Source organism: Solenopsis invicta, chromosome 12 (assembly GCF_016802725.1).
Source record: "Solenopsis invicta isolate M01_SB chromosome 12, UNIL_Sinv_3.0, whole genome shotgun sequence".
Classification (NCBI taxonomy): Eukaryota; Metazoa; Arthropoda; class Insecta; order Hymenoptera; family Formicidae; genus Solenopsis; species Solenopsis invicta.
The window spans coordinates 4,345,951-4,418,039 of record NC_052675.1 but is presented as its reverse complement, the minus strand read 5'-3'; the positions used below and the strand labels follow the sequence as shown (position 1 = coordinate 4,418,039).

The 72,089-nt window shown below is 41.3% G+C and overlaps 6 protein-coding genes across 6 annotated transcripts; 4 read left to right on the top strand and 2 right to left on the bottom strand.

Moving 5' to 3' along the window:
* Nucleotides 1-3,526: 3,526 nt before the first annotated feature.
* LOC113005487 lies at nt 3,527-4,466 on the bottom strand. The gene has a single exon (XM_026141114.2). It carries the CDS (start codon nt 4,241-4,243, stop codon nt 3,695-3,697), a length of 549 nt encoding a protein of 182 aa, XP_025996899.1. The 5' UTR covers nt 4,244-4,466; the 3' UTR covers nt 3,527-3,694.
* A 26,732-nt stretch (nt 4,467-31,198) lies between these two features.
* On the top strand, nt 31,199-32,890 carry LOC113005488. The gene has a single exon (XM_026141115.2). The coding sequence runs from the start codon at nt 31,199-31,201 to the stop codon at nt 32,888-32,890; it is 1,692 nt and encodes a 563-aa protein (XP_025996900.1).
* Nucleotides 32,891-33,173: 283 nt separating this feature from the next.
* On the top strand, nt 33,174-35,850 carry LOC105204477. The gene is made up of 2 exons (XM_026141116.1): nt 33,174-34,446; nt 34,496-35,850. Exons 1-2 carry the CDS (start codon nt 33,174-33,176, stop codon nt 35,848-35,850), a joined length of 2,628 nt encoding a protein of 875 aa, XP_025996901.1.
* A 3,842-nt stretch (nt 35,851-39,692) lies between these two features.
* LOC120359076 (protein GVQW3-like) lies at nt 39,693-40,571 on the top strand. The gene has a single exon (XM_039455378.1). The coding sequence runs from the start codon at nt 39,693-39,695 to the stop codon at nt 40,569-40,571; it is 879 nt and encodes a 292-aa protein (XP_039311312.1).
* Nucleotides 40,572-41,611: 1,040 nt separating this feature from the next.
* On the bottom strand, nt 41,612-54,193 carry LOC120359075. The gene is made up of 3 exons (XM_039455376.1): nt 53,808-54,193; nt 53,546-53,765; nt 41,612-41,668 (listed from the first exon to the last, which is right to left on the bottom strand). Exons 1-3 carry the CDS (start codon nt 54,191-54,193, stop codon nt 41,612-41,614), a joined length of 663 nt encoding a protein of 220 aa, XP_039311310.1.
* A 6,835-nt stretch (nt 54,194-61,028) lies between these two features.
* Nucleotides 61,029-62,018, top strand: LOC120359263. The gene is made up of 2 exons (XM_039456118.1): nt 61,029-61,323; nt 61,403-62,018. The coding sequence occupies exons 1-2, from the start codon at nt 61,286-61,288 to the stop codon at nt 61,983-61,985; spliced, it is 621 nt and encodes a 206-aa protein (XP_039312052.1). The 5' UTR covers nt 61,029-61,285; the 3' UTR covers nt 61,986-62,018.
* Nucleotides 62,019-72,089: the final 10,071 nt, after the last annotated feature.

Sequence of the window (72,089 nt, the reverse complement as noted above, 5' to 3'; positions counted from 1 at the left end):
CAGGGAAAAGCGGCGGGAGGGGATGGTACCGTAATTGAAGTATGGAAATATGGGGGAAAAGAAATAAAGGAATGGCTGTGGGAAATATGTAACAGAGTGTGGAGTGGAGAGGGGTGGCCGGAGGAGTGGAGGGAAGGGGTGGTAGTGCCGATAGTGAAAAAGGGGGAAGGGGAGAGGGTTGAAGAATATAGAGGGATCACGCTAACGCAGACGGCATACAAGGTGTACGCAGCGGTACTTGCGGAGAGATTGAGGGAGGAGGTGGAGAGGAAGAGGATACTCCCACCGAGTCAAACAGGGTTTAAGAGAGGGGTAGGCACAATTGATCAGATTTACGTACTGAATTATATGATAAACAAGAGGGTGGCAGTAAGAAAAGGCAAGATGGTGGTGCTATATATAGACCTGAAAGCTGCGTTTGACTCGGTGGATAGGGAAATCCTCATACAGATGATGAGGGAGAGGGGAGTTAGAGAAAGCTTGGTCGTGAGGTGCAAGGAGGTACTGGAGGAGACCCTAAGTAGAGTGAAAGTGGGGGATAAGGTAGGGGAAAACTTTTGGACGGGGAAAGGGGTAAGACATCTGAGCCCATGCTTATTCACGCTATTGCTGGCGGATTTGGATGAGGAGTTAGAGAGGGAGGGATGGGGAGGAGTGAGGGTAAAGGGAAGGAAAATATACTCGCTAGCGTATGCAGATGATGTGGCAGTGGTTTCAGAGGAGGAGACAGGGATGAAAGGGATGATTAAGGCATTAGAAAGCTACATAGAACGGAAGAGACTAGAGGTCAATGTAGAAAAGACGAAAATAATGAAGTGTAGAAGGGGAGGCGGAAGACAGAAAAAGATGGTGTGGAAATGGAAAGGAAGAGAGATAGAAGAGGTGAGAAAATACAAATACCTAGGGTATGTAATGATGGCAAATGGGGGTTAGAAAGAACATATAGAGGAGAGAGTTAACAAGGGAGCAGTGGTGATGAGAGAAGTGTGGGGGATAGGAAAGAGGAAGTTTGAAAAAGATTGGTCGAGAAGGATATGGTTGTTTGATAGATTGGTGTGGACGGTAATGGGATATGGAGTAGAGATATGGGGCTGGAAAGAAAGAGAGAAGGTAGAGAGGATACAGGACAGGTTCTTGAAGTGGATTGTGGGGGTTGGGAGGTACACGCCGGGGTACATGGTGAGGGAGGAAGTGCAGAGGGAAAAGTTAAGGGGGAGGGCAGGGTTGAGGGCATGGAGCTATGAAAAGAAACTGTGAGAAGGAGGGGGAGGAGAGCTGGCGAGGTTGTGTTTGGAGGAAATGAGAGACAGGGCGAAGGTAGGAAAAGTAGTGGGTAAATGGGAAGAGGAAGGGAGAGATTTTTACGAGGAGAAGAGTTGGAACCTAACTGAGATAGAAAAGATGAGAGAGGGGGGAGAGCTGAGAGGAGAAGAGGTAGTGGCAAGAGAGAGTAGGTGGCAGGAGGAGGAAAGATGGGAGAAAATTAGGGGCTCTAGATATAACTTATGGTATGGTAGGGTGAAAGGTAAGGGGGTGCCAGAGTACCTAAAGAAGGGATGGAAGGAACAAAGATGGTAGAGAGTGGCGAAGTTTAGGTTAGGAGACGGGATGATGGGGAATAGATATTGGGAAGAGGATAAAGAAAGGAAGTGTAGAATATGTGGGGGAATGGAAACTTGGGAGCACGTATGGGAGGAATGCACGAATTGGGGGGTTGAAAAAGGAGATGGTGGATGAGGTCTTGGGAGAAGACGGGGAGGGAGAGATTTGGATGAGGAGATTAGAGGAGATGAGGGAGGGAGGAGGGTGGTTGGGTGTGAATGAGAGTGTGGAAAGAAGAGAGGAAAATGCGGCGGAAACGGAAGTCCGGAGAATGAGTGTGGATGTATGGATGGATGAGTGATCTTTCTCTCTCTCTCAGGTGTTGGGTAGGATGCGAGGAATAAAATTGCGAGGTTTAAATTTTCTAAGCGGAGCGGAGGTCCGCAGTGTACTCCGCAAGGAATAAAGTACCTTATATATATATATATATAAAGTACCTTATATATATATATATATATATATATATATATATACTGAGAATTTTATGTTATATAAAATTTTTAGGTTATCTATCAAAATTTATGGTAATATTAAGAAACAGTATTATTTTGTTCTGACATACATATATATATATATATATATATATATATATATATATATATTCTTAATGTACGCGGAGTACCAAAACTAATTGTAGCTCTTAGTTCTTTTAAATAAATTTATTTGAGAATGTTTATTTTATTATGAAAAATTTATCTAAGATACAAATTTGAAATTGCGATCTTTGTGTTCACGACGAAAGATTATGGAATTAATGTTATATCCAAATTTTAGCTTATCGGTCAAAATTTTGAGATATGAAATATTTTTGTGGGACAAAGCTATGAAATTTATATAATTTAATGTGGCACATCCTAGATATATTTTCCTTATTCAAAATTAATAGTAATTATTTTTAAAAATGTATAATCGTCATTTAAAGCAAATGTTTTATAGTAAATTGGCAGAATTACTTAGTTAGCAAATTTCTGATTTATTTAATAATATTAATTTATTATTTTAAGATTACAGTTTACTCAAATCGTATAAAAAGGTTTGTTATGCAAGCAATTTAAAGATTATTTAATGAAATATTTATTTTAATTAATCAATTATTAAAGTTATTGTCTCAAGGTAATTTATTTGGTGCAAATAAATAAAGAATAATGGATGTTTAATATTTCTGTCAGGATTTAACCTTAATATAATTTTTGGAATGATGCTGCCACCAAAATATAAACGAAAATAAAATTTATGTCGTTAGGTTATCTCACCGTTGCCACAAAAATAAAGTAAAAGAATGTAAATTTATATGATGTTAAGAGTGTGTGGTTCTAGTGTTGTAGAATGTTGGGATTGGGAATCGGGAAAGGATAAAAGGCGTTATCCTTACCTTCGCAAAAAATATAATACTCTATGATTGTAAATAATTACATCCAGGCTGCAAGCAAATTATTTTCGAACTTGCTTAACGTTAGGTTACTTGTTTACGAAACTTTTAACCGCAAATAATTATACGGGATTAATAAGTGATAATAAGCGATTAATGAAAATTACTGTAGCCATCCAAATATAGCGGCGCCTAATGAGAGATTATATATTGGGGAATAAAATATTTAGCAATATAAGATTATATAAAAATGTTATAGGGGATTATATACGAATATTTGTTTTTAGGCGCTTATTTTTATTATACAATAATGACGTCAAAAATCTTTATTTGGTTAGTTCGGTAAGATTATTACCGAATTATTCTTTTAATTATCGTGCAAGAATTATTTAATCAGGCAATCGGAGGATTGCTGCAATTAGTTAACATGACGTCAATATTGTTTGTCATGGTTCAGTCAGTTAGTTCTGACTCGCTACCGTGAGAAAATGTTTTACACCTTAAATATCTGAGTGAGGTTGATTTAAATCTTTTAAGATTGAGGTTTAAATTCGTTGATATTAAAGTTTACTTGACTTTATCTTAATTTTGTTAAATGTGTCTTTACAACATTTAAAACAGTTTTGCATCAAAAGTTTTGAAAAATGATGAAAAATAAGGAAAAATGACGGGACGTCAAACCTCCCCCTTTTTTTAAGTCAAATTCCGTTGCAATCGAGGAATTTAACTAACCTCATCCAATCTTTGATTTAAATCAAGGTAAGTATAAGTAATTGGGGTAGTTACAATAATCGATGATTTGTTGAGATGAGGTTGGTCCTCGACTGGGCAGGTAAGGCTGCTGATGGTGATCTGGTGATCTTTGCTCGTGCTCGTCAGCTTGGGTGTTGCGTCCTGGTCATCAAGTTGATGCTCTTTGTCCGTGTCAATGGGTCCTCTGGCCAAATGGAGAAGCAGGTGTGTGATGGAACTCCATAGGGCTCCTAGCAAGTGCATACTGCATCTATAGACAGTATGTAGGGCGTATCCATGAATAGTTGTGTCAATGATAATCTTAATCAATCGTACGATTAAGAATATCCCAAACAATCCGGCTCTGGCTGATCCGAAAGAGACAAATCCCTTCCAGATCCTAGAGGCTGCGGACTCGGCAATTTTATTTAGAGCGTTTTCATCCATGTTGTACAATGAGACCGCATTTGGGTCAAATGAATGTCCGGTCAATCCTCTAGCAATAGAGTTAAGCACAGCTGGCTTCTCAGCAGGAAACATAATGTGTTCCCTTAATCGTTCAATTGTAGGGGCTTAGCTCAAGGAATGAATGCGGAATCGGTTGGGATTAGACTGAAGACTCTTTCTGCTTTTATATTCTTAAGACAGCTTGTACTTTATTTCTTACTTACAACGGCTTTTTAAGAACGACAAGACTTAGAATGTGTGACTCTCTAAAGATAGAGAAACTCTCTAGAACGTGAGCCGGCGGTGGCGCTTCCGTCACCTACTTATGTTCTTGAGGTGGCTACACTACTCCCTCCTGAGTGATTTGAAATATTTAAATTACGAAATTGTACAGACTTTTTTTTCTTCTCGTAGGTTCTAAGTTCTGTTTCTTTTTCCGGGTCCGACTCGATGAACGCTGGTTTTAACCTTTCCGTCGAAATCTGAGTAGGCTTCCCTTTGTAGTTGATTTTAAATACGTGCTCTGAAGTTCTTTCCAATGCCTCGAAAGGTCCTTCGTATGGGGGGTCGAGTGGTTTTCGGACTGCGTCTACTCGTACAAAAACTTGAGGACTCGTATATAATGTTTTGTGAGTGAATGTTTTTCGTTTTGAATGATGTGCCGTTGGTGTCGGTTTGATGTCTTGAATAAACTTCCTAAACTTCTCTATGAAAAAATGTGGATCGTTGTTTTCACCTTTTTCAATAAAAAACTCTCCTGGTAATCTTAAGGGATATCCGTATAACATCTCTGCCGCTGATGCTTTTATGTCTTCCTTGTAGACCCGGAGTCCAAAAAGCACTGTTGGTAAAACATCTACCCAATTTGTGTTGTTGTGGCAGGTAATGGCAGCCTTTAGTGATCGGTGCCATCTTTCAATTAATCCATTTGCTGCAGGATGATAAGCGGTGGTGCGAATCCTGGAACAACCGGTCAATTTCATTAGAGCGTTAAATACCTGCGACTCAAATTGAACTCCTTGGTCGGTTGTTATTGTTGAAGGTGCTCCAAAGCGTGTTATCCAGTGATTGAATAATGCAGTGGCAACAGTATCCGCAGTCACATCCGGAATTGGAATGGCCTCTGGCCATCTCGAAAAACGATCTATAATTGTTAGACAGTACTGAAATCCTCTTGAGGGTTGAAGTGGTCCAACTAAATCGGCGTGGATATGTTCGAATCTTCCTTCTGGAACGGCTATCTCTTCTGGTTTGTTTTTGATGTGTTTATGTGTCTTGCTGTGTTGACAAGCTAGGCAATTACGTGCCCATTCTGAGACGTCTTTATTCATTGCAGGCCAAATGAAGCTTCTTGCAATTAATTTCTTTGTGGATCGGCCGCTAGGATGTGACAAATTATGTACTGCGTTGAATATTCTTCTTCTTAAGATTTTCGGAACATATGGACGAATGTTGTTTGTAGCGGTATCACCATAGAGAATCGTATCTGAATCGTCGACTCTTATTTTTTTTAGTTTGTATTTATTGTTTGGATCTGTTAACAGTTGTTTTAATTCTTCATCTGACTCTTGCTCTTTTACTAGATCTTCTGTAGATACTAACACTGGCATTTCAATTATTTCTATTCTAGACAGAGCATCTGCAACCTCGTTATCTGATCCTGAAATATGAATTATTCTGGTCGAATATTGTCCTATTAGATCCAAATGCCGCAGTTGTCTTGGTGTGGCCTTGTCGGACTTCTGTTGGAAGGCGTGGCATAACGGTCTGTGATCCGTCTTAATAATTAATTTTCTGCCTTCTATCCAATGTTTGAAGAACTTTATGCTTTTATATATGGCCAGAAGTTCTCGGTCGTATACACTGTACTTGGTCTGGGCTTTATCCAATTTTCTCGAGAAAAATCCGGGTGGCTCCAATTCTTCGTTGTGACGCTGTTCCAATACAGCTCCAATTGCGACATCCGAGGCATCTGTTTTTAGTGTTAGAATAGTATTTTCTCTTGGAAAATGTAAAAGAGAGGCTTGAGTCATTTGGTCCTTACAAATTTTAAAGGCTTCTTCTGCTTGCGATGTCCATTTGACTAGACATTTGTCATGCCATTTTGCTTTTTTGAGATAGGCATTTAACGGTGCTTGAGCTTTCGCTGCGTTATGAACAAATCTTCTGTAATAATTAACTATGCCTAGAAATCTTCTTAGCTCCATAATTGTTTTAGGTTTTGGGAAATCTTGGATTGCTTTTATCCGTTGTGGCAACGGTGCCAGTCCCTTGGCACTAATTTCATATCCTAGATATTGCACTTTACTTTCAACGAAATTGCATTTTGTTAGATTTATAGTTAATCCATATTCTTGTAAGCTTGTAAATATAATACATAAATGCTCTTCATGGTCTTTTATATCCTTAGATGCTACGATTATATCATCTATGTAGCAGTAACAAAAAGATAAACCTCTTAAAACTATATCCATCAGTCTTTGGAAAGACTGTGCTGCATTGCACAGCCCGAATGGCATTACTAAGAATTCGTATAGCCTAAAGGGCGTAATTACTGCCGTTTTTGCACGGTCTTCGGGAGCCACAGGCACTTGGTGATATGCTCTGTATAAGTCTATTGTTGAGAATACCTGGCAATCTGCGAAACGATGAGCTACATCATGAACGTGTGCAAGGGGGTACCTGTCCGGCGCGGTGACGCTATTCAACCGTCGATAATCCTCACAAGGCCTCCATTCGCCGGATTTTTTTGGGACCATATGGAGTGGGCTAGCCCATTGACTTTGATGGTTGACATATTCCCTCCTTTAACATTTGCTCAAATTCAGCTTTAACAACCTTCAACTTTTCTGGCGTAAGTCTGCGAGCTCTTTCTGCTATCGGTGGTCCTTGCGTGACAATATGATGAAATACTTGATGTTTCGGCTCTCTGAAACTATGAGGTTTGGTAATATTTTTGTACTCTTTCAAAAGTGCTAGACAACGATTGTTCGCGTTAATTGTGTATACCGTAGGAATTTTTGATTTTGATAATTCACCGATTGAACGGCTTTGTGTAACATCATCCACCAGGCGTTGATTTTTCAAATCGACTAGCAGGTTAAATTGGCGCAGAAAATCTGCTCCTATAATGGCTTTAAAGACATTTGCTACTAGAAACCTCCATGAAAAAGGACGTCGGAGTCCTAAATCTAATACGAGTAATTTATCTCCGTATGTATTTATCGCTGTGCCATTTGCAGCAAATAATTTGAAATTGTGTATTTTCTTATCTTTTGCGAACGCTTTGGGTACGACTGAGACGTCCGCCCCTGTGTCAATTAAGAACGGTATTCCGGTTTCTTTGTCTCTTACTATAAGGCGGCTTTGATTTTCTAGCCCGTTTTCGACCCCCTCCGCTGAAGACAGGCTTACTAGTTTTCCTCCTTCCTGGCGTCGGGTCCTGTCCATTTGCAAGGTTTCTTACATTTCCAGGACTCTTTGCCAAATTTGCTATGAAAGTAGCATAATTTGTTGTCTCTGCTGCGTGATTTTGATCGTGAACGTTGTCTTGCATGTTTGTATCTTCGTGTACCAGAAGAACGAATAGATGATTTGACGATACTTTCCAGCTCTGCGATTTTTTTGGTGAGTTCCGAGATGTCTTTGTCTTGATTTGCGGTTTGAGGAATTGCGACTGCTGATATTTCTGTAATAGCAGCTCTTTCTGCGGATTTGTCGGCTAGCTGTGCTAGCTCATCTAGGTCTACACCTTCGACCACGGCTAATATTTCCTGTATCCTCCTCGGAAGTCTCTGCAACCAAAGAGTTTGTAAGACACTTGTACTTACATTAGAGCCCGCCAAAAACGTCATTTCACGCAGGAGTTCGGACGGTTTTTTGTTTTGAATTTCCAGCCCTGTTAAGAGTTGCCTCAATTGCGCTTCTTCTGAAGTGGCCAGTCTGTCGATCAAGGCTTCTTTTATTGTGTTATATGAATCCGGGGTCGGGGGTGCTGCGATTATGTCCGCGACAGTCTTCATCGTTGTCGTGTCTAAATTTCTCACCACAGCTGCGCATTTCACAGCGTCGTTTCTTACGCCGTACGCCGCGAATTCTCTTTCCAACATGGCAAACCATAATTTCGGTTCCTCCTTCCAAAATGTTGGAAGTCGTGCGTTTCTGAATTCGCTTACGAGAATATCCTGTTTGCTTTCTCCACTACTACCTGAGCTGCCGTCGGTCATCTTACACGAGTTTCGGCACCAATTGCAGGGGCTTAGCTCAAGGAATGAATGCGGAATCGGTTGGGATTAGACTGAAGACTCTTTCTGCTTTTATATTCTTAAGACAGCTTGTACTTTATTTTTTACTTACAACGGCTTTTTAAGAACGACAAGACTTAGAATGTGTGACTCTCTAAAGATAGAGAAACTCTCTAGAACGTGAACCGGCGGTAGCGCTTCCGTCGCCTAGTTATGTTCTTGAGGTAGCTACACAATATCCTTTTCAGAATAAATTCCGCTAACAGCAAGTGGTCCAGGCGTTAAATATCTCCAAGTTAGCTGGGCCATAGGTTTAAGTTGTTGAGGTGATGTCTGTCGAACTTGTGGGTCTGGCGACAGCTACCCAGGTGTCTTCAATACGATAGAGAGTAAGCATTTCATGATTACACTCTCTTTGGTTTCCTACTTTAGTAAGTATCCTGGACTTTGGTGTTAAGAACATACTGGAGTTGCGCACAGTCACAGGAAGTTCGGTGAAGCATTCCTTGGATCGGCGTACTGTGGCTTCAATTGGTATGCATTTGATAACGAATATGGCCTCTCCTGCGGTGACAGCCATATATCCTTGTCCTTTCATTAAGCGGTATGCGAACTCGTCCGGTTGTAGTGTTGCAAAAGACAAGGCATTGGTTATTACTTGTCTTTCAAGTTCGCACTTTTGTTGCATCACGTTGTGATACAACAAAATCATCTGCTGTTTGATATGTTTTTCCACATACACGAACTTGTTGGAGTTCACATATGCGAAAATGTCAAGATTTTGCATGAGGATTTGCTTCCGAGTGGAAGGAGCATCTCCCCTTTTTGTTTCAAGCACGAAAAGTTTTGGGTGTTCTGTGCGAAACAAGACGTATCCGCACAGGGGAAACTCACGAGTTCTGGTGAGTGCAAACATAATGTCCTGAGTGGTGAAGCTGTAGATTACAGGAGAATATGGGTCATTTGGATCCTCCTGTAGTTTTGTTGCGTGTCCTTCGTAAAGTACATCATACTGGTGAAAGTCGCAGGGTGATACCGGAGCAACCTTCCAATACGAATATCCATCATCTGAGTCGAGACAAAATCCGTCCTTCAATTGACAGACTGTACCGGTTTTTAGTATTATTCTCCCGGATTCTAGGTGAATTGGAACGTAGGAGGTTCGGAGAGTAATTTTTGCTACTCCTTGTGCTATGACATTGGGCCAAGTTCCAAACTGGTCCGAATAGTATGTTGTTTCACAACCTCCTTCGTTATTGGTGCTGCCTGCAAGAGTAATGCAGGTAGTTGTAGTTGTCTGATTGACTCTCAGGCCTGTTATATAGTTGTTAGGTCCCAGTGAGAGGGTGCCATCCTGGATCATCCTCATGCATGGGTCGTATCCAACTTTGTGTAGGTAGTCTGCTCTGCCGTTTTGGACTGCAGAAATGTGAGAATGCATCCCACAATAGTAGACGGTACGCGAGATATCCACCTTGCACTGCAACACCTCGGCGTAGTTATACACTGACAATTGGAGCAACTGGATATACACTTCCGTTGTATCTGGAGTCTTGATTTTCAAATCACATTCACTGACGTCGAGCAATAATAATGTAGTTATGTTTAGATGTTGTCCTCCGCAGTCATATCCAATGAGGGATGCCACGGGGTTTACAAGAGTAACAATTGCGAGTATTACGATCATTGTCTGTAACACACACGTTCACAGTAATTGGCTTAATTACTAAAGCTATTACTGCACAAATTTACTGCCTCCATGAGTTTATTTTAATTTATATTTCACATTATTTAATCTAGACAATTTATTGCAAATCTTATGCAGCATTAACTTGTAACGTTCATAAGATACATTTTCCTTGATTTTGTATTTTCTGTTTTGTTATTATTTTCTCGTTATATGATTAAATATATTTGTATATATATCAATCTCTAAATGATAATGGTGCAGATAGAGTATCAATGTAGCTGTATTTTGCTTATATCTAAGTCCTAACTCAATTTGCGTAACTTTTGGGAGATAACGGTACGATAAGCAATAATATAATTATATGATTCAAAGATTAGTAACATATGGTGCGTGCAAGTTGTAATATACGTCTCAAAATTTTAATAAGTAGATATAATATTGATAATGCGGTATATATGTGAGTGTATAAGCTGTAAGTTACTGGTTGAGAATAAGAATAGTGCACTTACTACGTTCTTAATTCTAAAGCGAATAATTCTGCGTGATTTATAATGTAATTGTATATTCCTGATACTTATTGTAAGATGAAACGATATTTACATAAGGTCAGTTTAACATATTTTGTTTTCTTTTTGTTTTACAAAGGTTATATGCATAGAACTGACGTACGGTAATTATGTCAATATAGACTATTATCGTTAAGTGCGTCCTTATATCTATCGCAATGTAACAAAGAACAATTCCATTAATGTAATAACATCTGTTATATTTCATAAGTATATATATCGATTAATAATGTAATTAAATTTATTTAATAGTAAATAGAACTTTATAGTTATAAGAATATAAAATATGTTTTTTGTGCGTTTTCTTCTCTCTTTTCTTTGATCAATATTGCTGATATAATTAATGTAATATTGTAACGCTGGTACTTTCTCGGTATCGGTTACGGGATTTTAGGTTCAGGATCGGATGCTCGGATGTGCTCGCCGGATGTCCGAGTTCGTGTCGAAATGATAACGCCGTATTTTGGTAGTAAAAATGAAAGAGGTCAAATATCTTTAGCTATACTTTAGTACAAAATGAAATTATACAGTTCCGATATCGTTATCGGATAATACTGAGCTCCTTGTACAACATTACGGCCCTCAATTGCGCGGTCGTCGGCCCGCGGGAAATCAAGAGAACGATCACGTGGTATTCGAATAGTGTCGCGGCACTTAACTGCGCGGTCGTCGGCCCGCGTGAATTTAAGAGAACAGTCGCAACGTATTTGCGCGGTACTTAATATCTAAACGGAAAGGACTTTAACAATTCGGAAACGGACGGACAGTGACTAGGCGCTTTGCGCGCGGAAGTAGCAAGCGGGGTTGCTCGGTTTAACAACATAGATCTATATACATAGTTCGCGGCGGAACGTGCGATGTCGGAACGGACTCGCGGTTATCGCAATGTAACGACTCGGATGAGTCGTGTGATCTACGGACGGCTTCGGTTTACGCTCTATGCGTACGGTATCCGTTTGTTAGAGTGGCCGCGCGGCGGTCCACTCTAATGCCGTGCTCGGGGCCCGATTGGCCCGTGCGGTTGACCGGTTACGGTCTCGGTACTCGACGCCCTCGCGCTGTGCGCGGGCTGTCGACGGGGTCGGCCGGTTCGGCCTCATCTCGCGGGGTTAGCCCGGGAGGTACGGTGGCGGACACTGGAACGGTGTCGGCGCGGACGGTCCCCGAGAATTCCCGGGGACACTCGGAACGGTCTGGTCGGAGTGGCCGGACGACGAGAATGCCCGTCGTCCGGCTGTACGGAAACGGAATTGCCGTGCGGGGAGAATACCCGCCGTACGGCGCAACGGATTCGGATCGGATTTAGCCGGACGTACGGGAATGCCCGTCGTCCGGCCGGACGGTCCGGATTGGCCGCGTGACAAGAATGCCCGTCACACGGCTGATCGGATTGGATGGCCTGCGCGACGAGAATGCCCGTCGCGCGGCTGAGCGGATCGGATTGGCCGAGCATACCCGGCCTCGGGGACGACGGTTTTACCCGTCGCGGGAAGGTTGGAACGAGAATGCCCGTTCCCGAGGAGGTGCTCGAGAATCCCCGAGCTAGGAGGCGCCGAGTATGCCCAGCGCTGGAAAGGATCCGATGAGATCGGATGTTCGGACGGATCTGTTTTACGTTGCCCACTGCCGGCTTATATATCGTTCCGCGCGGCTGGACGGACCAAGAAGCGCGCGCGGACGGGCCGGCTGGAGTGGGAGCGCTTTCGGAACGCGGCGCGTAGCGCGTCGGTCGCGCGCGGTAGCATGCGGTGGTCTTACGTAAGCCGATTGTACGCGCGTGGGTCTTACGTAAGATACACGTGCTCGGCTGCGGTGCGTTCGACGGTTGGTCGGTCCGGAGTGGCGGCACGGTGGAGGGGCGTATTGTTACACCATCAATAAAAACTTGCATATAATTATTGATAATAGTAAGGTATACTTATATATGGTTATGTGCGTTTGAACCTCGAATATCAATTCTTATGTATATACGTTGTGGAAATAGAACTAGTGATATGGATTAACATGTTGTAGTATGCAAAGTAAAAGGAGTACAATTTCGTTTGTTGTTTTTGACTGGTGTGAAAACTAGCATTTTATGTTATTTTGTATTTGACCTTTCTCTATTATTTCAAAGATAGGATAAAATATGCTAATGTTAATAACAGCAAGCAAATGGATATAATGACATAATATATTTTGCGTTATGTTTCTTACATATTCTTATTCTAATTTTTAGGGTCGATAATTCTACGTGACTGATTTTAGTGCAAAGATTAATATAAAAGAACGATATAGAAATTTGGTTAAAATATGATTATATAATGCAAACAATATATGGGTAACAGTATACGCCTAAAATTAATATAGTCGATCATATGTGTATACATGTCTAAATTTTATATATGTAACTTTGTGTGCTTCATAAAGTAATATATGTGTAAGAACAAAAGGTTTGCGTAATTTATGAAATGATATAAACGGTATTGGCGTATTGAGCCTTTCACTAGATCGCGTTTTGGCGAAATTGGTTTCGACGACGCTCGTAGCGCAATCGCATCAGACTTACACCACGGCGAATCTCGTAGGTCGGCGGTTGTAAGTATTCTAAGTGAGTAAAATCATTGTTAAGGACGTCAAATATGATCCTTTTGATATTTTTACGAATTATGCCGCGCTCTTCAAGTTTCTTGAGAAAGCGTTCGCGTGCGGCCAAACAACTTGAACAACTTAATATTGGTCTTGTCCTTATTAATGATTTTTTACATTTTGTGCAATGGAAAGAGTAATGGGTGCCTTCAGCGAACCCTTGTCCATGCATAAATACTGTGTTTGACAGATCCTTGCAGTTTTCGCATTTGTATAGATTCTCAGGGAATCTTTGACATAAGTACCCTGCAGTTTTGATACAGGACACAACATATTGGTCTACAGAATCGAGAATATCTTCAAATGGGTTCAAGTGCGGGTTAGATCCCGGGATTATTAATGGGTGATGCATTAACAATGTTGACTAAATTTTAAACAGCTGGTTCGCGCGGTCTAAATCTCACGGTTGGTGACAGTAATCATATGCAAGTATGGTAATATGTTCGCGACTAATTCCTCTAATTTCTAGAAAATTTAACACGTGTCGATAAGCCAGGGAACAAGAACGACACAAAGCTATCGGTTTTTAGCAAACGACCCTTTGCACCATTTACAGTGGTCGAGTGCTAAGGTTCCATTCATGAATCCATGCGTGACTTCTTCTATCTCACAGAAATTACCTGTGTACATAGGGTATTTTCCGCGCATACGACTTTGATAATTGCGCGCGCATGTCTCACAAATAAAAGCTTGACGATTGTTATGATCATAAAAATATCTGGTTTCAACAACACAAGTATCCAGGTATTCCTCGGGGTCAGCAGGGACTAATGAATGTATGGGATAAAGATTTTCAGATCCTGGCATATTTTACAATTGTATGCTTATTATACTGGACGCATCAACTCGATTATGAAGCGCAAATATTTTGTTTGTAGTACTATTAAAAGTTGACATTTCCCAAGAAACTGGAGTACAAATTCACTGGTATGATCTGCAATTAACACTTATGCTTTGAGATATTATTGCTTCGACAAATCAGGGAAAATGTGAAAGTATTTACGTGGCGTAAAGGGTCTACGTTCACTATAACGATTAGATAAAGAGAAATATCTCTTCCAGTCATAATGAGACCAGAATGAAGTATCTCCAATGGTATGTAAGTTATCTTTAATATAGTAATAAGGCGTTGTTTCTCTTCAAAGTAGTATATACCTGTTTTGTCCATAAATACAGATAAGCCTATCTGTCCTTTACAATAATCAAACCAAACTAATGCTTTGTTCTTGGGCAGAATTACCGAGAGACAAATAGCATTGTCCGCAGCAATTCTGTCATTTTTCATCATCAAGTAGTATATCTTTTCATTTCCAAAATAAATAAGATTTCGGCTCCTAATTTCCCGATTTCCTGGGAAATGGTAAATGTAAATTTGTGTATCAAATTGAGAGCTCAGAATTGAAGCTTCTCGTATTGTATTATCAGCTACATGGGCAAGTGCAATGTCTTGCAACTCATGTAGTTTTTTAGTTGTGGTTAACAATTTAATCATTTTTGACTGATATTCTCACACGAGTCTATGTCACTATCAGAAGAATAATCGTTAGGCAACTCGTGTGCGTATGTAACTGGTCCAGGTAAACAAGGATATTCGACAAGATAAAAACAACTGTAAGTTATATGCGGTCGACGTAATGAATATTTTTTCCACAAGTCATAATATTTTTCCCAATCGTCATCAGACCATTTTGATGTATTGCCAAAAGTGGTCATGTTTCCTTTTATGATGTTGTAAGGCAACATTTGTTTTTCGTAATAATATAATCCTGATTTATCTTTATGGACATTTAAGCCAATTTTTTTATTGAAGAATTTAAAGTAGCTTAAGGCTTGATTATCGGGCAAAATTGCTGAGAGGCATTCAGTTCCTTTTGCAGCAATTCTGTCGTCTTCCATGACTAAAAACAATATTTTTTCATCAACAAAATCGATGCTACTGAGTTTTTTAATTTTGCGATGTCCTGAAGAGTTGTAAAAATAAATGTCGACACATAATCTAAGATTTAACTTAGAAGCATCTCGCAGTACCTTGTCTACGGCTAGAGGCAATGCGAGATCTTGCAGTCGTTCTACTTGGTGTGATGTAAAAATTTGGAACATGATATATTATTAGTCTTTCAGCGGTTTAACTTTAAGCAGTGCTTATTAACAGAATTGTCGTAAGAAGTTTTATTATTCCTATATTATCAGTAGGCGTTTATTTGTTGGATGGTCTCGGTCAACAATATTTGTAATGATATAGCAAAGATCAGTATGATAATAATTGATATTATCATATAAATACTTATACAGATTGCGAAAAGGGTTATTCCTATTTCAGCGTCAAGAATGATCAGTATTAAGTAAGAAGCAATTTCTAACAGAAGTATAGTTAATATTAAAACCAATAGTACTTGTTTCGCGTCGTCGCTAATAAGTACGGAACTCATGATTTTTTCTTTTACAAAATTTTAGGTAGAACCTTCTCGCAAACTTAATTCAATCAATTCATGAGAGTCTACGTCATAAGAAATTTGTGTTATTCGGTTAGTGGTAATACCATGAAATCCGAGATCATTCATCAAATATTGGTAAGACAAGAGACAAAGTCGACAGGCAATTAGGGATCTTGTCTTAACCAGTCCTTGGCACCATTTACATGGAGCAGGAATCCATAATCCATCCATGAATCCATGCGCGAACTCACACCTATTGCGCACCTTTCGCAGATAAAAATTGGTCGGTTATTGCGAATATAACGATATCTGATCCCTTTAACACATGAGATCCCATATCGTTCAGGGTTAACAACAATTGTTGGATGTGTTGGCGGTAATTCTCCAGGTTCTTGCATTTTTAATGCAACAAACTGGGTTATCTAATTATGGTTTATTTTGATTCTCCTTTACTCGTCACGCGGGAATGATAAAGAAAGACCAGTCTTCTTTGAGCAAGAAGTCTCGTCCATTGTGGCTGATTACTGCCATTTGATTATCAAAGAACGGGTTTTCGGTTTGTCAAGCATTTGTTAATAAATTCAAATGCTCGCGAGTGCAAATAGCGCACTTTCCAATAGGCTGCGTGTTTAAAAGGTTTAGTTCACAATTCCAGCAGGTTAAGAAAACTTCTTGATGTCCGTCCACTAAGAAATGCAAATTAAAATGTTCGTAATTAAACTTGATATCATTCACAATTTGTAGTTCACAATGACACTTCGGGCAATAGTAACTGTCCGAGAGTGGCACTATGAAACCTTGAGACTTGTAACACCGAACAGGTCTTAAGTCGTGATAGACGGTAAGAACTGGTGGTGGCTTTAAAAATGCTGGGTGAGGAGCGTGACGATGCCAACACATTTATACATCTGTAAACATATAAAGTCTAATTAATTTGTCATCCGGGTTCAATATGCGATAGCTTCAGTTTATCTGTGTGTACTATTCTGGGCCTGTCGTTAATCAAGATTTTTGCATTATTATTTGGAAGTAGTTCTGTGACGCGATAAGGTCCACAGTATTGTGTCGCAAATTTTCCTTTAAATGGTTCTTTGAGTAGGAACACATTGGATCCTACCGTAAAAACTTTAGGATTAATTTTTTTATCATAATAAGCCTTACTTCTTAATTTTGCTTGAATTAAATTAGATCGAGCCGTTTCTTGTAAATCTCGTATTTTGTCGAATAGATCTACCAAGTAATCTTGATAAGTTAATTCCAAGTTTTCATCGATTGGCGTATATGCTGATGGTAAGCGAGCAAGCTTCCCGAAAATTAATTCGTTGGGTGAATACTGTGTTCCTTCGTGAACACTAGTATTGTACGAAAACATTGCTAATTCAATATAATTATCCCAATTTCCTTCTTTTTCCACTTGAGTTCGTAAATACTCCATCAAAACATGATAAGATCTTTCAAGAGATGCATTTGACTGTGGATGGTAAGCAGTTGTTTTGTAATGTTGTATATTAAACTTCTTTGTTAAGTTCCTTATGAAAGCTGAAAGAAAGTTTGATCCTTGATCTGTTAAAATTACTCTGGGAGCTCCAAATACGCAGATAAAATGTTTCAAGAACGCGTCGGCTATTGCTAGTGAGCTCGTTTCTCTTAAAGGAACGGCTATGGAATATTTTGTTAATAAATCTTGGATTGTAAGTAAGTATTTGTTTCCATCGTTCGTAATGGGAAGGGGTCCCATTATATCCAAAGAGACTTTGTCAAACGCTGATCCAGGGGTATCTGTAATCACCATTGGCTGTTTTGTTCTTACTCTAATTAATTTCCTTACTTGACATTTCCGACATTTCCGAATAAATTCTTGTATGTTCTTTTTCATCGTATTCCAATAATAATTAATCCTCATTCTATTGTAAGTTTTAGTCACTCCTTTATGACTTCCAAGTGCAGAAGCATGATTTTCAGTTATTATCGCTTCACATTCTTATGGAGCGGGTGATTGTATCCAATTTTCGCATACGGTGATACAAACACGTATTTCTCGCAAGAATTCATAAATTCGTTTTATTACGTAGCGCCAAGGAAGATCGTCAAAACGTTCGGTTTTACTGAGACTAAGGGATTCAAGATTTAATTCGTTTACTACATCCGTTAGAGATTGTAAGCAGTTATCTAAAGTCTGAGGTTCTAAAAAAGTTCGGTGATTAAATTTTATGGGGAGAGAAATTAATACCTGGCGCTTGCTCCTAGATATAACATTGGCTCTTTCATAAGTAAGATCTTGATAATCTGGTAACAGGTTATGTCATTGGTACTCTAAGGCACCGTTATCAAAAAAAACTCTGTTGATCAAAATAAAAATTAAATGATTGTCGTGACGATTTACTAAGTTATCGCGGGTCTGCACTATTTTAAGTCGATCTGGAAGTCGTGGAGTTATGACCTTAGTCATTGTAGGGTACAATCTCGTGATCTAGCAATTCTTGGTAGGAGTCGTCGAGACCGTCATCTTCAAAATCTTCATTGTTTTCATTATTCCTATCCCTTCGATCTGAGTCATTTTCATTATGTTCGTTATCGCCAAATTCATTATTATCAAAATGTAGGATATCTCCTGATTCGTTATTATAATTACTATTTTCTTCAATGTCAGGAGCGAGTGGATGCACTGGCTCTTGTTCTCTATGTCTAGTCATGTCAACGTAATCTGCGTGATCATTGACATGCCTATTACCTTCGGGCAATGGAATATTTTTGTATCTCTTCCTTTTTCTTTTATCACGTTTATCGCCAGTAAAAAATATTGATTCATCGGATGAGATATCTCCTGATTCTTCTAACGTTCCTATTGGAAATGTTAAACTAATTGCCGGATTTCTTGATAATGCGTCGGCATTACTGTTCAATGTTCTCTTTTTATATTGTATTTCGTATTCATATTCTTCTAATTTGAGACGCCACTTCCATAATCTAGAAGTAGGATCTTTGACTGAGTGTAACCACACCAGGGGTTTATGGTCGGTTACTATCGTAAATTTATTCCCGTATAAATATGACCTAAAATGATTTACACAATATACTATTGCAAGACATTCTTTCTCGATTGTGGAATAATTTTGTTCAGCTTTATTTAATACTCTTGACGTATAGGCTATAGGTAAATCCTTTCCAATCGTTTCTTGACTGAGCACTCCTTCGATCGCATATTCGGATGCATCGGTCGTTAGGTTAAAAGGTTTATCGAAATCAGGGTATTGTAAAATAGGTTCAGTGCATAATGAAAGTTTCAATTCTTTAAACGCATTAATTTGTTTTTCCTGCCAAATAAAGGTTGCATCTTTCTTTAGTAGTTTAGTTAATAGTTTTGCGATTTTGGAGAAATTAGGTATAAATCTTCTGTAGTATTCGACAAGTCCTAGAAATTGTTTAATCTTTTTAGGCGTTTTTAATACAGGAAATTTCATGACTGCTTTTATTTTATTAGGATCCGGTCTGACTCCGTCAGAGCAGATTATGTGTCCAAGGTAAGCGACTTCTCGGCGTAAAAATTCACATTTATCCGGTTGTAATTTTAAATTGGCTTCAGCTAATCTTTTCATGAGTCTTTCAAATTTTATTTCATGTTCTCTTAAAGATTTTGCATAGATGACTATGTCATCCATGTACACAAATAATTCGTTATCCTGAAGTCCGCATAGAACATTGTCCATAAGTCTTTGGAACGTTGAAGGTGCGTTCTTTAAACCAAAAAGCATCCTTTTAAATTGGTAATGCCCATAAGGTGTTGAAAAGGCAGTTTTCGATGCATCTTGTTGTGCCATGGGGATCTGGTGAAATCCCGATGCTAAATCAAGAACTGAAAAGTATTATGCGTTTACCAATTGATCAAGAATGTCGGAGATGTTCGGCAAAGGATAGGCATCTCCTATAGTTTTTTCGTTTAAATTCCTGTAATCTATTACCATCCTCCATCGTTTATTTCCTAAAGAATCAGGTTTCTTGGGTACAATCCACACGGGGGAATTGTACGGTAAAGTGGACATTTCTATTAGTCCATCTGAAAGTAATTTATGTACCTGGTTATTAATTTCAGTTTTATGAACAGGAGGAAATCTATACTGTTTCACACGAATTGGTACTTCGTTATTCGTAGGTATAAAATGTTGTGCAGCGTTTGTGACTCCTAATTTTTTATGAGGCAAGTGAAATCTATCCACGTGTTTGTTAACCAAAGTTATTATGTTTTCTCTTTCTTCAGAATTTAAATGATCCAAACATAGAAGTGGAAGAATATCATCAATACGATCGTTTTTGTCGTCTACATTTATGTCTTCAAAATAATATATCAGATTATCGACAGAATTATGCACCGTGTGTCCTCGGGTTCCGGTGACATAATTATAGTAGAAATGAGCTTCCTTACCTCCCTTTTCTTTTTCTTCATTAATATCCAAGACTCTGGGATTCACCTCAGAGATGTAATTCATCAAGACTCTTGGTCGCGCCTTGTACACAAAGCCGGTCGCGCCAAAGAGATGCGTATTCTTAACAAGAACTCCTGACCTCGCCAGTGAGTTATAATTCTCAAGATTCTCCAGAACTGCTGTGTGCCCTCGGATTTCAGCAGTTGACTCGACATCCCTCATCGTGTGTCCTCGGATTTCGATGTCTTTGTCGGAACGTCTGTCGTGAGATTTTTCATGGATCTCTTTTATTTCAGAGATCATTGTATAAATATTTGACTCGGCCACTTCATGGTCACGAGTTTCACAAGGTGGCTCATTTATTTCTATTTCATTACTAGGTTTCAAGATTTCAAAGTCTTCCAGTTCCACAAAAGGTATAGGTACCTTATAATTGATTTCATTTTCATTAATTATCGGCAAATAAGCTTTTCCATTTACATTGGTGACTATGGCTTCTCCATAGTAAACACCCTTTGTTAGAGTCACACGTGGCATGTAGCCAAATTTCTTTTTAGGATTTGTAACTATTAAGTGAAATGGGGAAATTGTTCTTTTTCTAATTTTAACATTTTCAAATTCCGTAAATGGTACGCTGCTATTATCATAATGTAAACATTAATTTTTATAATCAACAACTGCATCGCGTTCATGGAGAAATCCGTTACCAATTATTCCATCTAGAATAAGATTTACAGAGTTAGGCAACACATGAAAAAGAGCGGATTTTCCCATGAGCGATATCATAACAGAGCCTAATGTTTCGACAAGATGGGGAGATATACCCCGTAATGAATGAGTGCGTTCATCCTCCCAGGGAAGGGAAGGAGCTCTGTTTTATTAGGTTCACTCCTGAACCTGAGTCTATCATATATTGACAAGACCTTAGAGTATCAGGCGAAGAGAGAGTAATTATCGGATAACCAGACGGAATGCTTCCCGTGTTTATTCCGGCAAAGTAGGTAGGGGAGTAATTTGTGATGCAGGCTTCCTTATTATCGATGTATTCGTTACTGGGCGTCCGGGCGGGGTCGCATCCCGGTTGACGCCGCTGGTACCCAGGACGCTCGATGCGTTTCCCGAATCCGGAGTAGCTGGAGCAACTGCTCCTTCCATGCTTCGTCGATAAGCCAGCTTACGGCATTCGCTCATAAAATGGCCTGGAGTTTTACAATAATAACAAGATTTCAAAGTATTTGGTCCAGGTTGTCCTGGGACAAGGGGTTTAATGAATGGGGAGGGGCCTGCACTACCCCGTTGAGGGTTATTAGTGCTTGTCATAGAGGTACTTCGAAAATTAGCAGTTTTATTATTCAAAGGCGGACCGTAGTTTTGCGGTACGTCGGCACGAAATAAATGATTATATGTCTTCTGTTTTTTACGTAAATTTTCTGCTTCTAATTGTTTTGATAATTGAACTGTTATCATTATAGTTCCTTCCAATGTATAACATTTCTCCAATTTTACTCGAATCAATAAATCAGATGGAAGTCCGTTTCCAAAACTTTCCATTGTAGTGTGTTCAATAGCAGCTCTTTGTGCTGAATCTAAATAACCATAGTCAGTGCTTTCGCCATCTAAAATGGTAGTTTGCAATTCTTTAACTCTTTCTATGTAGTCAAATAAATTTTTGCCTTGCTTCATATATATATATTAGCCAATTCGCCTCGGTATTGATCAGTGGACTTATTTGGTCCAAAGATCCTCCTTAATTTTTTAGTTAGTTCGTGTACGGTTGTGTTTTCTGATCCTTCTATCGCTAAGTAAGCATGTCCCTGTAGTTTATTTAGTATTAGCTGTACCAAGTGATATTCCTGGTTAGGAGGTATTATTTTGAGTGCGCGTTCACACATTTTGCAGAAATAGAACACGGACATCTTATGTCCATCATACTTAGGAATGCTATCTATAACATCCTTCAAGCGAATAGGAGACACCGGCGGTTCACTTGGAGATCCCGGTCCAGGTCCGCGGGTTTGTAACCTTGGTTCCTCGCTTCTTGGCGTATCGAAACCAACTTTATCATGTTCCTGAATTCGTGACACCGATGGTTCGTTTTTTGGCATATCATAGCCAATTTTTCCTTGTAAATCATTAAGTCGTTGGGACATGGTATTTAATCGTTCCGGCAAATCCGCTGCCAGGGTAGTTAACACGTGTTCAAGGCGATTGAGTCAGGCGTTGAGGATCTACCCTGTTCGCTTTCTCTACATTTCTGATCCAACTCTTCTTCCTTATGCCTCAAAGCTTTGGCTTGTTCTCGTAAAATTTTTTCCTTTTCAATCATCTTCTTATTAATTATTTCCAATTCTGCTGGGATCATTGTTGAAAATCTACCAGAAGCAGTATCTAGACTTCCTTCTGAGGAGGTAATGGAAGGGGGGCCTTGGAAACGAGTTGTCATTCTGGATGTGGGATCCATTGTGGCAAAAGAATATCTGGATATAGGAGGTTTCCTATTCCAATGCTTATCAAAATCGAAATATTATTCCAAGAGCTAAATCGGATTTGTGAAACCGTTTGTCGCCAAAATAAGCGTTACCAAAATTAATCTATCCCACCTTCCTTATTAAACTGTAAATTTGTTCCACTGAAATATTTATTATCCGCGGGTTTAATGCTTTCCCTTTTTTTTCAAACCGTTTGGCTAATCCCACCGCTTGTACCAGAATTTAAAACGTTATTGGGTATTCGCGAATCTAACGTTTTTCTTTTCAAACCATTAAGCCATCCCAATTTTTCCTATCAAACCTTTTTCCATCCAAATTTTCCTTATCAAACCTTTTCCATCCAAATTTTCCCTATCAAACCTTTTCCATCCCACCGCTGCCACCAAAATTAATTTGTCACGTCCCGGGAGAGCGACCTTCCGATTCCGCGCGTACCTCGGTCGCGAGGAAAGGGGATGCTCTCTTTTTAGGGCAACCTGCTAGGCCGGTTATACCCTGGGATGTCGAGAGCTCGGTTTGACAAGAGATACTATCGGACGAAAGTCGTCTATAACTCTAGGTTTGAAGATGGTCGCGGGTCAAATACTCTTCCAAAAAGCTTTCGGGTGGGACTAACTCTTCAAAATTTATCGTGCTACTTGTAGGAGATTCTAAACGAGGGGACCCTAAACTTTGTTCCTGAGGAACTTCTAAACTAACTGAGGTTTCTGGGGGATTTGTTATTTTATTAGTTGTAGGTACTACCGTCGCGGGTGGTTCCGTTTGAGGAATTAAAAGAGATGAGTCAAAGGATGGTGGTACCGGAATGACTCGGGTGATTTGTAAGGACTCTGGTCGTTATAACCAAATCCTATCTCTACGTGCTATAACTAACTGAGGTTGAGAGGGGTGATAAAATTCTAAAACTGTATTTTCAAAATCAAAAGATCTCGCGGCTAGCGCTGCTACTATAACTTGTAAACATTTGGAATTCAATTCTGGGATGTTATTGCGTAATACATTAGAAATCTCTTGATTTAAGGTCTTAGCTTTAGCTAAGACATTCTTTCTTGCTTTTAACAATAGCGCCAATTTTGTATCCACAGAGATAGTTTGGTTTGCTGAACTCGACTGAGACATGTGCACGTAGCGCATTTAATTTATGTAATATACGAAGAATTATAGGGGTTAGAGGGATAATAATGATCCTTGTTGTTCATTAACAATCTAGAAATGTTTTATTAATTCTCGTTATTATACAAGTATGCATGGTCTGCGACGACTGAAGATTTGGTAGGTACAAAACTATGGTTGGTCTTATTTGAATCGATGTACTGAATAGGTTGTAAGGGATTCGCTAATATTGCTTCTACTTCACGATTTAATTCTTCGTCTTCTGAGAGCTCAAGAGTTAAGGGAGATGTAACTATTGAGAGGGGGTAGGAGGGTACAGCAAAGAAGGGGTCATCAGGTAGAGGGTCTAGTTCAAGAGTATTGTTGGGAGTGCATGATTCAATTTCTGGAAAAAAAGGGGAGATTTATGAATTCGAAAGAATCTATTCCACTAGGGTCATTCTTTACTTCACTTGTATTAATTGCGACGTACTTTTCCTGCACTCGCCAGGCACAGGAGAGTACGCCCAATAAAAGGGGAAAAAAAGAGCGGTAACGGAAATTTCTTAACGTAATTCGTAATTGGGCGCCAGGCGCGATCTCTCGCACCACTTCACGAAAAGCGGTAAATACGCGACACGGCAGGACGAATCTCGCTGCCCGCGGCTCGCTCCGCAAATGGCAGAGGGGCGCAGTTCTTAAATGTAGCGGGGAAGGGGAGGGAAACGCAATCACAACGCCAGGGATAGTTTTAACAATAAAAGATAATATATTTTAACATAATTAGAGACACGGTGAACGAGTATAGAGAAGTTACAAAATTTACGCAGTTACAAGCGGTGGGAGATACTCTTAATGTAATCGGGAGGATAGAAAATTAACGGAAAAGATGGATTAATGCAAACGGCACGCGAATTAACGGAGACGCAATCTCGCTACTTGGAAACGCCCCAAAGAAAATCGAGGGATCACCAAATCGCAGTACACATCAGGACGGGACGAATTACAAAATACGCGGCACGATAATTACTACGACATAACAACACGCAGCACGAGCGTGATCGTCACGTGAACTCGCACGGCGCGAACAATACTCTTCTCGCCCATAAAATCCGTACGAGCGTCACACCCTCACTCGCGACTACCAATCCCGATAATTATCTCGCGGAACTCCGATCGCCGGCGGCCCTCGCGGCAACTCCGCGGCGTTACGAATCTCGCAGAGACCGAACGGTATCGCGTCTCACCGAGACCGAACCGCGCGAATTCCACGCACCGAGCGATCCCGCTATCACAAAAACTCTCCACGACGGGTTCGGCCGGAGCACAATCCTGCTCCGAAATCCTCCGGTACGGCACAATACGGTACGGTAATCCTTAAGACTACGGCTCGATACGAGAAGGCAATTCACAATTACGCGGCACCAGACGATACGCGATTTTACTTACAATCTAGACGATACGAGTGACTGTCGGTGTCCGCACCCCGAGAGGGACTTGACGATATTTGAGCTGCGGTCGATCTCTCTAGACGTGTCGTCACTTCGGCACAGTTAATTACTCGCGGGATGTTCCGCTTCCATAAATGCGGTATACGGTATGATTACGGGAAATGTACGGAAATCGACCCTCACTCAAGGACTTAACTTACAATTACCGGAGCGGCGGCTTACAATGAAATTTCGGCAGGCGGTAGCTCTCGGCTCCTGGGCTGTCCTTTCGTCGTCAGGGCACACACGACAGTGATAAGCCGATCCGCGTTTTCCGGCTCGTCGGGCTCCGCCGAATTTTCTCGTGACGTCACAATGTCCCTCTTCGCCGATTTTCGCCGTTGATTGGCTCGCGCATCCTTCTCGCTCCTAGCGGTAGTCTCTCTTAAGCGGTCGGTAGTGCGTCCCTCTCCCTTGCTCCGGTACTCGCGATTTGCCCTCTCGCTTTCACACGGTGCTCCGCGCCGTTGTCACGTTGTGTGGCGACTGCCGCTCTTCTACTCAGCGGTCGGCGGGACGGACGGGACGTTCCAAAATCTTTTTCGGCGTTGACGCTCCAGGTTCGCATTCTACTCCCTGTTGCGGTCGTTGGACTGGCCAGGCCTTTTGACGGCATTCTCCGGGATGATGGCTCAGCGGCCTGCAGTCCGCTGGTTTTATTTGGCGGCTCCTCCGGCAAGATTCACTGCAATAAAGGATGGCGTTAATACAGGCGTTGTTCGGGAATACAGACGGTAGTAACAAATGGGCGGAACCGCGACTTAGCTTTCCGGCGCGGGTTCGGCGGCAGTGCGCCCTCCGTCGTTCCTTCGGCTCCCTCGTTGACGTCTCCGCTCGGATCTTCGTCGGGCACACACAATTCGCATCGCCGTCCGCTCGGGTTTCGCTGATACGCCTTAACGCTCTCAACAAGATATACGTGACGGTACAAAAGAAAACATGCAGATAATTAAGATCAAAGAGCGGTAAGATGCGGTATTTCAACGGGGTTTTTGCGTCCCCGTCTCCTTCCCGGGGAGAGAGAGGCGCAACCCAGGGTATCCTCTACGACCTTATCGCTCTCCGGAACGGCGCTGCGGAGCGTCACGTCACATAATATATTCAGTAACCGCAGTATCGTGATCTATGACCGAAGATTCTCCTAATTTGATGAGATTGTCAAAATGTTTATTGATCACTTGTGTGTGATAATTTTCTGTTGGAGGAGATTCAACTGAATCGTTATTATTATTCTCTCGATTAGGAAGAGGGTTTACTACAGAGAATTCCTCTTCTTCTTCTCCTTCTATGGTTTGTTCTAGTTCCTCCTTAACTACTTGAATTGTGAAGTTCAACCTTAATAATCGTCGCTTAAGGCGTTTTGCTCTTAAAGTCTGACGAGGCTTCCTCTTCTTTAAACAATTCAAGTTCGATGACGAATATCGTCCAAATAAGTCGCGTTGGTTTAAATGAGATTTAGTGAATACTGTTATTCTGTTATGATTTAGTGATGGTATTATTATTATTAAAAAGGCTTATTGTGTCATTTCCCATCATGAGAGCGTAGAAGATTAATAAGTGATGAAATCTGCTCTATAATGAATTAAGTGAAGGTTGAGTATCAGTTACTTTGTATGGACTGATAAGTATTTATTAGTTTAGAGTCAACGGACCAGGGGGATACTTTAGGAAAAAGCAAAAATCGAAATTTTCTAACACTTTGTAAGGGAGAGAAAATTTAAAAGTATCAATTTATCAAAATTCAACCGGGCAGGGGTTCACTTTAAGAAAAGGCAAAAATCGAAATTTTCTAACACTTTGTAAGGGAGAAAAAATTTATAAGTATCGATTTATCAAAATTCAACCGGGCGGGGGTTTACTTTAGGATAAGGGGTTTCACGAAATTTTCTGACAACTTAAGTTGACAGAAAATTTATAAGTTAACTGCGCAAAAGAAAAATTAAGAATCAGTAGAAAATCTATTTGTTAGATTATTTAAAATAAAATTTCATAAGCTTTAGTTGCATCAAGAAATTCGAGTTTGATCATGACCATAAATTTACAAGTGTAACAAAATTTAAGTAATCATTTCTAAGGTTTGGATAAATAACAATTATTGTGAACTTGGCAAAGTAAAATCTTAAGCTGATTGCTTCCAGTTTAGTTTCGTTGGCATCACCCAGAAGGGTACCTAGCCCTTAAAGGTCTAAAAGAATATTAAATTTAAGAAGGAAAATGTTTGGCGTCACTTCAAAGAGTACATAGCCCTTAATGGTCTAAAAGAATACACAGAGAAAAGAGTATGGTATCAGGGTTTACGAAACTGGATGCAAATAATTCTAAGTTCTTATACACTCAAAAAAAATTTTGCCAGGGGTTTGTTACGGGGAAGCAGAATTAAAATTTCACTAGTCACTTTACTATTTAATCACTTTAATTTCTCACTGATTATATTCTTTAGCACAATTATTCAAAATTTCGAGTTAAATGTGATAATGGTTAATTAAATTCAAATTGCAGGGGTCAGATTTAATACAGATTGTAAAATTCAGATTGATTCGTTGTCTAATATGTCAGATTCAATAAATGATCACAAGTAAAATGCACAATACATGTATAGCAAATCGATATTCAAGGCAATATCACAAATGTTTCAAAAGTGTATCTTGTCGAACCTTTCATAATAAAATTTATTTCCTCTCATTCATGTAATATATTCCATTAATTTGTTCGACTCATCTCATGATGTCGTTATTATAAAATATTTTATATTGCAAGAGTTATTGGGAAAGAGCGTTATCTCTGGAGTCGATTATTCAATTATGTATAATTCGTTATCTCATCGCATCCATTTACTTCGTTGTATAGATTCAATAAAAAAGGGGTATTTTCACTTGAGATATTATTCAAAAGTTTTTGTCGAAATTATTCAGCGCAATAAGGGTATCACGCGGTTTCCTGATTATGATAGCTTCAACTCAATTTCAATATTTCATGCACAATTTCAATAATTCATGCACAATTGGGGAAATTGACTGGTCACAAGATGTACTGATTGTAATTCAATTCGTCTTAATAAAAGAAATTATTTCGATGAAAGAATTGTTAAGGTATTATTCAATTAAAGTTTTATTTAATTACTGGATTTAGTTCCATAAATGGTATAAAATATTGTAAAATATCAAAAGAATCTATTAATTCAATTAATTATATTCACTTTAAATTTTGTACTTCAGAGAAATATTGGATAAAAGATGACCAGTTACATGGGAGAGTTAAATTAAATTCACAATAAAAATAAATCAACGTGTAGTCAATTTATTTCGTTCAAGTTTCAAATTTTCGAAAGTCAAATATTTTATTCCTTAAAAAAACATTTTGTTATTATTCTTTAGACACCCGGTATATTAATCATCAAATAAATTGCAGTTAATTATCATATCAGAAGGTAGGAATCGGATCAAGTAATTGCATTTAATTCTTCAACTCAAAATATTCAAAATTCTGGTTATTTAGAGACACCTTATATAAATTGTTAAATTAGCAACTTCTTTTTATTTAAATCATTAGCATGTTCAAATGTTGGAGAAATGGGTTGGTAATCAAATTCAAATTATTCATTAATTTATCTCACTTCAAGATTTAGATGTTGACTTATTTTGCAGAAATTCGTATATTCATATGTATTAACAAGAGGTTGTACTCACCTGTAAATTTCGGTCGATCCTCGTATATAATAATAATTATCAGACCCTCTGTATAGAGGAGTGTATTCAGCAAGACTTCGGTTTTCCAAAATTCTCAGCTGCCGAGGATGTAGTATTCAGACCCACTGTAATTGTAATAACGTACACGAGATGCAGGAAAAGAAGGATCGCCAACAAAATTTGCAAAGTTCAGTTTACAAAGTTTTTATATCTCACTTCGATATTACAAGCAATTTAGAAGTGGGCTCGAGAGTGCAACACTCCACGGATCACCTCTAAAAGCGTACAAATTTCCGCACTGATGTTAACAGAGTTTGACGACACGTATAAACGCACCAGATTGATGGCCAAAATGCAAGATTTTAAAACCGCACTGACTCTAAGTTAAAATGCTAATTTGATATTAACTACTCGAACGCTGGACCAACAATGTATGCGCGGTCTCTACTGAACTGTCAATGATGTTAACTGTGCGATTTCCCGGCCAACAATGTATGCGCGGTCTCTACTAGGTGTTAACTGTCTGAAAGTTCGGCCAACAATGAGAATACGCTCCGCAGAGCTCGCTTATGAAGGCTAGCTTGTAGGCGCGGGGAGGTGAAACCTCTTACATGGGTATTGTACGAATATTATAATGAATTTCGCTTAAAAATAATAAATCGGTAGTTTTGACAACTTATTTTCTAGTTCACGCTGTTGTAAAAAATAAGATTCATTTACTAAACTGGTCGCTTTTTGACATCTTTCGTTATTTTTGTGATAAAACAGTAAATTTTGTTATTAACAATTTCTAGTTAAAATTTCGTAAAGACAACAATTTTAGTAGAAAGGTAGTTGCTCAATTAGCTTATGGTAAGTGTACAATCCTGTAAAAATGTGGCTGATAGTTTTCGAATAATTAAATGGAAAAGAAATTAAATTTTTATTATAGGTTTACGCATAAGTGCGTCTCTCTCACTCTTATAGCGGGAGCGCAAAATAAAAATCTTAATTGTTCGAAAACGGTTTAATACAAAGTTGCGGAATTTAAATAAATGTATGTATTATTACAGTACAATTATGGTTGTTACGTCATTATTATCTTTTTACAAGCGATTTATTATTTTGAAAATTTAAATGTGTTCTCTTATGGAAGTTACGTGTTAAAATTATCGATCTTTAAAAATCGATATCTTCAAAACTAATAAAATTAAAAATTTGAGATTTAGTATTTGATATTATAATATTAAAAAGAACTTAGGTATAAATTTTTATGTTTCCGGATTTAATAGTTTTTGATTTATAATTGAATCTATTTCACGTGTAAATCTCCCATAAGATTATCGATTTTTTTTACTGCATGCAGCATGTGTAATATATAAATATTTTAAAGAAAGAAAAATTTATATTTCTTAAACGCGCGGACAGATTTTAACGAAATTTAAAATCTGAAGTGTAAAAAGATATTGCCTTTTGAGGGTTATAGGTAGGAAGTATGTAAAATTATTATTTAAAGGAGCTTGTCTGTTGCCTGTATATATATATAGGCGTAAAGATGTGTGCGTCTATATGTGTGTAGATATACTACTTAATTCATTTAAAAATTAATGGAGATATTTATTCATTTATTTCCTGGCTTACACGATAATTGGTGGTGAGATACATCTTTTATTTTTGTTATTGTTCAAAGCAAAATCGGTCTTTTGTCAATTCCAACACGCGTTATTATTTAGAATATTGACTCGGAGCATTCCTGCCTGCCGCGTCGCTTCACGAAAACATCACGCGCAAACACGCTCATGTTCGCGTGATCTGCTCCAAACAGAGCCAATCCGCGGGTTCCGCGCGCCACTGCCTGCCGCCAAAATCGCGGATCCTCGCTGCTCGCATTCCGGAGCGCGCCAGTCTTTCGCTATTCGGCTTGCAGACAATCACTCGCTCTCGCTTAATGTAAAAGTCTTTATCTCGCGCATTTCATTTCACTGTTGCAAGTACGAAGTTGAATGAAGCCAGTGCTTTACCTCTCTCTCGGCATTGCATGTTTTCTTTCTCCCATCCTTTCTTCCAAAGCTTATCTAAACTTTCTCTGAACATTTTCTGGTCCTTCGAGCCGGATTCGCGAGTGAGATCGATCGCGTATGCGCGCGCGGCCGTATCAGTGACTCCAATCTCGCCGCCGCTCAGACACTCGCGAGTTCGCGCCTATCTTCTAACTCTCAAACTCGACGGGAATCTCTCATCTAGTGTGACTGACTAATTTCGGACTGAGTGACCTCCGCGAATTGTGACTTCGAGTGTTAATCGACTGTTCCGCTCCACGCAAGCGTCATGGCCGAGTTCAAGTCCACCGTCCTGCAACAGAACGATATCTTCTATCGAATCAACCGCACGGTGGAGAATCTCAAAAAACGGGGGAAGGACAACCTGACTCGGCAGCATCTAGACACCACGCTCGAGCTGCTCGATTCCAAATGGAGGAAGTTCGCTGACGCTCATTCTGTCCTTCTCGGTAAGCGAACGAAAGAGCTCGATTCTCACAAGTATTTTCAAGACGACTTGTATGATCAGTGCGAAACCGCTTACATCGACGTCAAAGCGGAAGTGCTTCGGATGCGCGATCGTGCGGCTTCGCCGTGTGCGTTAAATACTTCTCTCGGCAATGACACTTCTCGCCTTGTCTCTAGCACCGCGCGATCTCACCCGAAAATCACGCTTCCGAAATTCTCGGGCGATTACCAGTCGTGGACGTCATTTCGCGATCTCTTTCAGTCCATGGTCGGCTCCAACGACGACATCCCTGCGGTGGAAAAATTCCATCATCTCAAGAGCAGTCTCACTGGGGATGCCGCTCGGCATATCGCGAACGTCCCGGTCACCGCCGATAATTTCGGTCCAGCGTGGGATGCGCTCGTGGCTCGATACGAGAACAAACGTGCTATCGTTAGCGCTCATTTGGACAAGTTTTTCGCTATCGCCCCAATCGCGCGCAAATCCGTCAGTGATTTAAAAGGTTTGGTATCTACCGTTAAGGAAGCGCTCGGTGGGCTCGGAGCTCTCGGTGCGCCTATCGATTCGTGGGACTTCATCTTGGTTCACTTCATTACTCGTCGACTCGATCCTGAGACGCGCGAGGCGTGGGAGCTGCGTCAGGGTACCGCCACGGATCCGGCAACGTTCCGCGAGCTCGACGATTTTCTGGATGGGCGCATTCGCGCTCTAGAGGTGATCGCTCCCGGGAATTCCAGCAAGAATGTCAAGGCTGCTAAAACGCTCGCTACGAAGCCCGCCTCGCGCGTTAACGCCGTCAACGCTTACTCGTTCAAGTGCTCCTTCTGTGACGGTTCTCACTTCATAACCTCCTGTAACGAATTCGCTGCTAAACCGACGGAGGACCGACGCGAGTTCGTTGTATCAAAACGCTTGTGTGCGAACTGCCTCGGCAATCACCGGTTAATCGAATGCAAATCCGCTAAACGATGTCGGCTCTGCGGTGGGCATCATCATACTCTCATTCATCGTGCGTCCGCGACCTCGAGTGCTGCACTGCAGCCCGGTCAAAGTGCCGCGAGCGAGGCCTCATCCTCCGCTGCAGCATTTGCCGTCGCCACGGGCTCAGGCGCTATCTCACTCCACGCGTCCGGGTGTCGCCTGGATGCGCCCGCGATGACGTTGCTGCCCACCGCCCGCGTCCGCGTGTTGAATCGCTCCGGGCAGGCAATTGAAGCGCGCGCTCTTCTCGATCTCGGCGCGGAGCTCAGCCTTGTCCGTGAATCGTTCGCGCAGCTCCTGCGGTGTCCTCGTCATCGCGCGAGCATTCCTCTACTCGGAGTCGGGTCCTTACCATCGTACACCACGCGTGGCGCACTTGCTCTCCGATTGCAATCCTGCGTCGACCCCACGTTCGAGTTCGACGCTGCTGCTTACGTTGTGCCTCGCGTGATGAGCCGGGCGCCTGGAGAGGAGGTGGACCCGACCGCATGGAGCCATCTGGGCAATCTGCCTCTCGCTGATCCAACCTGATATAAGCCTGGACCGGTGGACCTCATCCTTGGCTCGGACGTGCTTGGCCATCTATTCGGCGAAACCTTCCGTCGTGGTACTCCGCGACAACCAGTCGCGCAGCATTCCAAGCTCGGCTGGGTAATATACGGCCCGTCTGGCGTGGTACCGAACCTGTCTACGCCCACTGCATCGCCGTCGCACGGCACTAGCAACTGCCCAGAACGGGAGCTCGAGACTCTACTCCGCCAATTCTGGACGCAGGAGGAAGTCGCACCCACGTCTCAATCCGCACTCACGGAGGATGAAGCTCACTGCGAGGCGCATTTTCGTGACATTCACCGGCGCTCTGCATCAGGCCGATACATTGTCCGCCTACCGTTTAAAACCTCTGTCTCATCTCTCGGTAGCTCTCGCTCACGCGCGGAGCGTGCTCTCCGCCGACTGCAACAGCGCTTCGCCTCCAATCCAGAACTCGCGCAACTCTACGCCGATTTTCTCCAGGAATACGCCAGCAGACACGCATTCTGGCGCGTCGTTCTTCCTGCCGCATCACGGGGTGTTGCGACCCGGCAGTTCATCGTCTAAATTGCGCGTCGTTTTCAATGGCTCCGCTCCTTCCTCGTCCGGGGTCTCCCTCAACGAATGCCTGCACATAGGCCCAAAGCTCCAACAGGATCTCGCCGATGTCTTGCTCCGCTGGCGTCGGTACAACTTCGTGTTTCTCGCCGACGTGGAAAAGATGTACCGACAGATCGAGGTCCATCCACACGACCGCCATTTTCAGCGGATTCTCTGGAGCAGAGACGGGCCTCCGCAGGAGTATCTATTGTGTACGGTGACCTATGGGTTGTCGTGCGCTCCGTACCTCGCCCTGCGCGTATTGTCGCAGCTCGCCGCCGATGACGGCCCTCAATTTCCACTGGCTGCCCCAGTTCTCCAAGGTGAGATGTACGTCGACGACGTCCTGTCCGGCGCGGATACGCTATCTCTCGCGCAAGCCAAGGCTGAACAATCGAACAATCTGCTCATGGCGGACGGCTTTCGCCTTCACAAATGGGTTTCAAACGATCCCGCCGTCCTTACCAAGGTCGAGGATGCTCGCATTGCGTCTACTGCACCAAGAGCGTTCTCGCTCGACGCATTGCCCCGGGCTCTTGGTCTCGCCTGGAATCCGCGTGATGACTTCTTTATCTTTCAGTTGAACTTGCCGCGGGCGTCCACCACGTTGACTAAGCGAGTGGTGCTCTCACGAGTCGCCCAACTGTTTGATCTTCTAGGGTGGATCGCTCCCATCATCGTCGTGGCAAAGATCTTTCTCCAAGGTCTGTGGAAGCTTCAAGTGCCGTGGGACCAGCCACTTCTTGCACCGTGGGCTCAACGATGGCTGGACTTCGAGGCGGAACTAAATGCCATCTCGTCTATCTCTCTCTCTCGCTGGCTCGGCATCCATCCATCCGCCTCCATGGAAATCCACGGGTTTTCGGATGCTTCAAACGCCGCCCTCGGAGCTGTGCTCTACCTTCGATGTATCACGATCGAAGGTCAAACAACGGTGTCACTGATCACCGGAAAAAGTAAGGTTGCTCCGCTCAAGCGTACGACGATACCTCGAACTTTCTGCAGCGTTGCTTTTGTCTCGCCTTCTGTCCCGAGTCCGGACGACTCTTCAACTCTCGAGCACGCCGGCGCATCTGTGGACTGACTCCAGCGTGGTCCTGGCATGGCTGCAAGGCCACCCATCCAGATGGAAGGACTTCGTGGCGAACAGAGTCGTCGCCATTCACGATCTCGCTCCTGACGCTTCCTGGCATCACGTCAGCGGGACCGACAACCCCGCCGACTGTGCCTCGCGGGGCCTCTCTCCTCGAGAGCTCCTAACGCATCGACTCTGGTGGGATGGCCCACCTTGGCTTTCCTCTCACGTTGCGTCCTGGAACACCGCAGCTCCGCTTCCGGATGGTGCAGTCGATTTGGAGGAGCGACCGGCTCGACCGTGCCACGCGAATGTAACTCGACCAGGCGCTCTCTGGGAGCTCGTCTTCCGCTATTCCAAATTCATGCGCTTGATCCGTATCACTGCCTGGCTGTTTCGGGCTGCCGCTCGATTTCGACGACGCCCTCCAGACACCGACGCCCTCGCGCTCACACCGCAGGAAATCGCAGCCGCCGAAAAGTTCTGGGTGCTGCACATTCAAAGGGCACATTTTGCAGCTGAACTTGCCACTCTCTCTCAAGGCTCCGCGCTTCCTCGCTCACATCCGTTCCTGCGCCTTACTCCATTCCTCGATCCGGAAGACGTCCTCCGGCTTGGCGGGCGGCTTCAGAATTCTCAGCTCGACCCCGACGCTAAGCATCCCATCCTCTTGCCGCGCGATTCGTTCCTCTCGCACCTCATAATCGAGGAGACTCACCTCCGCATCATACATGGGGGCGTTCAACTCGTCCTCGCCACTCTGAGGCGCAAATTTTGGATCCTCGGCGGTCGAGCTCCCATCAGCAGGGTCATTCGGCGTTGCGTCCGATGTGCTCGTTATCGGGCCGCCGCCGCGGAGGAACTTATGGGTCAACTTCCTCCTTCCCGAGTTACTCCTTCACGGCCCTTTACCAACGCCGGAGTGGACTACGCCGGACCGTTCCTGCTGAAATCGTGGCCCGGTCGCTGTGCTCGTCGCTACAAGGCCTTCCTGATCCTTTTTGTTTGCATGGCCACCTCCGCCGTGCATTTAGAGCTCGCCACCGACTATTCAACAGCTGGATTTCTGGCCGCCTTCAAGAGATTCTGCTCTCGTCGTGGGATCTGTGCCACACTAGCAAGCGACTGTGGCACCAACCTCGTTGGGGCGGATACGGAATTGCGAAGGATGTTCTCCTCCGCCTCCAAAGATGTGGGTGAACTGGCTAACCTCTTAGCCTCCGACGGCACTCGGTGGATTTTCAATCCTCCCGCCGCGCCGCATTTCGGCGGCAAGTCTATCTAAACTTTCTCTGAACAGTTATACCTTAAAATTTTCTGTAATTTATTAATAAAATAATAGTTAATTTTTAATATTATTATAATAAGATTGATACTGTAATTTCGTGATTGTAGAGTGTCTAAAAGAAAGAGGAGTTCTTACTATTCAAATAGAGTTTTTACTTATAATATTTTACCGTGATTTTATATTAGATTTATTTAAAGAAATGTTACGTCCAGAATTCTCAAAATAAGTCTCTCGGGTCGATTGGCAGGTAGAAACTTATAGAAATAATTTGAGTGAGATAGGAAGAACGGAACAGACCTAATCTTGCGCACACATGTTTCCGGGCGAGTGCGACGAGTCGAATGCGTCAGGTGAGTCAGAATGTAGGTCAGGTGTCGAGAATGACGGCCTATGACTCTCATTCAAACTCTTGCATTCGTGTAGTCCTTATTTTGCGTAAACAAATTAAATCGTTTTTCCGCGGGATCGGACCAAGTGCAATTTTATCGGAGCGGGAATTAGAGGTGGTAGAAATAAACAAAAATGATTAAAATTTAAGATTACAATTTATTTTAACATAATAAAAGAAATAAACGATTACAATGATAAGTGGTAATTATTAAAATAATAATAATTAATTTACGAATAACATTTTTGTTAGCAGAGAACATGTATGATAAAAAGAAGAAAAGTCTTATAATCGGTTTAAGAAATCTTAACAGAAAATGCAATTATAAACTTAAATTCTAATTGGTTGCATTTGTGCTTAACGAGATATAAATGTGCGTGTGTGGGTGTGTATTGTGATCAGGGGATTTTTAGTTATCCAGGTAGTTTTTGGAGCGAGTCGAAGATTTCTTCCAATTCATTGGCTATTCTTCGATTCGCTTCGATATTTTCGTTTACGATATTCTCTATTTCTTCGGGAGTAAATAATGAGTAGGAATGCAGGTTTTCTTGAGGAAACTCTAACACGGGGGAGTATGGATCTTCCGGGGGTCTTCGAACAGGTGAATCGGGGTTACGATGAAAAAAATCGGGGAAAGGTGTAGGAGGAAAATCTGTAGGAGAAAAAGTTGAATCCCGAGAGATACTAAGGGCTCTGCAAAGGGATCGAAAGTAGAAGAAGGTGACCCTGGTGATTGTTTAAAATCTGTTTCTACATGAGATCCAGGGGAGTAAGAGGGGGAAGGATGACGACAAGGGGAAGAAGAGAATGATTCGGCGGACGGATTTGAGACTGGTGGAGATGAATCAGTCGGTTCGTCGGAAGTTCTTAAATTAATTAGAGCGCTAGTCAAAACAGAATTTTCTCCTCGCAGATTGTATAATTTTCCGTAGAGTGATAACGATGCGCTAAGCTTCCGGAGCTTCTTATTTCAACGATTCCGACAATTCTTAATGCCTTTTCGAGATTTATGTTCATAGACTCGCTTACGCACTAAAATGAATTTGAGAATTAAGGCTACGTTCTCTCTTTCTAATAAAGGAAAATAAAATCTAGATTGTAACTTCTTGAAAGAAAGAAAAGGAAAGAGTTTGATTTAATAAAAAGAAAGGAATTCTTCGTTTCCGATGGAAGCAAAGAAAGCCGCGAATTCAATCGAACCAGAGTTCGATTGTATCCAGCAGGGATTAAAAAGTAGTTGCGGATTCAATCGAAAGAGCTCGATTGTATCCTGCAGAAAGTAAAAAGAGAGTCGCGGACTCAATCGAAAGAGAATTCAATTGTATCCTGCGGAAAGTAAAGAGAGGTGCGGACCCAATCGAAAGAGCTCGATTGTATCCAGCGGAAAGTGAAAGGAGAGATGCGGACCCAATCGAGAGAGAGAGAGAGTTCGATTGTATCCTGCGGAAAGTGAAGAGAGTCGCGGACCCAATCGAAAGAGAGTTCGATTGTATCCTGCGGGAAATAAAGAGAGTCGCGGACCCAATCAAAAAAGAGTTCGATTGTATCCTGCGGGAAATAAAAAGAGTTGCGGACCCAATCGAAAGAGCTCGATTGTATCCTGCAGAAAGAAAAAGAGTCGCGGACCCAATCGAAAGAGTTCGATTGTATTCTGCGGAAAGTGAAAGGAGAGATGCGGACCCAATCGAGAGAGAGAGAGTTCGATTGTATCCTGCGGAAGGTGAAGAAAGTAATAGAGAGAGGAAAAGAAGGGTGGTGAAATAATACTGGGTATATAAGTATTTTAAAAAATATAATAAATATCTTACTAGAGAGAGAAGGTAGTCTTATGAAGAGTAAAAAAATAATGGACGGCTAAGACTTACTGTTGGGTGAAATTTATGAAGGTGCAAACGATTTGGTGTTTGGCGGAGCGGATTCAGCTTACAACGGCGGACGGCTGGTCGACGGTTGGCACTCAGAGTGTTCAGAAGTTGCAAAAGAACTTGTTGACTAATTCTCACAATGCCGCGTCAAATTTATGTATGACGAGTACGAATCCGAACGTCACAAACTCGGACATATAATGTCACGGAATGTGCTACGGATCGAACTGGAGTGAATCGCGAACAATGAATGACGAAAATGAGCGATTGAACAGAATGAAAAAAGTGCTGTAAGTGCTCGCGAGCTCCGGAGCTCCTTCCTTTTATACCTGATTTTGCCTATGATTCCTATGGGATTTTAATCCGCAGGTGTACTGTCTCTTATTATTGCCCACGCGCTACCTATTAATTGCGCGACAAGTGTTTCGTGTCGATGGGGTCAATCATCCGCGTTTCAACGCTTGCTTCCGCCAAAATCGGCACGTGTTAAGGGTAGACCAACCGTATTGACTCGACCGGACAATTTTAGCGTATCTGCGCAGTTAAGATAGATCATCTTTTCGCAATTTTCGGTTGCTTGGCTGCATCGATTTCGAAAGAAAAGAATTGTTACTCCGCAGGACGTAACAGAAACTTTTGCTTGCATGGAATTTTATCAACGCATGAACGTATGACGCAATGATGCAATCATTATCAAGGCTATTCTCTTAAGAAGATGCATTTGGAACAATGAATAAAATTATATATATATTTTATTCAATAACTTTTGAATGGATAATCAGAGAAAATCGAGACCTTGTATTTGAATATATAAAAATATTATGTATCTTAGGAAAGTGGTAAGAAAAGTCTAAGTATTGCCAAAAAATCTTTTAGTGCTGTCTATGTGTTAAGAGTATCCGTGTGATGCTGTCAATGTGTAAGTGCACGAAGGTGTCCGTCGGAAAAATCTCGCTAAATTATTTCAGCTTATTTGACTTGTAACGTCTGTAATTTGGAAACAGATGAACTTATTGAAATGAAATCTTGCGTTCCATATTTTCGAAAGTTTATTTTAACTCAAACACCACATTTTATAGAGAAGACGGGGGGGGGAGGTTTTAGTGACAATAAGCCGTTAATTGTATGTTATATGTGTACCTTCGTATATGTTAGCTGTGATTCTTATGCTGAATAATTATTTCTTATTAGGAGGTTAAAAATTTTATAATTAAGAGGATTTTATTTGCAATTGTTAATTAAATTATTTTTCATCATTTGTTAATAGTTAATAAGAATTTATTATAAATCGAAAGGCTTTAATATAATTTTAAATTTGTCACTGGAATTCGTAAGCCGTCGCCGAGAGTATACAGCTACGAAGACTTCTTGCTTGCTAAAATACGATATACAGGGTTTGTCCGGAAAGTAATAGGACTGATTTTCTTCCGCCGCGACTGTACTTTGGAGCGTGTACGCGCCGACTGGATTCGGTAGAGGGCGTTCCTAGCTAACGAACGAGCGGCTGGTCGGTTGTCTCCGAGCACCTGGAGAGTCAGGACAGTCATTTTCGCGCGACGTGTTTCTGTGAGTGGTGCAAGCCGAAAATGCAGCGTTCGTTAGAGCAGAGGTACGCGATTAAATTCTGTGTGAAACTCGGTAAATCTGCGACAGAGACGTTTGATATGATCAAGCAGGCTTACCCAGATGTTGCTTTAGCAAGAAGTGGTGTGTTTCGGTGGCACCAGGCCTTTTTGGAGGGCCGGGAAGAGGTCGCCGATGAAGACCGTGCTGGAAGACCTTCGACTTCGACAAACACCGACAATGTGACTCGTGTGCGCAAAGTTTTGAACTCAGACCGTCGACTAAGTATTCGTTTAATTGCCCAGATGTTAAATTTACCAAAATCTGTGGTTCATGACATTGTGACGGTGCATTTGAACATGCGCAAGGTGTGCGCGAAGATGGTCCCAAAAGTGCTCACTGACGACCAGAAATTGCGGCGAGTAGAAGTGTGCCAAGAAAATTTGAACATGTGTGAAAGTGACCCTCAATTTTTGAATAACGTAATCACAGGTGACGAGTCCTGGATCTTCGAGTATGATCCCGAGACAAAGAGGCAATCTTCCGAGTGGCACACGCCGGCGTCTCCTCGCCCAAAAAAGGGAAGAATGAGCAAATCGAAAGTGAAAACGATGCTCATTGTCTTTTTTGACATCAAAGGCATCGTCCACCATGAATTTGTTCCTCCTGGACAAACCGTCAACGCCAAGTTTTACGTGGAAGTGCTCAAGAGACTCAAACGAAGGGTCAATCGGGTCCGACAAGACATCGCAGCCGACTGGAAGTTGCACCACGACAACGCCCCGGCTCACACCGCCTTTCTTGTGAACAGCTACCTGACCAAGGCCGGCATCCCAACGCTTCCGCAGCCGCCCTACAGCCCAGATGTGGCCCCCCCAGACTTTTTTTGTTTCCTCGCCTGAAAAGGCCGATGAAAGGCAAGCATTTTGAGACGGCAGAGGGGATACAAGCAGCATGCACCGCGGCTCTCAAGGCTATTCCGGAGAATGCCTACCGTGACGCCTTCAATGCTTGGAAATCGCGCTGGCAGCGCTGCATCGACGCAGAAGGAGCCTATTTTGAAAGTTTTTAAAGAATTGTAACAATTGGCTCAATAAATTTTTTTAAATCGACTCAGTCCTATTACTTTCCGGACAAACCCTGTACGTGTAATAACTGTTAGTTGCAAATTGAGCTTGTTAGTTAACAATTTGAGTCAGAGCTGTGAAATTGAAATTTTGATTGTAAAATAACGTTTTCTTTTATATGCCCGTATTAAAAATGTTAAATATGCGTTATTTAAAAAAGTTTCTCATTTGACTTGTTCATGTAGTGGGTTCTCACATACATGTCGTGCGTGTATGCGTGAGTATATATGCGTACTGTGAGAAGTGACTTTATGTCGTTCTCATTTTATAACTTTTAAATTAGTACGTAAGAATTCTTGAAATTTTGCAAGCGTATTTTTAAATATGTATCCTAAAACGTATTCAAGTTTGGTGATTAGGGGGTATTAAATAAATTTTTAATTTAGCAAAATGACATATTTTAGATGTATTTTAAGGTGAAGAGCGAGTTTTATGCCAAACGTTCCCTCTTTATTTTTCGAGATAGTTAATTTTTCAGCAAGGAGCATTTATTCATAAAAATTGTTTATTAGGTAAACAATTGTTAAATTTATTTAATTTTTAATAAATAATTACTTATGTATTATATGAGATTCGTCCTGATGACTGACTATTTTATTCGATTTTATATAATTTGGCAAGTTCGTATAGCTTCAACGATCTGCAGCTTATTTGAGTACATACACTTTATGCAATAATTTTAAATTAACAATTGAATTAATCGTTAACATTTGAAGTGAAAATTATGAAATTAAAACTTTAGTAATGAAATAATATTGTCTTTAATTTGACCGTAGCAAAAATCTAATGAGAGTTATATTGGAAAAGTTCATATTTTACAGGTATAAGGCTTTGCGTTTCTCGTGTACCTGTGTATCCGCCATTTTGTCATACTAAGGCATACGTATAACGCGAAAGTTTGAAATTTTATATTGTCGAAACTATTAGTCTTAAAAAATTTAAATTTTAGAACAGTATTCTTTAGCTTAAGCTCTTTGTTTTTTAATAATGTTTCAAAGTCGTAGGGGTAACCATTTAGTTGTTATAAACAATTGAAGTTTTATTATTAACGGAATTTGTTATAATAAATTGGAGTTACTTAGAGCTCCGTCCTAAAATGCATGATGATCGTTAGGTCCATATGTATAAAGGATATAAGCGCGAGCCTTTTATATGTTACCGTTTTTGCAATAAAAATTTATTAGGTTTCTTAGATAACTTTTGGATTACTTCCAAACTATTTGAGCTAAAACGTGAAATTTAAATCGTTAAAGTAACTTTCGGTCTCGAGTAGTAAAATAATAATTTTATATTTTTAACTTAATAATTAGCGATTTTTATAAACAATAAATTTTTTATGTTCTGTTTCTCGCGTATTTTACGGGATAAAAACCTGAAAATAAATCTGTGGGTATGATTTGCGATATTAAAAATTTAGAAAATAATTTTATTCCTTAATTATAATGATTAATAATTTTTATTAATTAATGATATTTCTTAATTAAAATTTTTCTTCCTCATAAACTATTAGAGATAGAAAAATGAAATTTAATTCTTAAGTACAATTTATTACTCCGAAATTTTTGATAGTATTTTCGTTTTGTCAGAATCGATTGTTAATAAATTTAAAATGTTAAATGGATTTATTTTTAAACTAATAGGGTTATTTTTGCGAGAATTGAACTATGGAGTTATTTTAAGATTTTAATAAATTTAATAATATATTTAATCTTTAATCTTGACATGGAAATAATTATATATGTATAGGGTGTCCCAAAAGTAAGGTATATAAATACTTTACTTCAAAAATTTGTAACTTCTATGTTATTTGTCGGAAAAATTTGAGACTTAGGGGGATGTTATTAATTATTTAAGGCGTAATTTTCCTTATGGAGGTGGTTTTGATCGGAGGGGGTGATTTCGAAAAAAAATTATTTTAAGGTCGGGAGTATGTCTATAATGAACGGCCCTGCCTCCTTTCTTTCGGAGTACATTTTGTGCCATGAGGGTGGTTCCGGGGTGAGTTTTTCAAAAAATTATAGCTCCGGAACGGTTAGAGATTAAGAGTTCAGACCAATTCCTAAAATTGTTTTTATGGAAGGCCTTTCAAACGTATATTTTGAATTTTTGATAATTTGTTTATTAAAACATATAAAAAAGTTATTATTTTTGATCAAAATAAAAGGTGTATAGTTAAATTCAGATGGTCAAAAGAAGTTGTGTGGCAAAATTTATAAAAATTGTAAATCAATATTTCGTTTAAACAAATTAAAAATTTATAATGGATATTAATATGAGCTAGTATTAATAATATGTACTTATAGAGAAGGTAAAACAGTATTGATGCCGATACATAACTCCCTTTGTCATTGTAAATTGTAAAAATTTCAACATTGTTATATCATAGGGGTTTAAACAATTAAAATTTTGATGTTATTTCTATGGAACTGTTTAGCTAATTGATTGCACATAATTTTGTCACACATAAGTTTGCACATAATTGATTGACATAAATTTATGTCATATAAAAAATTTTGGGGTTAATTTTTATAAATTTATAATTATGTTAGATTTGGGCATAACTTTTATGTGATCGTTTAGGCACTTAAATACTGAGAATTTTATGTTATATAAAATTTTTAGGTTATTGATCAAAATTTGACTTTATGGTAATGTTAAGAAACAGTATTATTATGTTCTGACATATATATACCGGGTGTCCCAGACCACCCGTCCCACCCGATTTTTTCGTAAACGCGACATTTTAAAGAAAAATGTTTCAGACAAAAGTTGTAGGGTTTTAAAAGATCTATTTACTGATTTTATCAGTTTGACCTTGGATGGCGTCGCCAAGGTCAGATCAAAATAACATTAACTTTTTTAAATAGGACACCTCATTTTTGGTTCCAGAATCTAATAGCTGGTGTCAAGACCTTTCCAAAACACTATAAGAAAGTTTATTTTTGTTGAGTACTTTCCGAGTTGTGAGGCTTGAAAGTTACGGTGTACTGTTACCTTCAAGCGTCATAACTCGGAAAGTCCTTAACCAAAATAAACTTATTTATAGTGTTTTGGAAAGCTCTCGAAATCGACTACAAGAAAATGCAATGAAAAATATACCTGTTTCAGACCACCCGTCCCACTCTTTTAAAACGTAGGGATGTGCTTGTACAAAAAAATGGCTCAGACAAAATTTGCATGATTTCGAGGGATCAACCTAATGATGATCTTGAATTCGACCTTGAGATCGATCTTGGGCATAAAGGTATAAGTCAAAGTAACATTTTTAAAATGTAAAAACGAAATAATCGGTGCCGCCTGTAGGTATTAGCGTTACCTAAGGTGTACCACGTGTAGGTAACAAGATCGTACTTACACCTTATCGGGGTGCTTTTTTAAGGTGGTTCCCCTCGCCGTCACCTTTGTCGGGGTGCTTTCATAAGGTGGTTCCCCTTGCCGTCACCTTTGTCGGGGTGCTTTCATAAGGTGGTTCCCCTTGCCGTCACCTTTGTCGGGGTGCTTTTTTAAGGTGGTTCCCCTCGCCGTCACCTTTGTCGGGGTGCTTTCATAAGGTGGTTCCCCTTGCCGTCACCTTTGTCGGGGTGCTTTCATAAGGTGGTTCCCCTTGCCGTCACCTTTGTCGGGGTGCTTTTTTAAGGTGGTTCCCCTCGCCGTCACCTTTGTCGGGGTGCTTTCATAAGGTGGTTCCCCTTGCCGTCACCTTTGTCGGGGTGCTTTCATAAGGTGGTTCCCCTTGCCGTCACCTTTGTCGGGGTGCTTTATAAGGTGGTTCCCCTCGCCGTCACCTTTGTCGGGGTGCTTTCATAAGGTGGTTCCCCTTGCCGTCACCTTTGTGCATACGCATGTTGTTCAGTCTCGATGTTCAAAATGTCCACCACGTGCATTTATACAGGCTGTTACCCTACTTTGGAAATCATCCGTCGCCCGACGAATTTCGTCAGTATCTAGAGACTGAATGACTTGTCGAATTCTGTTTTTCATATCTTCTGCAGTCGTAGGTCGTTCGCGGTATACAAGGTCTTTTATTCGTCCCCACAAATAATAATCTAAAATTGTAAGGTCCGGTGATCGTGGTGGCCAATTATGTGGACCATGTTTACCTATCCATCGGCCGCGAAATATGCGGTTCAGTTGATGACGAGCAATGACAGACGTGTGGGCGGGACATCCATCCTGTTGAAACCACATATTTAGACGTAATTGGAGTGGAATATCTTCAAGTAAACGTGGAAGTTCGTTTTCGAGTAAATCGGCGTATAAAAAACGGTTTAAATTCTCTTGAAAGAAAAATGGTCCCACGATATGCGTATCAACAATTCCGCACCAAACATTGACTTTCCAGATACGTTGATGATCCATTTCTCGATACCAATGTGGATTCTCTTGTGCCCAATAACGAAAATTATGTGTGTTTATTTCGCCGTCACTTTTAAAGGTGCACTCATCAGAAAATAAAATACTTCTATGGAAATTAGGTAATTGTTGAGTAATCCAATTACAGAATATCAGTCTTTGTCTATGATCGTTCAATGTCATGGCCTGGTGAAGTGACATTCGATATGGATGGAATGAATTTTCACGAAAAATTCGACTGATCGTGCTTCGACTTATTCCACTATCTCTTGCTCGTCGCTTTAAAGAATCATTCGGGGTTACAAAGGCAGATGCAATTACATCAGGTGCTCTTACTGAACGAACTGATCAATGAATTTGCCTTCCCTTATTATGATCCGGCTGAACAATACCTTTAACAATTATTCGACGTTGTAAGCGACTGAAAACTTTGCGCGAATGTGGTGTATGATCGGGATATTCATTTCGCCACATTATTTCAGCTGCTCGAAAGCATTTCCAGCTCTACCCAAAACTGACATCATTAACGCAGCTTCTTCGTTCGGGTAAGGCATAACTACAAATTACGCTTACGACCGGGTTGCTTATTAGAAAACGTGAATTGGTGACGAGTTGCGTAATATTATGAATTCTAAGCAATGACTTTTAGGAGTGGTATGTAAGGGTGCTTTTTCGTGAAAATTACTTTATTGCTACAATAATCAACATTAAATGAAGATTAATATTAATAAATCAAGAATAAACGGCATCATAGAGCTGTACCGAATGTTAGAGATCTCGGTAATTAGGTATCTTCAAAACTCTACGCGTAGGACTATAGGTACACGCACCGGCAGAAATGGTGTTTCTCGACGCTAGCGCTCGGCTGCCGCACACACGCGGAGCCGCGCTCGTACGTGTGTCTAGGCTGCGCGGCGACGATCGGGGTGCGGGCGGAAAGTGGTGGGGGGCTTTACGATAGTGCATCCTCCTCGCTCGACGCTGGGTCGAGAGAGAAAGCATTATTCGACGTGATACCATGGGCGAAGTCGGTGTCCTCTGCTTATATTTTTCATTGCATTTTCTTGTAGTCGATTTCGAGAGCTTGCCAAAACACTATAAATAAGTTTATTTTGGTTAAGGACTTTCCGAGTTATGACGCTTGAAGGTTACAGTACACCGTAACTTTTAAGCCTCACAACTCGGAAAGTACTCAACAAAAATAAACTTTCTTATAGTGTTTTGGAAAGGTCTTGACACCAGCTATTAGATTCTGGAACCAAAAATGAGGTGTCCTATTTAAAAAAGTTAATGTTATTTTGATCTGACCTTGGCGACGCCATCCAAGGTCAAACTGATAAAATCAGTAAATAGATCTTTTAAAACCCTACAACTTTTGTCTGAAACATTTTTCTTTAAAATGTCGCGTTTACGAAAAAATCGGGTGGGACGGGTGGTCTGGGACACCCGGTATATATATATATATATATATATATATATATATATATATATATTCTTAATGTACGCGGAGTACCAAAACTAATTGTAGCTCTTAGTCCTTTTAAATAAATTTATTTGAGAATGTTTATTTTATTATGAAAAATTTTTCTGAGATACAAATTTGAAATTGCGATCTTTGTATTCACGACGAAAGATTATGGAATTAATGTTATATGCAAATTTTAGCTTATCGGTCAAAATTTTGAGATGTGAAATATTTTTGTGGGACAAAGCTATGAAATTTATATAATTTAATGTGGCACATCCTAGATATATTCTCCTTATTCAAAATTAATAGTAATTATTTTTAAAGATGTATAATCGTCATTTAAAGCAAATGTTTTATAGTAAATTGGCAGAATTACTTAGTTAGCAAATTTCTGATTTATTTAATAATATTAATTTATTATTTTCAGATTACAGTTTACTCAAATCGTATAAAAAGGTTTGTTATGCAAGCAATTTAAAGATTATTTAATAAAATATTTATTTCAATTAATCAATTATTAAAGTTATTGTCTCAAGGTAATTAATTTGGTGCAAATAAATAAAGAATAATGGATGGTTAATATTTCTGTCAGGATTTAATCTTAATATAATTTTTGGAATGATGCTGCCACCAAAATATAAACGAAGATAAAATTTATCGTTAGGTTATCTCAACGTTGCCACAAAGATAAAGTAAAAGAATGTAAATTTATATGATGTTAAGAGTGAGTGTGTGGTTCTAGTGTTGTAGAATGTCGGGAGTAGTAAGTCTATGCCGGTTCTAATTCGGGAGCAATGAGGGGGGGTGAGGGGCGAGGGGGGAATGTAGGCGCGGGGGGTACCTGCGGTACGTACCGCGGAGTGGGTGGTGACCCGCAGGGTCTGACGTGGGAGGTGGGGGTCAGCCCGCTGAACTGACCCGCGCGTGGGAGTCAGCCCGCGGTCCTACCCGGGAATGATACAGGGAGTGGGTGGTGACCCCCGAGACCAAACTTGGGAGGTGGGGGTCAGCCCGCTGAACTGACCCGCGCGTGGGAGTCAGCCCGCGGTCCGGGGAATGATACAGGGAGTGGGTGGTGATCCTCAAGATGCAGAGGGTGGTGTCACCCACTGATCTAGAGGTGGGATTGAAAGGTGGGGGTAAGTCGCGCGGCAGAGCGGTATGTACCGCCGAGGATGATGTTGGGGAGAGAGAGGAATCCCATGGCTTTGAACCGGCATGTATTTTTAAAATACCGCGGCGGTTTTCCGCGGCGTATTTTGCGGCGGTTCTCCGCGGCGGTTTTCCGCGGCGTATTTCGCGGCGATTTCGCGGCGCTCCTCCGCGGCGATTTCACGGCGGTTCTCCGCGGCGATTTCCGCGGGGCCCACCGCCGCCCGCGGGCAATTCCTCCGCGGCGATTTCACGGCGGTTCTCCGCGGGCAATTTTCGCGGGCCCGCCGCCGCCGCCGCCGCCGCCGCCGCCCGCGCCCGCCGCCGCCGCCGCCCGCGCCCGCCGCCCGCCGCTAGCGCGCGAAATCAGCGGACAGAGAAAATAAAAAACGTTCGAGAGATATAGAATATTCTTTATTAGAATTATATTTGCTGATGCAGCTCTCAAGCATGGTCTTGCCGTGTATTTTGACGGCGGCTCATCACAAAAGTATCGAATTACATCGAAGACGAAGCGTACGCCTTGACTGAATGCTCGCTGTTCTATTGTAATATACACATGTGTTTACTATTATATTATTATATTATAAATGTTTTCTATCTAATTTTCGTTATTCTTTCTGGATCCAATTGGAAGACAGTATTCCACTACGTATAACTTTTTCAAGTCTCGTAATTTTCTAGCCTTCCGTTCGAGAGATACAGAATATTTTTTATGCAAGTTATATTTGCCGATGCAGGCATGGCCTTGTCGTGTGTTTTGACGGCGGCTCATCACAAACGTATCAAATTACATCGAAGACGAATCGTACGATGTATCATTAGCCTTGAACACGTATGAACAGGTTCGCACACGCCGCTGCAAGTATGCGCGCAAGTCTCCCTCTGCTCGATCGAGATTTGTAATGTAGAGTGTCACACACGGATGCAAATGTATACGAATGATCTAGAATATTCTATGGGATCTTCGAGTGGTGGGGATACATCTTTCATGCCCCCGCTAGATGATGCAATTTTTCGTCAGACAAAAGAACGTATAATAGATATGTAATTAGCGCTCGGACATCAGTAGATGTCTTTGAAGCGTATCGAATCTATCATCGGCGGTCAAAGAAATTTCGCTGGATCCAGTTGATCAGTGGCCGGAAATAATAATGCGCTTTTTGGAAGTTTACATCAAGTACGCGTTCTACACATACTGTAATTCGTGTAAATAAAAAATTTGCGAGTGCTCCGAGACATCGTATAGTACGTGCTAATAATTGAAAATGGAGAACATTGAACGCGAACTGCTCGAGCAATGCTCGCAGATCGCTACTCAGGAGGAGTGTCGTGCATGGGTGGAACGATGCGAAAAGTGCCTCGCACATCTCGAAGAATGTTGTAGCAGTGCCAAACGTCCTCGACTCACCGTTGGCTCCAGACAATCTATAGTGGCGAGAATCGCGCGACTCGCGGGTGCAAAAGCGCAATTAGAAAGACGTTTCGTGCACGTTGGAGGTGGTGCGCACGCTAGCACCAGTGGTAAAAGATCGCTCATCTGGCGCGAGATTGAGACCGCGTTTGAATCACGTATTCTTACGGGTGCTGTCATAAACACCGATTATATTGAACCGCGACATTTCCTGGAAGACGCTAGTGATTTGGTGATCGAGCAAGTGCAAGACGCTATCGCGAAACATGGAAATGTGAAGGTGAATACCGTATTCAACGGTGAATTTGTAAACATTCGTGACGACCGCGATAATAAAAGTCTCGCGACGAAGAACTATGAACTATACAGAGCGTCAAATTTGCGCGAATGGTACGAACAGCGTGTAATCGAAGTGATATTAGCGATGCTCGACGAGTTTCAAGAACGCGATAGCGGCTGGGCGTTACACCGAATCCAAAATTTAATGGTGAATATAAACAAGCTTAATCCCATGCACGCGGGATGTTACTTCAAATTGCCGAAGGAAGCAAGTAACAAGCGTGCAATAATTAATGTGCAATCACAAGACAATGCTTGCTTCGCGTGGTCGGTGGTGGCTGCCCTGTACCCCGCTGAAAGAAATGCCCACCGGGAGTCGTCGTACCCACATTATTCGACTGTGTTAAAGTTTGAAGACATTCAATTTCCAATAAAAGTAAAAGACATTGGAAAATTTGAACGTTTAAACGACGTGTCTGTGAATGTGTACACAACCGAATTGGACAAAAAAGAAAAGATAGAATATGTTGTGCCGTTACGACTGACCGAAGATAAGAAGGGGAAACATGTCAATCTCTTCTATGTGGAAGATGAACACGACGTCACCCACGGCCACTTTGCGTGGATTAAAAACCTGTCGCGACTGGTCAGCTCACAGCTAAACAAATACGAACACAAGAAATTTATTTGCGATCGGTAAGTGTAATAATATAAAAAAAAAAAATTTTTCACACTTTTAATTATTGTTTAGTAAAAAAATAATTTGTTTATTACAGTTGCCTGCATTACTTCCACTTAGAGGAAAAATTGCAATCGCACGAAACGGAGTGCAAGAAAATAAATGACTGTGCAATCATACTACCGAGAGAAGACCAGAAATGGCTAGAATTCGACTCATATAACAACAAGGAGCGCGTACCATTTGTAATTTACGCTGATTTGGAGTGCGTATTGAAGAAGATGGAGAAGAACGAAACAGAGAACACGTCGAGTTTCGCGTATCAACACCACGAGGTATACAGCATAGCTTACTACGTCAAATGCTCGTACGACGATGCGTTATCGATGTATCGTTTTCGCCGCGATAAGGACTGCGTCGCGTGGTTCGCGAAAGAGTTAGAAAATCTTGCACACGATATGAAAGCCCGAATATCCGCCAATGTTCCAATGGAACAATTAACTGTACAGCAGAAAGAGGCATATTTAAACGCGACAAAGTGTCATATATGTGAAAAACCGTTTATATCAGATACGGGCCTTACCCGTAACGAGTGGCTTGACAATCGGCGGGTGCGTGATCACTGTCATTTGACGGGCAAGTATCGCGGTCCCGCCCATAATAAATGTAATTTAAATTATAAGAATACGTATGTTATTCCAGTCGTTTTTCACAATTTGAGCGGTTACGACGCGCATTTTATAATAAAAGAAATTTCTACCGCGTTCGAAGGCAAGATCGACCTACTACCGATTAATAAAGAAAAATATATTTCGTTCACTAAACACGTCGCAGCTACCGGTGTAGGAACAAAATCGGGCGAGGTACGAAATTGTATACGATTTCGATTCATCGACTCATATAAATTCCTAAGTGCGAGTCTCGAAAAATTGGCATCGTTTCTAGGTATTGAACAATTAAACATTACTCGTTCCGAATTTTCCACATTGTCAAACGAGGATTTCGAACTCCTCACGCGCAAAGGCGTTTTTCCGTACGAGTACGTTGATGATGCCGAAAAGCTTTTAGAAACGCGTTTACCACCGCGCGAATCTTTCTACAGTTCACTGAGCGGACAGACGGTATCAGAGCATGATTACGCTCATGCCGAGAACGTATGGCAACGGTTCGCAATTGAAACGCTGGGCGAATACAGCGATTTATATTTGAAAACAGATGTCTTATTATTAGCCGACATTTTCGAAAACTTTCGCGACAAAAGCATGCAGAGTTACGGTTTGGATCCCGCGCATTACTATACATTGCCAGGCTACACGTGGGATGCAATGTTGAAGAAAACGGGTATAAGATTCGAGTTGCTCACGGACATAGAAATGCTACTTTACGTGGAACGTGGAATTCGTGGCGGTTTAAGCCAGTGTTCGGGCAGATATGCGAAGGCTAATAATAAGTACATGAAATCGTACGATCCGTCAAAACCGTCGACTTATTTGATGTACAATGATGTGAATAATCTGTATGGGTGGGCAATGTGTCAACCGTTGCCATACGGTGAATTTAAATGGGTCGAAAACGTTGACAATTTCGATGTAAACGCGATCGCATTTGACTCGGACACCGGATATATACTGGAAGTCGACCTTGCATATGAGAATCAGCTGCACGATCGACACAGTGACTTACCGTTTTGTCCTTCGAGCGATAAGCCTCCAGGGTCAAGGCAGAAGAAATTACTAGCGACAGTGCATGATAAAAAGCGTTACGTCATCCACTACCGCAATCTTCAACAGTGCACGCGTCACGGGCTTCGAATCGTAAAGATACATCGCGTACTTCAATTCGCTCAATCCACCTGGCTCCGCGATTATATAGAATTAAATACAGAGTTTCGAACGAACGCGAAAAATGATTTCGAGAAAAATTTATACAAATTAATGAATAATGCAGTTTTCGGTAAAACCATGGAAAATGTACGTAATCACGTTAATATAAAATTAGTAACGCAATGGGAAGGCCGTTACGGGGCAGAGGCCATGATTGCTGCTCCGAATTTTCATAGTCGCAGCGTTTTCGCAGAAAATCTGGTTGCCATAGAAATGCGTAAACTATCGGTAAAATTTAACAAACCAATATATGTCGGTATGTGTATTCTCGACATTTCGAAAATCTGTCTTTACGAATTTCACTATGATTATATGCTGCCATTGTATAAAGATAAATGTAAGATACTCTATACAGACACAGACAGCCTCATCTATGTCATTGAGTGTGACAATGTGTACATGGATATGAAACGTGATATCGCGAGATACGACACGAGCGATTATCCCGCCGACAATGAATATAATATGCCTCTTGCGAATAAGAAGGTTCCAGGGCTAATGAAAGACGAGAATTGCGGCAAGATTATGACCGAATTTGTAGGGCTAAGAGCAAAAATGTATGCGGTGAAAGTAGAAGGAAAAAACGATACAAAAAAGGCGAAAGGTGTAAAGAATAGCGTTGTAGAACGAACTATAACGTTTGAAGATTATACGCGTTGCTTGCATGACGGGATAGAAATGACTCGTCAGCAAGCGTGTATACGTTCGAAGCTCCACGATGTACACACAATCAAAGAGAAAAAGATTGCTCTCAGCCCGTTCGATGACAAGCGTTACATCTTGCCTGATTCTACTGAAACATTGCCTTGGGGACATTGGCGTATAACATCGTAACACATTTTTTATACTTTTTTAATACTTTATTTATAACATTGCGTATTACTATAAGACAATTAATGCGATGCTTATTACTAATTTAAGTTGATTCTGCGTGACTCATTAAACAATATATATAACAATGTAAGTTGATAATATTTCATGACTTAATATTATTGTAACAATAAAAGGTGATACTTTTGTGTGATTTATTATTGTAAAAAAAAAAATGAAAGGCGAAAATTTTGCGTGACTTATTGTTGTAATAACATTTAATGTAAATTAATTTTGCGTGACTTAGTACGAGTATATTCTTTCCGCTCTTTTGTATACGTTTGTGTATATTTAACGTTGCTTTGAATATATTTTTTACAATGTTTTTTCTTACAAATATATGTGTGTATAAAATCAAACAATGTCTCTTTTGTTTATCCACGAATTATGCGATCCATCGAATCCCAGCCATTTCACGTAGACTTTATCTCCTTTCTTTCTCAAAATTTTCTCGACAAGGAAAACGTCCGGATACTTCGCTTGATGTAACTCATATTCGTAGAAAGCGCCTGCGATGCTTTTTCCACGATAATCTTCGAGGAGGTATGTGACGGGGTTCGTTCTTTGCACTTTAACGATCGTAAACACCTCGGTGGTCCAATTTGGTGTAAAGTTTTTTTCAAAAATTGTCTTGTGCTTGCTCACGCGTACCTTAGCTCCGACCTTGAATTTTGCAGGAGCAGCGATCTTAACGTGACTATACACGGTGTCCAACAGCTTTTTAGCCAACGCCGGCGTTACATCCACAGGTCGCATGCCTATCGTTCTATGCAGCGTGTCGTTGTATTCGGAAACCAGACGCGGTAGCTCGTCGACCCACTTGTAAGATCCTTGCAACGTAAACATCTTCCACATCTTCTCCTTCAAAGTTCTATTGAAGCGCTCGACTATCGATGCTTTTAACACCGAGTACGTGGAATAATGATTAATATGGTGTTTTCTCAAGAGTTTCTGCACATCGGCGTTGTAAAACTCTTTGCCCATATCCGTTTGCATGTTGCGTGGACATCTTCCGCTCTTCCGAATTATCTCGGCGATGATGTCAGCCGTCTCTTTTCCGCTCTTACTCTTCATCCCTACTGCCCATGCGAATTTGCTCAGCGCATCGATCATGGTAAGTATATAATGATAACCTCTGTTAATATTCGAATACGGACGCATCTCGACGATATCCGCTTGCCACAAGTCGTCGAATCCTTTGATTACAACACGTCTTCGTGGAAAATGTCTTCGAGCAGATGCATGTAATTCCTCGACGAGGCGTCGTCTCTCGGAGCTAATTCTCTTCGATGAACTCATGTTTTTTCGGTGTGTAAACTCCCGATGTAATGTATATCAGCTTCGTTTATTTTCTATCATCCTTCAGTAACCATTCCTTGTCTTCCGGTCTCTGTCGATTAGATAATTTTTCATACTCATTCTTCACCCGGTCTACGACCGTTTGATATCCATCCTTTACACGGTCTTGAGTCTTTTCATAACGATCCTGAGCCGTGTGATATTTATCCGTCAACCGTTCTTGAACCGTCCGATTTTTATTTAAGAACCGTTCGAAATCATTCGTCAGTCGTTCGTACCCGTCTTTGCGACGTTCCTCCTTGCCACTCATTTTTTATTACAATGCTCGCACGTCCTTCTCAAACAGAGTCAGTCTCTCGTCTGACTCCTTTCGCGGGTACACGATTTAATTTATAATAATGCCGGCCTCACGAAGTTCCTCGATAATGGACAGCATCTCGTTGCCATGGGCGTCGTTGCCCGCTCTATATGAAGCTTCGAGTAATCGTAATCGATCCACTAGCTCGTTGGGATCGTCCCAGTGTACGTAATCGATCTTGTTATCGTTTAGTATCATAGCGCGAGGTATTCCCTTTCCGGATTTATTCTTTCTCTTTGGTGTAGATTCAATTGACATCAATGGCGCAATCACGTATTTATACTTGTATCCTCTGTTGCCCCGTATTCGACTCTGCGCGGTGAAATTTTTTCTATGTACGTTTGTAGCCAACAATATGCTCTTGTACTTTTGCAAATCATCCTCCTTATAGAGAACATCATCGGGCAATCTCTTAAAAATCAACTCGTAAAGACCGGGTGTGCCAAAGTATCGCACGCCATCGATAATAATGTTATCATTGATGTCCACGTCAAACTTTTTATTACCAAGCATCATTTCGTCCCTGTCGAGACGAACGCCATATATGGTGTCTATACTTTTCTCGGATCCACCACCGCTGAGGAACTCGCCGATGTACTTTTGACCAAGCGGACCCAAATGTTGCGACAACGTTTTTTGACCTTCCAACGTTTGCATTTGATGGTGAATAGTTGTTCCGAATGAATCGTCTGTGGTTTCGAAGACGTCCTCGAGAACCTTATTCGTTGATTTTGCCGCTCCAATCGTAGGTGTTTTCGTCGACGGTCCTGGCGATTCTATCATTGTAGAATGAAGCACAGGTGAATCCAACGCGACGTTAGAATGTTTCCTTTCTCCCGATGGTAATTTTGAATATTTGTGAGATGCTCCATCATCGTCGTCGTCTTCGTCGCTATCCCTGTGTTTTTTCTTAGTATGTTTCGACTTTTCCTCCTTGATATCCTTAACCTCTCTCTTAATCGGCTGGGATTCCTCGACAATCTGTTTCAGAGGTTCGACGATAGGCTTGAAACGTCTCTCCATCGCGATATCCTCCTCGATTTTACCGGTTTTTAGTGCGCGATGCTTCTTGCGGATAGCCTGGCTCGTCTTTTCAATTTCTTTCGCGAGTTTCTCGCGATTACGTATATTAGCCATGATGAACGTCTCTGTTCAAGGTATCGAGAACAACTAATCGTTTCGCGGTGCCGCAAACTCGTTAAATCCTCTTCTGTATCGTCCATTAGTGAGCGAGCTATCCTTGTCTATCACTAGAAATCCGTATTCGCGCTGCCAACAATCACGGCACAATGAGCAAAATTCGTCGTACGACATGTCGGTGTTCACGTGGTCATTGTAAACGTGTCTCAAGTTGGTACCATCCTGTTTAAACAGGATTAGGAGATTGGCATTATCGCGAATCAGATGTTTCGGTATCCTCGCGTACGTTTGACAAAGGTAAAAGCAGTCGACTGAAGAGTGGCGACCCATTGAAAAGTATTCTCTGATCGCATCTTGCTTATCGCACGCAACGTCGTCGAAGACGAAGATCGAATTCGGACGAGCCTCGATTGGCGGAACGACATCGCTATTATTTGAGAACGTAAAGTATCCAATTTCGTCGATCGATGTCAACAGATTTTCGAGATATCGATATTTTGGCTGCTGTAGCGACTTTGAATATACGTAAACATTCTCGAAACGTACACCGTGCGGACTCTCGAGCAGACTTATAAGAACGTTAGTCTTGCCGCACGAAGATGGGCCTGCAATTATGGCGCGGATGGTACTCGGCAGCATTTCGCCGTGTTTCCGCAACTGCGCGCTCTCCCCCATTATTCGCAATTTCTCGTCGCAGTTTGTGACGCGTATCGTACGCGACTGCCGCACGAATTTCATGTTTACAACTAAACTCGCGTGATACCTCGAGCACCTATATATAGACGCGCGAAACCTTGAAGCGCTCATTAGCGAAAAAATGTTTCTCGCGTTGTCATCTCCCTGCCATGTTCTTGATCTAAGCACTGAGCAGTTGGAGTATATACCGAAGATTGTACTTTTACGCGTGTGCGGCAACTACATTGATCATCTTTGGCCAAGACTTCCGAAACATATACAGACGGATCCTGAGGTTGGAACGTATCGTCGCTGCAACGAGCATCACAATCAGCCGTGGCAGCGGACGCACATTGACGGTCCCGCGCCGAGAATTAAGGACTGCGAGGAATGTCAGCGTCGAGCAAAGGCTGCATCGGAGGTCTGCTGAATCGAGCGATAAACGCGCTTCCTTTCGAATTACATATTCCCGGCTATCAGTTTTGCGGTCCGGGAACTCGGTTGAAGAAACGATTAGCTAGAGGCGACAGAGGCGTAAATCCATTGGACGCAGCGTGCCGCGAACACGATATTGCATACTCTCTTAGCAACGAACTCGTCGATAGACACGCGGCGGATAAGGTGCTCGCCGATAAAGCGCTGGGACGCGTCATCGCAGGAGATTCGACTATCGGCGAAAAAGCCGCCGCTGCAGCCGTTTGGACAGCGATGAAGGCCAAGACCAAGATCGGCATGGGTATGAAGGCGAAAAAGAGGAAAACAACGACAAAGAAAAAACGAATACTTCCGTCGGCGAAGCGAGGTGGTATGTTACCGATCCTGCCAATCTTGGGCGCGATTGGATCATTAGTCGGAGGAGCAGCCGGGGTAGCGAAAGCGATAAACGCCAACAAAGCCGTGCGACGCCAGCTCGAGGAGCTGCAACGCCACAATCGCGCGATGGAACAGGGTCGCGGTCTACATTTAGCTCCATATAAAGACGGACGAGGATTGTACCTGGGCCCATATAACGGTGGACGAGGTTTATCAGCGAAGAAGAAAAAAAAAACGCCGAAAAGACGATAAGAATGCCCACAGGCGTGACTACTGACGTGCAGTTGAAACAATTGGCGAGACGTATGCGCATACCGTATTTTAGAGGTGTTTTCATGCTCGATGCTTTACCGTCGAATGGCGTGCGTTTAAACGAGAGCGCCATCGTTAATCTAGACAATACCACGGGGCCTGGTACTCATTGGGTAGCGTTTGCAAAGAGGAGCAACCGCGTCAAATATTTCGATAGTTTTGGCAATCTGCGACCACCTCGAGATCTCGTGCGTTATTTCGTAAACAATGTTACGATTGAGTACAACCGAACGCCCTATCAGACATACGCTCAGAACTTCTGTGGGCAAATGTGCTTGCGTTTTCTTCAAAGAGTAAAATTTTAAAAAGATCAACGTGGTGCCGCAGACTCTCAGTGTAAGTCGAGCGCTTTCTCCGTCATGTCGTTGACACTAACGCTCAGCGGAACGAGCAGCGTTCTCGCTGCAAATTATTCACCGCCAATAGATTTGACCGATGGAGACTATGAGCTCGGTCTGACGCTCTTCGAGACTTATCACACGATACCCAACGTGAACGCCTCCAACAATAAGTTCTATTTCGGCAAGGACGACACGGAACTAACGATACCCGAAGGATCGTATGAAATACCGGCCATAAACGAATATTTGAAACGTGCAATTTCGCAGAGACGTCCACGACGCGATGCACCCAATGCGGATGGCACGATTGCCGATGCCACTGTCCGCGGCAACAACGACGATGTGGACGAGGAAGCAGCGTTCCCGATAGTGATTCGCGCAAACCATAACACGATGCGGTGCGAGATTAAATGTGCCTACAGAATAAACTTTAGCAAACCAAATAACATTGGATCGCTGCTGGGATTCTCATCGATGCGTATACTGCGACCGCGAAGATGGCACGAATCGGACGTGTCGATAAACATCATGAATGTGAACATTATACGCATAGAATGCAACTTGACCGCGGGAGCTTACAGCAATGATGCGCGAGTGCACACGATCCACGAATTTTCACCGAGCGTCGCGCCGGGATATAAAGTCAGTGAAAGACCTTCTCAAGTCATTTACTTGCCAGTGCTCATACGGAGCGTTAGTGACATCACCGTACGCGTTGTCGATCAAAACGGACGATTACTGGACTTCCGCGGGGAGGAAATCACAGTTAGGCTGCACGTTCGAAGGCGTGTGTGATGTTGGTAATAAACGGAGCCGAGCGAGCGCAGAGAGCATCATTTACCGGGCAATCGACTTTATCGGTCAATAATAGATTAGCTGAGAAGAAAAAGCTCAGCGCATCAAATGTTAAATTTTTACAATCACTGGGATTCGCGGTACGAAAATCTTAAAATGACTGATATTCTAAACGTCAGAGACGAGCCGATCTTTGACGATCGCATCGTCAAGATTGAAACCCACGCTTATTCGCCGTATGCAAACACAACGTACGGGCACAGCGATGAGATAAGAATACCCATACAACAACAAGATTTGTATACATTACCGTACGAGAGTTTCCTATACGTCGAGGGGAGAATTACGAAACAGAATAGACCTGAAGGGGCCAGCGGCGACGTGGTATTGGGAAACAATTGCGTGGCTTTTATGTTCGACGAGATAAGATACGAGTTGAACGGCGTCGAAATTGATCGTAATAGAAACGTGGGCATAACCAGCACGCTGAAAAACTATGTAACGCTGTCATCCGACAAAAGCGTGATTCTGCGAAATGCCGGCTGGGAAACGCAGATGACAACCGCTGACGGGTATTTCAATTTCTGTGTCCCGCTCTACGTGCTGTTGGGATTCTGCGAAGATTATAAACGCATAGTGATCAATGCTCGTCACGAGTTGATCTTGATACGAGCGCGCAACGATAACAATTGTCTGAAGGGTAATTCGGCGTTGGAGCCCTTTCTCGAGTTGTTTAAAATTCAGTGGCGAATGCCGCATGTGCTCTTGAGTGATATAAATAAACTTTCGATGCTGCGCACTTTGGAGAGCGGACGATATCTCAGCATGGCTTTTCGCTCGTGGGATCTTTACGAGTATCCATTATTGCAACGCACTACCAAGCATTCGTGGGCAATCAAGACCGCTACTCAGCTCGAGAAGCCGCGATACGTCATTTTCGCTATGCAAACCGGCCGAAAAAATAACATGTCTGAGGACACGAGCCGATTCGACCATTGCAATTTGACCAACGTGAAACTTTATCTGAATTCTGAATCTTATCCCTACATCGAAATGGATCTTGATTTTGCCAAAAACAAATGTGCTATTCTATACGAGATGTACGCGCGTTTCTGCAAAACCTACCTCGGATACGAGTATCTCGAGCCGAATCTCACCGTCACCAACTTTCTAAACAGAGGTCCGTTCGTAATAATTGATTGCAGTCGGCAAGTTGAATCGATTAAGAGCGCAACCGTTGACGTGCGAATAGAATTCGAAACTAAAGATAACGTGCCGGAGAACACCGGCGCGTATGCACTCATAATACACGATCGCGTGATTCAATATAACCCGTTGACAAACATTGTGCGCAAAATCACCTAATTCTGCGCATATATATATATATTATACGATACATCGACATGAACCACAGTCTTCGTTTCGACCGCGACATGTCCGTGCCGACGTTCGTGGATCTGCAAGGTTTCCCCCTTGGACGATTAAAAGGTTTCATCGTAAAAGAATTTGCGGCGTTAAGAGGGGGAAACGTTCTCGCGCATTATATCTTTGACAGTCCCCAGCCATGGGATTGGTTGATGAAATCCGAAAGATCCTGTGCTTCCTGGCTCACTGCCTGTCATCATGGACTAAGATGGGGCACCGACGGAGTGGTTCCGTATCGGAAAGCGAGACAAGTGATTACGACTGCAGTACTGGGTGCTGAAAATCCTGACGACAAGGAGATTGTGTACGTCAAAGGGCACGAGAAACGAGAATGGCTGGGAGAATTACTTCTGGACAGTCGACGAGAATACGCATACATCGAGAGCCTGGATGTGGATTACGAAGACGTGGATAATTTAAATAATCTAGATGATGCTAATACTTTTCAATGTGGACAACACCGTACGAATAGACATTGTGCTTTACAAAATGTATTCAAACTTTTCAATTGGTGGACACAATTACATGAATAAACATATGTAATATACGTTTTTGTTTTATTCCTTTCCCCTCCATTACATCGACGTTTTTCTCTATTACATCAACGTTTCTCCAACGTTTTTTCATGTTTCATTTAGCGTTTCACGTACACTATGCACGTTATGTATAACGTTTTGTTCTTGTACAACGTTGTCGCGAAAACGTGATACCGACGATGATGATGTAATTATTGGAAAGAGTGGGGAAACTATCCCCTCTCCTATACAAAAGATTCAGAAGAATAAACGTGTCGAGACATGTTCAAGGCTACCGATGAAATTGTTGGAGTGGCGGGAAACTATCCCCTCTCCTATACAAAGGATTCAGAAGAATAAACGTGTCGAGACATGTACAAGGCTACCGATGAAATTGTTGGAGTGGGGGAAACTATCCCCTCTCCTATACAAAAATGCAGAAGAATAAACGTGTCGAGACATGTACAAGGCTACCGATGAAATTGTTGGAGTGGGGGAAACTATCCCCTCTCCTATACAAAAATGCTGAAGAATAAACGTGTCGAGACATGTTCAAGGCTACCGATGAAATTGTTGAAGAGAGTGGGGGAAGTTATCCCCTCTCCATCTATACGTTTCCAATACAACATTAATAACTGCAAACATCACTATTTGGCGATCAGTATTGCATCAGTCGCTCGTTTGAACAGTTTTTGACATCGCTCTTGAAATACATACAATGGCAAACTATTACGTTCCAACCGAGGCGCGTGAAAAGTAAGTATTCTTTTGTTATACGATATAAAGACTTTACATTTTATTCATTTATTTCACTCGTATCCGTTTCTTTTTTCAGAGCGTCTTCGAATATACGATATACGCCACGTATACTGGGCAGAAGGTTTGCGCTAACATCAACTTCCTACAAATGGATTGATGTAGCGATCAACGTGGGATCTGTTTCCTGCTCCGTGGAGATATCGCTCGGCGATACACGCGGCAACCGGATTGTCCTACCATACAGAACGTGGAGAGCTCTGTTAGATAAACGTGCGGATTTCGAGCGATTCGTCCAGTCAACCGAAGCACCATCGTTACCGATTCATGACCTTACCGTACAACTCGTGAAATTGCGTGATGAAAGTATTGTTAAGTTATCTTTACTCGATGCATGTATTTACCTCAAGCCTACAACCATGCTCTTCATGTTTGAACTAGAGCACTGTGTGGAGCATGTATATTATACGCTGCATCAGAGCATTGCAACTGCGACTGAGAAATTTAAATATTTTGTAACGTTTTTGCGTCAAAACTTTGCCATGAACAAACCAGACGCGACAGAATTATTGCGCAAATCTTACGATAAGAGTTCGCAAATTGAGTGTGAATTAATAGCCTACGCTATTGATACTATTATATACGACGCATTAACTACTTAATAGAATGATTGTACACATTGTATTACATACTCAATAAAAAAAATGTGAAACGTATAAAAAAGAGTTTATCTCGTTATAAACTTTTCAAAGAGGAAGGAGGAGGGGGAGGAGACAATCATTCCTTTCAGTCCCCCAATTAACGTTATGGTGATTGCATCTCCGCATTCATTGTTATATGAAATGGTTTATTATTATTATGAAAACGATGAAAATGAGGAGGACAGACAATAACAGTGTGGCGGCGGCGGTGGCGGCGGCGGTGGCGGCGGTAAGTTCCTTTTTAAAGAAATTTTTATTTTCCTGACCGCCGATTACGCGCGCTGGCGGCAGCGGCGCGGGCGGGGCGGCGGCGGCGGGCGGCGGGCGACGGGCGGCGGGCGCGGCGGCGGCGGCGGCGGCGGCGGCGGCGGGCCCCGCGAAAATTGCCCGCGGGCGGCGGTGGGCCCCGCGGAAATTGCCCGCGGGCGGCGGTGGGCCCCGCGGAAATCGCCGCGGAGAACCGCCGTGAAATCGCCGCGGAGGAGCGCCGCGAAATCGCCGCGAAATACGCCGCGGAAAACCGCCGCGGAAACCGCCGCAAAATACGCCGCGGAAAACCGCCGCGGTATTTTAAAAATACATGCCGGTTCAAAGCCATGGGATTCCTCTCTCTCCCCAACATCATCCTCGGCGGTACATACCGCTCTGCCGCGCGACTTACCCCCACCTTTCAATCCCACCTCTAGATCAGTGGGTGACACCACCCTCTGCATCTTGAGGATCACCACCCACTCCCTGTATCATTCCCCGGACCGCGGGCTGACTCCCACGCGCGGGTCAGTTCAGCGGGCTGATCCCCACCTCCCAAGTTAGGTCTCGGGGGTCACCACCCACTCCCTGTATCATTCCCGGGTAGGACCGCGGGCTGACTACCACGCGCGGGTCAGTTCAGCGGGCTGACCCCCACCTCCCACGTCAGACCCTGCGGGTCACCACCCACTCCGCGGTACGTACCGCAGGTACCCCCCGCGCCTACATTCCCCCCTCGCCAATCACCACCCCCTAATTGCTCCCGAATTAGAACCGGCATAGACTTACTACTGTCGGGGTTGGGAATCGGGGAAGGATAAAAGGCGTTATCCTTACCTTCATAAAAAATATAATACTCTATGATTGTAAATAATCACATCCAGGCTGCAAGCAGATTATTTTCGAACTTGCTTAACGTTAGGTTACTTGTTTACGAAACTTTTAACCGCAAAAAGTTATACGGGATTAATGAGTGATAATAAGCGATTAATGAAAATTACTGTACCATCCAAATATAGCGGCGGCTAATGAGAGACTATATATTGGGGAATAAAATATTTAGCAATACAAGATTACATAAAAATGTTATAGGGGATTATATACGATTATTTGTTTTTAGGGACTTATTTTTATTATAAAATAATGACGTCAAAAATCTTTATTTGGCTAGTTCGGTAAGATTATTACCGAATTATTCTTTTAATTATCGTGCAAGAATTATTTAATCAGGCAATCGGAGGATTGCGGCAATTAGTTAACATGACGTCAATATTGTTTGTCACGGTTCAATCAGTTAGTTCTGACTAGCTACCGTGAGAAAATGTTTTACATTTTAAATATCATAGTGAGGTTAATTTAAATCTTTTAGGATTGAGGTTTAAATTTGTTGATATTAAAATGTAATTGACTTTATCTTAATTTTGTTAAACGTGTCTTTACGACATTTAAAACAGTTTTGCGTCAAAAGTTTTGAAAAATGATGAAAAATAAGGAAAAATGACAAGACGGCACAATAGATAACGATTCATTTGCAATTTGGTCTGGAAATTTCAATAGTTATGTTTCTGATGCAGATCAACGCGTGTTCGATGTTTTCTAACGTAAAATACGTGAGATATCGCATAGATAAGGATTCATTTGAAATTTGCTCTGGGAACTTTAAAAGTTACGTTTCTGATGCAGAGGAACGCTTGTTCGACGCGTTTTCACGTAAAACACGTCAGATATCGCATAAATAACGATTCATTTGCAATTCGCTCTAGGCACTTCAAAAGTTTTGTTTCTGTTGCAGGACAACGCTTGTTCGAAGATTTCTAACGTAAAACACGTGAGATATCGCATAGATAACGATTCATTTGCAATTCGAGCTGGGAAGACCAATAGTTTCGTTTCTGTTGCAGATCAATGCTTGTCCGATGGTTCCTAAGGTAAAACACGTGAGATGTCGCATAGATAACGATTCCTTTGCAATTCGCGTTGGGAACTTCAATAGTTTCGTTTCTGATGCAGATCCACTCTTGTTCGATGGTTTCTAACGTAAAACACGTAAGATATCGCATAGATAACGATTCATTTGCAATTCGCGCTGGGAACTTCAATAATTTCGTTTCTGAAGCTGATCAACGCTTGTTCGATGAGTTTTAACGTAAAATACGTGAAGTATCGCATAGATAACGCTTCATTTGCAATTCGCGCTGGGAACTTCAATAGTTTCGTTTCTGACGCAGATCAATGAATGTTCGACACGTTTTAACGTAAAACACGTGAAATATTGCATAGATAACGATTCATTTGCAATTCGCGCTGGGAACTTCAATACATACGTTCCTAATGCAGATCAACACTTTTTCAACGCGTTTTAACGTAAAACACGTAAGATATATCATAGATAACTATTCATTTGTAATTCGCGCTGGAAACATCAATAGTTTCGGTTCTGATGCAGATCAACGTTTGCTCGACGTGTTTTAACGCGTGAGATATTGCACAGATAACAATTCATTTGCAATTCGCGGTGGAAACTTTAAAAGTTTATTTTTTGATGCAGATCAACGCTTGTTTAAAGCGTTTTAATCTAAAACACGTGAGATATCGCATAGGTAACGATTTATTTGTAATTCGCGCTGGGAACTTCATTACATTCGTTTTTTATGCAGATCAACACTTGTTCGACGGGTTTTAATGTAAAACACGTGAGATATCGCATAAATAACGACTCATTTGTATTTCGCGCTGGGAACTTCAATAGATTCGTTTCTGATGCAGATCAACGCTTTTTCGACGCCTTTTAACGTAAAGCACGTGAGATATCGCATAGATAACGATTCATTTGCAATTCGCGCTGGGAACTTCAATACATTCGTTTCTGATGCAGATCAAAACTTGTCCGACGCGTTCTAACGTAAAACACGTGAGATATCACATAGATAACGATTCATTTGCAATTCGCGCTGGGTACTTCAATTGTTTCGTTTCTGAAGCAGATCAATGAATGTTCGATGCGTTTTAACGTAAAACACGTGAGATATTGCATATATAACGATTCATTTGCAATTCGCCCTGTGAACTTTAATAGTTTTGTTTTTGAAGCAGATCAACGCTTGTTTGACGCGTTTTAACGAAAAACACGTGAGATATCGCATAGATAACGATTCATTTGCTATTCGCCCTGGGAAATTCAATAGTTAATTTTTTATGCAGATCAACGCTTGTTTGACGCGTATTAACGTAAAACACGTGAGATATCGCATAGATAACAATTCATTTGCAATTCGCCCAGGGAACATCAATAGTTTAGTTTTTGATGCAGATCAACGCTTTTTCGACGCGTTTTAACGTAAGACACGTGAGATATTACATAAAAAACGATTCATTTGCAATTCGCGCTGGAAATTTTAATACTTTCGTTTCTGAAGCAGATCAACGTTTGTTCGATTCGTTTTAACATAAAACACGTGAGATATCCCATAGATAACGATTCGTTTGCAATTCACCCTGGGAACTTCAATAGTTTTGTTTCTGATGCAGATCAACACTTGTTCGACGCGTTTTAACGTAAAACACGTGAGATATCGCATAGATAACGATTCATTTGTAATTCTGCTGGGAACTTCAATAGTTTCGTTTCTTAAACAGATCAACGCTTGTTCGACGAGTTTTAACGTAAATCACGTGAGACATCGCATAGATAACGTTTGATCTCGCGTCACTTCCTCCGCATTGTTCAAACGTCGCACATAATCCTCAAAAGTGATACACTTCGCAACTATATTTTTCTTAACACCCTTAATTTTTTTCATATCATTTTTGCCAATCACTTGCAAAGCATACATTTTTGCTTTTAATTCTACATATTCACTTATGATTGCACCAGCATTTTTGTCTTTCATCAAGCCCGGCACCATTTTATTAACGCGCGGCATTCCATACACATTACCTCGGGGTAATCGCTTGTATCAAACCTCGCGATATCACGTTTCATGTTCTCATAAATATCGTCACATTCCACATGATATAACAAACTATCCATATCAGTATGCGTAAGTTTAGATTTGTCAGCATAAGTAGACAACATGTAATTATAGTGAAATTTGTATAAACGTATCTTAGATATATCTAAAATACACATTCCTACATATATTCGTTTATACATTTTCATTTCAAGCCTCCGTAACTCAGCAGCCATTAAGTCCTCGGAAAGTACACTTCTACTATGGAAATTAGGCTTTGATATCAACGTCTCTGCACCAAATCGCCCATCCCATAGAGTAACAAGACGAATATCAACATGATTACGCACATTTTCCATTGTTTTCCCAAACACTGCGTTATTCATCAATTTGTACAGATTTCTTTCAAAATCCTTAACCGCACGATTTCTCAATACCGTATTAAGATCAATATATCCACGCAGCCACGTTGACTGACGAAATCCTAAAATTCGGTAGACCTTTTTCAATACCATACCGTGCTCTAAACATTGCTGTAAATTACGGTAATGAATTACGTAACGCTCTTTATCGTAAAGAATAGCAAGAAGTTTGTCAACCTTCCTACCAGGAGGCTTCTCTCGCGTCGGGCAAAACGGAAGATCCTTGTGACTGTCATGAATTTCTTCCGGATACCCAAGATCGACCTCGAGAATATATCCAACGTCCGATTCGCGAGTCACTGATTCTAGCTTAAACCAATCAACATCAATCCATTTAAAATCAGTATACGGTAGAGGTTTACTCATCGCCCATCCGTAAAGATTATTTATATCGTAATACATTAGATACGTTGACGGTAAATTTGGTTCATACATCGGCGCATATTTGTTATTAACTTTTGCATACCTGTTCGAACACTGACTCAATCCTCCACGCACACCACGTTTCACAAATAACAACACATCAATATCAGTCAGCAATTCAAATCGTATACCAGTATATCTTATCATGGCGTCCCACGTATATCCCGGTAATGTGTAATAATGAGCTGGATCCAATCCGTAACTATCCAAACAAGTCCCGCAAAAATTCTCAAATACATCAGCTAAAAGCAATACATCAGTCTTGAGATACAAATCACTATACTCGCCAATAGTCCGAATGTTAAAACGTTGCCACACATCTAACGCGTGACGATAATCCCCTATAATCACTTTCAGATACGACCTCGCGAGTCAACGAACTATAAAATGATTGATGCGACGGTAAACGAGTTTCCATCAACCGATTAAAACTATCAACATACTCATATGGAAATACACCTTTGCGCGTAAGCAAATCAAAATCGGTCGCACTTAAATAGTGAAATTGAGAGCGTGTTATTCTCAATTTACTTTTATCGACATACGACATCAATTTTTCTAAACTAGCACTGAGAAATTTGAACGGGTCAACAAATCGTAATTTCATATTATTTGTTCCCCATCTATTGGAACCAGTATCTTTTACATTCTTCGTAAACAATATATATTTTTCCTTCGTCAGCGGCAACAACTCAACTTGACCCTCAAAAATATTCGCTACATCTTTAACGATAAAATGCGCATCATATCCCGTCAAATTGTGGAAAAAAATTGGAATAACATAGGACACTTTATAATTCACATTGCATCTTGCATGAGCCGGCCCCAGTCAAATGGCAATGATCACGTACGCGTTTATCTCCCTTTTCAAACCGTTTTTTACATATATGAGTGCGTCGCATTCCAAAACACATACCAATCCTCGGACGTAAACGATGGCATTTTTACATTCGAGAGAAATAACTTTTTTGCGCAATGCGCCAATTTGTGCAACTCTTTAACAAACCACGACACACACTCCTCGCCACAATACGCTCTGTATACCGATAACTCCGGGCGTTCACTACTTACATAATATTCTATACTAAACGGTTTATGACATTGATAAGCACCCCTGACCGAAGCAATATCATCCTCATCATCTCCGTTCTCGTCGCAATCATCATTATCGCAATCCTCGCTACATCCTGCATCATTATCGTCCTTCTTCTTCCTTTTTTCCAGTATACATTCCAAATCAGCATAAATCACAAACGGAAGCCGCTCCTGATTACGAAAATACAGCCACTTGTCGTCATCCTTCGGAAGAAGAACAGCACACTCGTTCAACTTGCCACAATCAATGACATGGCGTTGCAATTTATCGCTCGTAGAAAAATAATGCAAACATCTGAAACCAAAATACTATTGCTCGTTAATCAGCAGCATTTCTTTTGCTTTCTCATACAACTATACATGAAATAACACATACCTATCACATATATGTTTTTTACGATGACTTTTTGACAATTGTGGTCCAACCAAATGGGACAAATCGTGACAAATCTTTTATCCATACAAAATGTGCATTATTACAATCACATCTCGTATCTGTCACATACAACAAATTAACATGCTTCTCCTGCTTATCCTTGGTGAGACGTAAAGGTAGATAAGCTATCGTTCCGTCTTTTCGCACGTGAATGGTAAACACGTTAATAGAAATATCATTCAAGCGCTCAAATCTTTTGATTTGCTTTAAAGTCATGGGAAACTCGATACCATCTAGCTTCAACACTAGCATAAGGAGGATATTTCGATACTCTTTCAGGACTCTTTTCAACGGGATACAAAGCGGCAACTACCGCCCACGCAAAACAGGCATTGTCCATAGACTTTACGTTTATTACAGCTCGCTTATGTCTTAGAAATGCCGGTATCTTTATCCAACAACCCGCATGCATAGAATTGCATTTATTAACGTTTACAGTTAAATTCAATATCCTCAACAACACCCATCCGCTTTCACTCTCTTGAAAATCATCTATACCCGTTAAAATAGCATCAATTACGTGTATACCGTACCATTCGTGCAAATCAGATGTAGGTAACAATTGACAGTTCTTGGTAACAATAGTTTTCACTTTCATTCTCTTCTCTCTATTAGTAAATTCTCCATTAAACATAGTATTTACTTTTAGACATCCTTGTATACCCATGCATTCGCGAACTCGATCAAGAACCAGCTTGCGTATATCCGTAAGAAATCGTTGAGGCTCAATGTATTTTTTGTTTACTATTACAGTCAATACATGATTTTTAAACGCTGTTTCTATCTCTATCCACGAATAGTCTGTGATTGATCCGCTACCTGTACCGACTGTAAAAACACGTTGACGCACAGTGTCCTTGAGATTTTTCAAACGTGTTAATCGAGTAAGCACAGAATTTACAGTCGCAACAAATGAAATTGTAAAGCGACCGCGTCCATCACCGCAACATATATTCCGCAATGTTTCTATATGCTCGTTACAACGTTGTTCCCACGCACGTGCCGCCTCCGCGTCATTCACCCTCGACGCACAATCTACGAGATCACGTTCGACGTCATCCATGTTTTTTACGCTGAATCTCCTCGTGATATCCACAATGTACAACCAGCACTATCAGTGGAAATCATAAAACTAATAGAATTCATCACATCGCAACCGCAAGCATACCTTTTCACTCTTGAATGCCTCTGTTTCTTCCAACTAGCATACGCTGCGCGTTTATAGGAAAACCCCCTTTGACTCATAGCCATCGTCGTTCTTATCCATAACAGTTCTCGTGGCCAAACAACCCCATACTCCCTCCGAATATGATGTGTCGCCAAATTCCATTGCTTGTCTTTCTTTGGCATAAGCACAATATCACACGGTACACTCGATAGCAAAATCTCGTTACAATACAAATCAATACTGTCACTACTGCTACTCGAGCTATCAATTACCTCGGTCATTTTTTTCTTATTCTTTTTGACATCGAGTCTTCTCCATTTCAGCTTCAAGGGTGGCAATGCACTCCATACAAGCTGATTCCAACGCATCAAGCACAATTAAACCGAATATCTTACTCTGCAACTGTTCAAGAAGCTGCAAACATTCCTCAATTTGCTCATCTGTCAGCAGTGGCAATCCTAAATCCGTCACTTTACTAACATCGTCTTTCTTCTTTTTATTACACATTCTCTAACACTGACCATATCTCTTTGATTATTACTCACAATGCTCGTCCCTCTCTACTGACAATAAACCACATAACCTCGCTTATAAACACTCACCGCCAAATTGACACGAGCGCATTATCATTCCGCAAAGAGACAATCGTTTTTAATTCAAACAGGAAACGCCTTACTGCCTCATAAAAATACTCACCGATCTCTACTACAAATTACGTATAAACCGCGATAAGCTTTTCTCAGAAAAAAACATTATCATTATACAACACACGTCATAAACGAATATTTATAAACACTAGACAAATACAAAATAGTACTCGCGCCATCGTAAATCAGGCCACGCCCAAATCGATGCACTTTTTCAATAACATTATTTTTATACAACACACGTCCTAAACAAATACTTATAAATACTAAACAAATGCACAATAATAGTCGCGCCATCATAAATCAAACCGCACCTAAATCAATGCAATTTTTTTTAATAACATTGTTATAAAACACACGTCCTAAACGAACTCAGTAACATTATTATACACCACACATCCTAAACAATTACTTCTAAATGCAAAATAGTAGTCGCGCCATCGTAAATCGGGCCGCACCTAAATCGTTAAAATAAATACTACATCGCGATGAAAAAACTGCATCTCGCAATTATCAAAATGCAGGAAGCGCAATGCAATAAAAAACTGCATCTCACACTTATCAAAATGCAAGAAGCGTCGATGCGGTTAACCGCAGATAACACGTCATGCTGCGCGGCAGACAAAGGTCGTCTCCTATCCCCGGCTACAATGCGTTAGAAAGCACAATATTCAAAAACCGGCGTCATCACACATACGCTCTCACATATACACACTGAGCTGAAACGAACATACGTTCACGCTTCCCCCATCACCCCCCTTCCCTACCGTTCACCAGCACTCATACGCAGTGCGCCGAAACGAACATACGTTCTGGCGCCCCCTTCATCTCGCCCCCCTCGCCAACCGCTTACGGCAGGCGCTACGGTTGCCCCCCCCGCGCTCTTCCGCCCCGCTTTCGCCCCCGCGCTCATAGGCGCATTTTAGACACCTACTCAAAACAAATAACAACAAGATCAGAGCGCATAGTTAATAAACCGTCGCATCTGCGAGATTATGTTTGTAACAATTAAGGTTTACAGTTATTATATTAGTTATTAAGCTAAAAATATTATTTGTGTAAAAGAAGGAAGATGTAGTAGTGGTAATAGAAGGCTCATAAAAGTGCGGCTTAAGGTATGGTAAAAGGGGCAGAGAAAAGAAAAATGGCGAGGTAGAAGAGCCGTTGTGAGAAGGACTATTAATAAAGACTTATTGTGAGTAACAAACAATACGTGGTTATTAATTAAAAAACACACGTTACACTGGCCATGATGTGACTAACAAAAATATTCAAAAAAATTGGAATCGGAAGTAGGGCTAAAGCATGAAAAAACATTACGTTGATGTAAAAGAAACTTTTCAAAACTCAATTTTGCAACTAATTGGTAAAAACAAATTATTAAAAATTTACTCTAAAAGAGAACTGATTGCACCAATCAATTCTACGGGAAAAATTAGTAAACGTTGCAAAAATAAATTTTGCAATTAATTTGTTTATAACAATTAAGAAAGTGTCATACATATTTCTTAAGTCATTTTTTCCGGAGAATCGATTGGAGTTATCAGTTTTTCTCTACAGTCAATTTTTAGTAATTTGTTTATAACAATTAGTTGCAAAATTGATTTTTGCCAGCGTGCTTTTTACGTCAATAATGTTTTTTCATGCTCCGGTACTATTTTTAATTGTTATTTTT

What these genes read in the sequence shown, in the direction of transcription:
- LOC113005487 (XM_026141114.2), bottom strand. Translation starts at nt 4,243, where the DNA reads ATGTTTCCTGCTGAGAAGCCAGCTGTGCTTAACTCTATTGCTAGAGGA.
- LOC113005488 (XM_026141115.2), top strand. Translation starts at nt 31,199, where the DNA reads ATGGCCGAGTTCAAGTCCACCGTCCTGCAACAGAACGATATCTTCTAT.
- LOC105204477 (XM_026141116.1), top strand. Translation starts at nt 33,174, where the DNA reads ATGAAGCTCACTGCGAGGCGCATTTTCGTGACATTCACCGGCGCTCTG. An exon ending in GTCACTGATCACCGGAAAAA is followed by an intron (nt 34,447 to 34,495) that starts GTAAGGTTGCTC and finishes AACTTTCTGCAG; the next exon opens with CGTTGCTTTTGTCTCGCCTT.
- LOC120359076 (XM_039455378.1), top strand. Translation starts at nt 39,693, where the DNA reads ATGCAGCGTTCGTTAGAGCAGAGGTACGCGATTAAATTCTGTGTGAAA.
- LOC120359075 (XM_039455376.1), bottom strand. Translation starts at nt 54,193, where the DNA reads ATGAGTTCATCGAAGAGAATTAGCTCCGAGAGACGACGCCTCGTCGAG. An exon ending in CATATTAATCATTATTCCAC is followed by an intron (nt 53,766 to 53,807) that starts GTACTCGGTGTT and finishes GCGCTTCAATAG; the next exon opens with AACTTTGAAGGAGAAGATGT. An exon ending in AATTCAAGGTCGGAGCTAAG is followed by an intron (nt 41,669 to 53,545) that starts GTACGCGTGAGC and finishes CGTATGCCTTAG; the next exon opens with TATGACAAAATGGCGGATAC.
- LOC120359263 (XM_039456118.1), top strand. Translation starts at nt 61,286, where the DNA reads ATGGCAAACTATTACGTTCCAACCGAGGCGCGTGAAAA. An exon ending in CCAACCGAGGCGCGTGAAAA is followed by an intron (nt 61,324 to 61,402) that starts GTAAGTATTCTT and finishes TTCTTTTTTCAG; the next exon opens with AGCGTCTTCGAATATACGAT.